The following is a 68,111-nucleotide window of genomic DNA, read 5'->3' on the forward strand; positions in this document are numbered from 1 at the left end:
GTGTCAATGGAAAAGATGAATTCTGGGGGGAGTCTAGGAGAGGGGTGGAGTGTGATATCCCGAATTCCGGTCCTCCTTGTGTGTCATCACTGAATGTTAGTCCCTCCTAAGAGACGGTCTTTGTATCAGATCACTTCGTTTTCCGTAAACTTTAGAGGTCTGCCTATGACCTTCAGGACTTTTGTTCTGTCTGTCCTTTATTTCATACATCTCTTTAAATCAATTCACTTGACTGTTTTAAGTTATTTTAGAGAGAGAGAGAATGAGCAGCATGAGTGGGGTTTTAAGTTATTTTAGAGAGAGAGAGAACGAGCAGCATGAGTGGGGGAGAGAAGCAGAGGGAGAGAGAGAGAGAGAGAGAGAGAGAGAGAGAGAATCTTAAGCAGGCTCCACCCTCAGCACAGAGCCTGATGCGGGACTTGATCTCACGAAACTGTGCGATCATGACCCGAACCAAAATCAAGAAAGAGTTGGATGCTTAAATTGACTGAGCTACCCGGGCACCCCGACTTGACTGATTATTTTTTAAACAGCCTCATCCTAAGCTTTTGTTAAAAAACAAACAAAAAACAAAAAAACAACCCAATCACCAGTTTGGCGTGTCGCTTTCCTTTTGTTCCGATCCATGCCGAATGAAACATCGGTATTAATGTAGAAGTTGCTCTCCAGCATGGCACTCGGGCGGCCCTTTGGGCAGCACAGGGTTACCGGAGTCCCTCATTATTGACACTGCTCTGCTCCTCGGGGCGAAGTCCTCAGGGGCCTTCCTACCAGCCCAGACCTGCCGGAGCCAGAGTCTGTCGTCAGAGGACAGGTGCGTCAGGGTGGGGTCCCTGCGTTGCGCAGGAGATCTGCTCGGAACTTCCCCCGTGGCTCCTGTGAAGTCCCCACGATTCTCTGCCTCATCCTCTGCCACGCTCCGTCCTTCCTCTCGGCTCCCGGGATCTTGCCAAATATGTTCCCACTTGGGGGGGCCTTCACACGCTGTGTTCCTGTGAGACTTTCCGGTCATCGGGACGCTTCCCCCGACCCCTGAGACCCTGAGGCTCACTTCCGTCCCAGGCTCTAAAAGCCCCCCTTGCACTTCCCTCGGGAGCAGGCGTCATCGGTGGCAGTCGGGCATCACGTGTGAGGTCATTTGTTCAACGTCCTTCTCTCTACCGGACCAAGAGGGCTCCGGGAGGAAGGGGCTCGGGCTAGGCCTGGGGTCGGTCCCCTCCCCACTGCTCACAGCCCCGCGACCACCCACAGCCCCTTCTTGCTCCTGCAAGTGGGCTCGCCATCCTAGCCGGAGGCGGCCTCATCACTTTCCCTCCGGACATGGTTTGGTTAGTCCCGCCTCTCAGCCTTGACTTTGGCCTCTGTGGTATCCTCTGCCTTCTTCAAAGAGGAGGGAGAACAGCCCCGGCCCAGGGCCCGCGGCCCAATTGCCGCTCTGTCCTCCCCGCTCCCTCAGCACCTTCCGTCCCGTGAGCCCCCGTTGCTTCAAGATGGCCGAGCGCACAGTGGCGGGAGCCCGGCTCTGGGCTCAGGTTGGGGCCGTGCAGTCACCAGCTGGGGGACCTCAAGGACGTGACTTAACCTTTGTGCCTCGGCTCCCCTAGGTTCCCGAACATCGACGCCTCAGAATCACCCGGAGGACTCGTCAAAACACAGACTGCCGCCCCCCCACCCCTGAGCTTTTAGTTCCTGCAGACTGACAAGGGGCCTTGAGAATGTGCCTTTCTGACAGGTTCCCAGGGGACGCTTATGCCGCTGGTACAGGGACCATTGTGAGAGCCACTGTCATACTTGTTAGGGAAGGTAAGTGGAGATTAATTAACCTCTTCACGTTCCCAACAGGGGTTATGGAAAACGAAGAACTGAGTCCAGGGCCTGGCCACTCCATTTCCTAGCCCTGGGACCCTGGGGAAATCACCTGGCTTCTCGGAGCCGCAGCGTTCTTACCTTCACAGGGTTGTCCTATCCCTTCCCACGATAGCCTGAGCTTCTTGACAGGGCTTGGTACACAGCTGGTGCCTAATTAATGTTTCTTGAACCAAATGAGTGAGGTGGGAGAGGCTGAAGCTACAGACTGTGGCACGAACGTGGGGGGAAGGCAGTCAAACCAACACAGGCTTACGAGACGGTAAGATCTGCGGTCACCCCGACCTGCGGTCACCCCGCCCAGCAGAGCGCAGGAGGGAATGGGAGCGAGCGAAGGGGCCAGACTCAGCTCACAGCTGCCAGCCCCGAGTGGGAGCGGCTTCAGGGCAGTTGGCCTGGGCTCAGGGCTAGAATTCCTGGGCCCACGTCGCCACACGGGGCCTTGCAGAGGGCGAGGAGGGCGACGCTGGCTCCCCTAGGATGGATCAGAAATCATCAGGATCGGGGCGCCCGGGTGGCTCAGTCGGTTAAGTGTCCAAATCTCGGTTTCTGTTCAGGGCACCATATCGCAGTTCTGTGAGTTCGAGCCCTGTGTGGGGCTCTATGCTGACAGTGCAGTGCCTGCTTGGGATTCTCTCTCTCCCCCCCCCTTTACCCCTCCCCCACTCACAATGTCTCTCTCTCTCAAAATAAATAAATAAAGTTTAAAAAGAAATTTTAAACAGAGTCATCAGTATCTAGATAGGTATTTGGATTCAGGGCATTTATTTCATGTCCCTCTGTACAGGCCCTGGGGCCGGGTGTGGGGGCAGGAGACCAGGCAGGGGGCAGCAATAAATAACACGGACAGACAGACGGAGCTCCCCTCTGGACAGATGAGGTTAAAGGAGGTTAGAGAGGAGCCACAGTGCGGGGTGGGTGCTGGCAGGGTGGGGGCAGCTGGGAAGGAGGGGAGGCCGGGCCCCCAGGACCTCACCGTCACCTGCCCCATCCCTCTCCTGCCCCAGCCCTCACCGCTCTGGGGAGCAAGGGAGCCCATAGCCAGTAGGGGCCGGTGAGGGTCCCGAGGGAGGGGTGGCCACGCGGGCTGCCCCCACCCCCTCACTTGACACGGATTTCAGCATACTCGGCCAGCTCCTCCGTCAGGGTGTAGCTGTCCTTGGTGGGCCGTTTTCCCAGGTCCAAGTGAGAATAGCTCAGGTCCAGCTCTGGGGGTTCCCCCCGAAGGCCCAGCAGCCTCCTCTCAGATCCCAGTCGCCTCTCGCTCTAGGAACAGAACCAGCCCGTTAGGAGGCCCTCGTTCCACCTTTTCCAGAGGCTGCGGTTACTTGTGCCTGCACGGCCCCAGAGTTGAGTCCCAAAGCCCCACGTGAACCTCCTTTCTCGTCCCACCCTGGGGCCTTTGCCCCCACGGGTGCCCCGACGCACAACCACCTCTTCCTTGCTGAGCCCGAAAGTCACCTACAGATTCAATGTCTCCGGGAAGCCCTCTTCAACATAGGGATTTGAGGGGCATGCAAGTCAACCCATAGCATCTTCCCAGATTAAAGCCACCTGCTCGGGATCCCACCTTTCCAAATATTTGCAAATGCCTGGCTCAGTGCGTCCTTCCCCTATGTTTGGGTCTGGTGAGGCTCCCCTCCGCAGTCTGCGAGATCCTGCAGGTGTGACTTCGGCTTCCCTGTCATGTGCCCCATCCCCGCCCCCACCCGTTGGACACAGACAAGGGGCAGCGGCCACAGACAGAAGGGAGCAGCAACAAGACAGAATAGACAAGGCCAGGAGTGCCGGGCAGGTCCGGACTTGACCAGGAGCCGTCCTGGATGCCTGACGAGAACGCACACACATGCACGCCAACCCCACGGCCCGACAAGGGCCCAGAGGCGGGCACACTGAGGCCCCCGGAACCTACCTCCTGGGGCGCTCATTCCAGGGTAGAGACCTCTCTGGACTATTGGAGAAGGAAATGCAGTCACAGACCCGGGTGGGGAGGATGGGGGCTGCCCTCGGCGGAGCCCCTCGGCCCCCTTCACGGCCTCAGCCCGAGCGCCCTGCCCAGCCCAGGTGCAGCCAGCCCTCCGCGCTTCCTCCCTGCCCCTTCTGAGGGGCCAGCCTCCCTGCTGCCCCTTGGCCCCCCAGGCTCTCCCAGACCCTCCGTGTCCCTGGCACCCAGGTACTCCAGCTAAGCTGGAGCCACAGGCCCTCACCTCATACTTCTCCGGTGCCCCAGAGATGCGGAAGTCGCTGCTGAACAGGACGGGGGGGTTGTCCCCCGCCGAGAAGCTGGGGCTCTCTGTCACGTTCTTTCTGCAGGGCAGGACATGTCAGCCCCAGGGGGAGTCCCAGGCCTCCCTCTCCCTTCCATTTCTGCACCCCATCCACCTTAGGAGTTTCACTCAAGGGACCCCAGAGTTGTTTCCAGCCTTCTCTCTAAGATGGGGCAGACGGCCTCTTCAGAATGACCAGCCTCTTCCTGTCCCCCACTGCCCATCCCTCCACCTGGTCCCTGCCACTTTTCAGGACCCCGGTCTGGCTTCTAGGGGTTCTTCCCTGGCCCCGTCACACCCTCTTGCTGCCAGGATGTGGTGCAGAAAGATTAGTCCGCTCTCAGGGGAGCTGATGTGCGTGTGCCACAAGGCAGAGAAACAGCACCGTTGTGGCAGGGGGCGTGGTTGGGGGCCGGGAGTGTTTTTGTTGCCAGAAATGAGGTGTGGGATCACCAGGGCCCTGGAACCACCTGGGGCCGACCCCATGGTTGCGAGCCAGCGGTAGCTGGCATTCCCCCATCACGCTGCGGCCTGCTCAGGAGGAGGGCTCCTAGAGGGCAGGAGGCCATAGCAGAGAACGCAGGGGACAGGGACGCATCAAGGGAAAGTGCCCTCCCAGGCACCGGCACGCCCCGAATGGCGGTGGCTCGTGTTGGCGGGAGCCTCTCTCCTTCGGAACATTCTCAGAGCAGAATTGCCCTCCCACACACAGACAGGGAGGCCTCCCTCGCCCCCCTGCCCCCCCGCAGCCTCTAACTGACCTCCCCGCCTCCCTAGCCCGGGAAGACTCCCCACACCCAGATGAGCCCCGGCAGGCCACTCACTTTCTCCGCGTCTGGGTGACGTAGCAGACGATGGCAATTAGGATGGCAAAGGCGACCACGGCTCCCACGGGGCCAATCTTGGCCCACATCAGGCGGTCTGAGGACAGAAGACCCAGGCCCCCTCAGGGTTGCTGGTGGTAGTGAGGACACCCGGGTTCTTAGGAGCCAGGCTGGGGCAGAGGTGACAGCAAAAACAGTTACACAGCTGGGGTGTCCTCGCCCTGACTGGCCTGGACGGCTTAGCTGCCGGAGGGCCCAGGAGCGGACCCAGGAGAGCACAGGCAGACTCAGGACAGCCCCTCTGTATCACGCGGGAAGGGCACCCTTACCACCTGATCAAGCCGCATGCTCGGTCGGCCTTGGGGAGGGCAGTGTGGATCCAAGAGGAGCCCCCTCCACCCCCGTGGCTCCCGGCCCCGGCCCGCACCACTCACGGGCTCCCTGGAAGGGCAGCTCCAGGCTCTTGGTGCCGTAGAGGTTGCGGGAGGTGCAGATGACCCGGGGCGGGGCCTGGGCCTGTCCCCGCAGCGTGAGGATGCTGGTGAGCAGGAGGCCGCTGCGCTCCGAGTACACGAACTCTCGCTCGGTCTCGTTCACGGTCACGTTGCGTGAGGGCAGCTCGAAGGCCACGGACGGCTCGGGGTTGGATTTCACCACGCACAGGCACTGCACTGTGTCCCGGGCCGCTGCACAGTGGGACTCCAGCAGGATCACAGGGGCGACTGCGGGGGCAAGAAAGACCAGGACTCAGGGGACCAGAGGCCCCCCAGAGGCTGAGGGCCAAGGATAGCGGCGGCCGCGTCAGAGATGAGCTGTACTTCCCCCTTTGCAGAATCTCTTGCACCCTCTCTTCGTTCACCTTGCAAAACACAAATGAGATCGTGATGACCCCCCCACCCCCACCCCATGTCACTTACGGTGACATCCGAATTCATTTCCGGGTCTTGCAAGGCCCCCGCAGGACCCAGCCGCACTAATCTTCTCTCGCCATGGCTCCTTCCCAGTCGCACCGGCCTCCTCGCTGTTTTTTAAAGTTCATGGAGCTTTTTCCCACCTCAGGGTCTTTGCGTTTCCCCCTCAGCCTGGAACACTTCCCTGACATCGGCTGAACTCAGTCCCCTGCTCTGCTCAGATGACGCCTCTCTCCTACCACTCACGGAAACCGCACCTCGCTTCCCTGACTATGCATTGCCGGCGAGTTTGGGTCTGCTCCCCGGCACTTACCCCTACCCATGTTAGATGATCAATTTGGCTGGTCTCTTACTTCCATCAGGACAGGCTCTCGCTCGGCCTCCACTCTGTCCCCACACTTAGACCACGCCTTTCACGCAGCCGAGCTCTGTGAACACTGGTAGGAACTATAGAAATCCCCACGCTCCCTTTTCTGGCCGTCCTGCAGGTGCCCCTGCTGATCGCTAGAACGCCCTTGCATCCTGACCGTCCCTCCCTTGGGGGCCCCCCACTGCCACTGGCACCGGCCCCCATCCTCCCCCCAAGATCATTGTGTTGAGCCTCCCTTTGCTGCCATTTGTATTACAAAAATGGGACTGGTCCAGTTTTTTTGTTGTTGTTTCTTTCATTTTCCAAGACATGATATTATAATAGGATCTCAAATGTTGCTTTTTAAAATTTAAATCCAAGTTAGTTAACTTGAGTGTTGCTTTTTACTTTATTTTTTTATGTTTATTTATTTTTGAGAGACAGAGAGAGAGAGAGAGAGGCTGGAGGAGGAGTAGAGAGAGGGAGACAGAGGATCTGAAGCAGGCTCTGCATTGACAGCCCAGAGCCCGACGCGGGGCTTGAACTCACAAACCACGAGACCATGACCTGAGCCGAAGTCGGATGCTTGACCGACCGAGCCGCCCAGGCACCCCCGAATGTTGCCAAGTTCTTTTTCCCTCCTGAAGAATCTAGCGCTAGAGTCTGCTCACTCTAGACTGAGCTCTGGTTCTCAGTCCCGAACAAAACCCACTTACACGTGGGCAAAAGACTCTCAGGCCGTCAATTCCCCCACTTATTTTCAATTTCCAGAAAAAAAAAAAAAAAAAAAAGCAAGTCACAGGGATGGACCAGGTGTCACGTGACCAGATTCAAACTAGAAATGATTCCAGCTGGAACCTCAATGCGTTCATGCATCTAAATCTAGTAAATTACACGTATTGCCCAAATTTTGCCCGGGCAGACAGGCACTGTGCTTGCCGTAGTGTTAACGAGTTAATACACCACAGGGTACACTAACAATGACAAACCTGAACTATTACATTTTTTTAAAATACTTTTCATGCGCGACTGCGCCGCTGTGCTCGGCGACAGCCTCCCGCCGCTCTGCCCGTACGTGCTCAGTGTCTCCGCAGCTTTGCGGGCAGCCCGGGACGCCTAGGAAACCCTGACTGACCTTACGCAGACCCCAAGTTCCACAAAGAGCGGGGAGTTCTGGAAGCCCAGCTGGAAGCCCAGCTCTGCCCCGATCAGGCCATTCAGCCTCCCTGGATCTCCAGGATGGAGTTTTCATCTGTGCAAACAGGAGTACTGGTCCTTACTCGAAAGGAGCTACGTGAACTCTGAAGGCGGGCTCACAAACGCAATGCTCCCGAGGATTTAGGATGAGATCAACAGAACCACCCCGGCAGAGGGAGCGTTCGAGCCAAACCTCGGTGGCAGGAAAGGCCGGGCGGGCATCCAGCCTGGAGTCCGAGGGAGAGATTAGATGGAAGCGATGCCTCGGCCTTCCGGAGCCCATAGGACATGTCAGGCGAGGCACTGTGGGGGGCTCACTAATCTCCACAGTCTTCACAACCTTCTCTGGGCTCAGCTACTACCCTCATACCCAGTTTTCAGCGGAGGGGCGCAGCAAAGGTGGAGTCCCTTGGCCGGGACCATGCAGCAAGGTGGGGACAGAGCTGGGATGCCGACCAGCTCACACTTCAGTCTCCTTCTGTTAAACCGGGGTGAGGAACAGTCCCTCACCATCACGTTGTTGTGACACCAAAATAGGTCAATGTGTGCCGACGGCTCAGACTGGTCCCCGCCCACAAACACTCAGGGGAGGCGAGCACCACCTGCGTGTCCCACGCCGAGCTGGCCCTGGGATCAGCAGGCCAGCGGGAAACCCCAGGAAACCCCGCACTAGGAGCACCCGCCGTTGTCAGTGAGCACGAAACCCCTGGTGCTACAGGACAAAGCCTTCGGGAACAGAAAGGGGCCTCGGGGAAGCCTAAAGGGCTCAGCAGGGGTGGTGGGGGCGGGGGGGGGGGCACAGCTCCTTCTCAACTCCAGCAGATTGAAGGCCTTCCACTCCCAATGGGTTCGTTATCAGAACGAGCCAGATTAAGCAAGTCCTTGGGTCCCAAGGGCTCTGGGGACACGAAGCCACCACGGGTGCAGAAGCAGACGAGAGTCCAGAAGGATCCTGGCTCTAAACAACCTTCCTAGCTGCATGGTCTTGGGGGATTCTGACCTTGGTTTTCTCCTCCCTCACATACGTGCTTCATCACAGGTGGCCACAAAGGCTCAGCAAAGTACCACCGCGGAAGTTAGAACCCTGCCCAGAGCAGACCGTTCATGACCGCTGGCCACTCTTACTGCACAGGGGTCTGGGACTACAAACGTATGTGAGATGGGGTGGTGTGCACATTCCGCGGCTTCCATCAGATTCTCAGGGGGCTCTCCGCCTCTAAAACCTAAGATCCGCTGGCTTGGGGTGTGACAGGGAAAGGGGGGGTAGCAGCAGGAGGAAGCCGGGCCCAGGAGGGCAAGCATGGAGAAAGCAGAGGACCCCACAACGCGCGATCACCTCGGACGCTGCGGGCAGAGAATGCGCAGAGGTGAAAGGCCAGCAGAGCCTGTGTGGCCACCCCTCTGCCCCAGAAGGTGGCCCTCCAGAAATAATCTGTATCTGCCACGTACTGATTATCGCCACATACACGGTATTGAGTATGGATTGTGCTCAGTGCCTTCCGGCAAACCTGTGTGGTGGGGACCACGGTAGGGGGAGTCACGGAGGCCAGGAGCGCAGGCCGGAGCTAAAAACGAAGCAGATGGAAATATGGAGATGACAGTCCAGAGGTAGTTGCGGCAGGAGAGGGAGCGGAAACGTTGACTTGGGAGCCGCGGCCCTGAGTGGCGGCCCCGTGCCAGGGTGGGGGTAGGGCTGTTGGCGGTGATGTCGGGAGAGGTGCTGCTTGCCAGTGGAATGAGGAGTTTCATTTCGAAGACAGTTAGCTTTCTATGTGCATCCACCCCACCTCTCTGGCTACACTGTATCTGATAATAAAGCTTGGTGCCCTCTTGGTCCCCTCCCCCACATCCCACAGAGCCACACTGCCCTCTGCACAGCACAACTGTCTGATCAATGTATTCTGATGTAATAACAGAGGATGAAGTCAACTACGGCAGTACGGAAAAGTGGAGTCAGTGTGCCTGGATTTGAACCGTTTTCTGGCTGTGTGACTTTGGGGAAGTGGCATAACCTCTCTGGGCTTCAGTTTGCTTCTCCGGAAACTGGAGACAGGACTAGAACCTCCCTCATGGGAATGTCATGTGGATGAAACGAGCGGATCCCTGTACAGAGCTTCCGGCAACGCCTGGTACCCAGCAATGCAACACAGGGGTCAGAGGTCGTGATTACTGTTGAACGCAAAAGGCCACACGATCCAGAAATCTCTTTGGTGACAAGCACGCCCCAGGATGTGAGAACACAGTACTCTCGGGGCGGACTTTTAATTTCTTGCTGTGGATTCGGCTTCCCTACCTTCCGCATTCTCACCTGCTGGTGCAAAGCTGACCCCGGGTTGGGATGCACGGATGCTTTCCGGTAATCCAGGTACCCCCACCGAACCATCCACCAAGGCAGGGAAGGTGAAGGAGATCGAGTCCAGCCGGAAGTCAAGATCAAGTCAGGAGGGGAAGGCGGGGGGGGGGGGGGGGCGGGTACTCACACTCCACGGATAGGTTGAAGGTGGTGGCCCTCTGGCCGTACTGGTTCTCAGCCACACACCAGTACTCTCCATCATCCTCAGGCGTGACGGCAGGTAGTTCCAGCTGCAGCTCGCTCTCGTAGATGACCGTGGCCAGAATCTGCTTCTCCTTGAAGATGGTGAGAATAGGATCCGGGTTGCTCTGTGTGGAGCACAAGATGGAGACCGTCTCCCCCTCCACGGCCACCATTGTCCCGTTCACCATCGGCTTCCGGGGTGCATCTGGGGGGCAGGACAGGGGGCCGATGGTCAGAAGCCAAGGGTGCCTCTTCTGCCAGCCAACGCCCAGCCCCAACGTGACCCCATCCACCCTGACCTGAGCGCACCAGCTCAGGGTGGCTCGGGTGACCCCTGTCCTGGTTTATCCTGTTTACATCAACACGGGCTCTGCAGCCAGAGTACTTGTGTTTGAACCCCAGCTCTGCCCCTTCCCAGCTGTGAGTGGACCCATCTCCTAACGTCTCCAAGCCTCTGGAAAAGGAGCTTAATCAGAGTCCCAACCTCACAGGAGCCACTGGGAACCCAAGTGGCAGGCACTCCTGTAACCTGAACAAGGGAAAATGAAGATTTCCAACCACGTGAGTAGACCCTATGTAAGTAAATAAACATATAGGAGGCAAGATGGGGATAACTGCTTTGGAGAAAAATTAATGTAATGGGAAATCAGGGAGTTACAGTTTTAACTGGGATGGTGAGGGAGGGCCTCCCTGGGTCTAGAAGAGGCGGGTCAGAGACAGCCGTGGGGATGCCTGGGGGCAGAGTATTTGTGTAAAGCACTCAGAGTAAATCTTGGCTGTAGCTGTCATTATTATTATCCACAGCCCTGGGCATTTTGCCTCAATAAATATTTGTGAATGAGTGAATGAATGAATGACCTCTCCTTGGTTCCTAACAAAGAACCTCATCTGACCAGCCCCTCCCCATGGACTCCATAATACACACGGTGTAGGCAAGGGGCTGGGTGAGGTCCGGGGTCCCCTCATCCCTCCCACTAGAACTGCAATGGGGCTCATCTTGAAATGCAGATTTCCAGGGCCAAGATCTACTCCCAGAGCAGCCAAGGCTGTGGGCAGGAAGCTGAGTTTAACAGGCTTCCCCCGGGGGGCGGGGCTCCATCTGTCCCCCACCTTGTCCCAGGGATGAGAGTGGTCACAGTAGGTGTTCGCCAGATACTTTGGGAAGCAGGCAGGAACGCCTCGACCTGACGCCCTCCTCTCCATCTCCACCTCCACCTTGTATATGGCCTGGAGGGGGCCGGGCCCGGCCTGACTCCAGCGGCCCTGCGTGAGGCCGGTTTCCCCTAACCTCTCTGCCCCGGGGCCGGTGCTGGCGCGTGCAGGAGACTCACACATGACGCTGAGCCCCACGGTGCGGTTCTCCTGGCCATAGGCGTTCTCTGCCAGGCAGGCGTAGACGCCGTCCTCCGCGGGGGTCACCTCTTCCAGATCCAGGAACAGGCTCTCGGCCACGGCCTCCCGGAGCACCGTGCCGTCCCGCATCCAGGTCAGCAGCGGCAGCGGGTTGCTGTCAGCCCCACAGAGCAGGCTGACATGCGAGCCCTCGATGGCCTCCACCGAGGCATTCATCTCCACGATCACCGGGGGGTCTGAGGCCGGGGACACAGTGTGGGGTCAGGGGGCTGGGGCCGCAGACCCCGCTCCCGGCCCTGACCACCGCGCACGCCCCCCCCCCCCCGCTCCGCCCCCAGGCTCACACTTGACGTCCAGGCTGGCGTAGCCCTCGAACTGCAGAGTGGTGTTGGGGAAGGAGGCCTGGCAGCCCAGCCGGTGGCCATTGGCCTCCCTAGTGGGCACGAAGTGTAGCAGCGACACCTGCACCCATGTGCCCTCGTCCTCGCGCAGCCGACCCAGCACGGTGGGCTCCCCCAGCCCTTCGTGGCCCAGCCAGCTCAGCTCCGGGCGCAGCTCTGGGCAGTTGTCAGGCACCATGCAGCTGACCTCGACTTCCGTGCCTGCCACCACCTCCGGGGGGACCACGATGTTGGGGGTGTCTAGATGAGACAGGGGTGGTGGGGGCCGGGGGAGGAGGGAGGGCTGAGGAAGCAGCATCGGGCCACGGGCCACCTCTACCTTGTCCTACTCCATTCTCGGTACCTGGTGGCCTCCCCATCCTTGCAGACAATTCCCTACGACCCTCTCTCCTCCCGGTTACCTGTCACCCAGAGGTCCTCCACAATGAACCACAGGTGTGCAATAATGAAAATAATGCCCTGAGTCCATGACACCAGCCTGACTTGCCAGTCCTCCCAGCCATGCTAGTTAAGTGGGTAATATTAGTTTGCTCATTTTTGAGATGAGGAATTCTACTGAGACCACAGCTAGTGTGGAGTAAAACTGAACGTCAAACCCTGTCACTCTGGCTTCATAATCTGTGCTCTGGCTATGACATTATATCCCCTGAGAAACTTCTCTCTGGGTGGCTCAGTCCGTTAAGCATCTGACTTCAGCTCAGGTCATGATCTCACAGTTCGTGGGTTCCAGCCCTGCGTCGGGCTCTGTGTTGACAGCTCAGAGCCTGGAGCCTGCTTGGGATTCTGTCTCCCTCTCTCTGACCCTCTCCCACTCACACTCGGTCTGTCTCTCAAAAATAAATAATAAACATAAAAAAACAAAACAAAAAAAACCCCTTCTCTCCTTTCCCGTGTTTTCTTTGGTTTATTTTCCGTGTGTGCGTCTGTGTGTGTTGTATGTCCTGCAGGTGTGTCCGTGTCTGGCTGTGCCAGTGGGGTCTCTTTCTGCATCACGGCTGTGATCTGGCTCATTTAGCTCCGTGCTGATGGGACATCCGAATCTAAGGGCTCCATGCTACAGGGCCTCTCAGACATTAGGCAGCGTGCCCTACTCTGATTGCCAAATCTGGCCCAGAACTGCATTTTATTTGGCCTAAATTTAGGATTAAAAAAAAAAAAAATCGGAATCAGCAGCCAATGTTTAGGAATTGGGAGATTACGTGGAAAAAACACAGTTCTGGTTTCTCTTAAAAATTCAGATCGTAGGGGCGCCTGGGTGGCGCAGTCGGTTAAGCGTCCGACTTCAGCCAGGTCACGATCTCGCGGTCCGTGAGTTCGAGCCCCGCGTCAGGCTCTGGGCTGATGGCTCGGAGCCTGGAGCCTGTTTCCGATTCTGTGTCTCCCTCTCTCTCTGCCCCTCCCCCGTTCATGCTCTGTCTCTCTCTGTCCCAAAAATAAATAAAAAACATTGAAAAAAAAATTAAAAAAAAAAAAAATTCAGATCGTCTGGGAGCGGTAGCTGTGCATTCTCCCGGATCACCAGCTACCCAGAGCAGGGTCCCCTGTGCCAGGCGCTGCTCTGAGCACTCGTAACTCTTCACTGGTTGAGCTCTAAGTGCTGTTCCCATCCCCGTCTTACAGAAGAGGAAAGCACAGCCCAGAGAAGTTAGGTAATTTGCCCCCAGTCACCCAGCTGACACAGGGATCCATCCAGAGGCCTCACCCCAAACCCCTGGGCCCCGCTGCTTTTCTCCGAGTTGTTTCTAGAAGAGGAAGAGCGCTCATATTCCTCTGAGGGCAATAAAACTATCCCGGGGCCTTAGTCTGCGCCGCCCGCCTGGTCCGTGTGGGCGTTGGGGTTTGCACCCCTCCCTCCAGCCAGACCGAGAAGTCCCTGGACCTGCCAGCCCAGACCTCCCTGGAGAGGTCCCGGGGAAGACTTTGTGCACCGCCCCAGCCCGCAACACCCGCGCACCCTCTGGGGACTCACTGATGATGTCCAGAACACTGTGCTCAGAGAAGGTGTACTGGTTGTAGCCCCCGAGGTCCCCGCGGAAATAGTACTTGCCGCCCAGCTCCGGGCTGAGGCTGCTGAGCAGCAGGGTGCAGTTGCGCATGCCCAGGTCCCCCAGGAGGCGGCTGCGGCCCTGGAAGCTCTCATGCACGACTTGGGTTCGAGACTTGAAGACCACGGGGGGGTAGTTTTTCGGGTAGGGGCTGTTGAAGTACCAGACGCCATGCACGACCGCCGGCCGCAGCTCGTCGGGGAAGTCGAAGCGGCAGGGGATGGAGACGCACGTGCCCTCGAAGGCGGAGATGGACGAGGGCATCCAGGCACCCCAGTGACCCCCTCGGGAGGCTGCAGGCAAGCGGGACCACTGAGGCGGAGGGACACGTCCTCCCTGACCCCCCGCCCCCGCCCCCACGCCCGTCGCCTTCCACCGCCCTGAGGGCTCCAGGGGCCCACAGAGACAACCCCAGCCTGCTCAGGGCCCCAGGACCCCCAGCACCCCTACCTCGTACCTGAGATCATAATCCAAAACAGAGGCAGTGTCGTGAGGAATATCATTTTGTACAGCAAGCGAGCAACAGCTGGAAAGGGGAGGTGGCGGTGAGGGTTGCGTCTATTAAGGCTTCAGGAAGGGGGCCTGTTCAGATGTTAGCTGCTGCTGGTATTATTATGATCTGTAGTTGCAAACATTTCTATGGCATGGACCGCGTACGAGGCTTCAGCGCTTTACTCCGTGATATTAATTCATGTGATCTCTTTGAGGTAGGTGCAATTATAACCCACACTTTATAGCTGAGGTCCAGAGAGGTTAAGTAACCTGCCCAAGGCCACACAGCCCGCAAGTGGCAGAGTTAGGATTCAAGCCCTGTCTGCCTAGCTCTGGGTCTGCAGACTTCACCACCGAACCGCCCTGATAATTAGCCTCCTTGTCCTCGTGCCCCTGGGCACCTGGAGAAAGTAAGGACAGAGCCAGGGCTGGGCCAGCAGCGGGAAGCGGGGGAAGCCAGCGGGGAAGAGAAGTTGGAACCCCGCCCCTCACCTCTGTCTCCCTGAGTTGGGAATGTCTTCGGGTCTCACTTGAAGCGGTCAGCCAGCCAACCTGGAACGAGAGTCAGACAGGTGCCCCCCTGCCGCCCTCTTTCGGGGTCCGCTCTGAGTGGCGACCCGCCGTAAGGCTGCCCGTGTGGGCTCTGCGGCCTGTGGATGCTTGGGACCCTCCCACACGGCCCGGCAGCTACTCTGTGGCCACGGCCCACCCCAAGCTGTGATGGCAAAGAACTCTGGGGAGGAAAGGGGAGCGGCAGAGCATTGGGGTGGGGGGGGAGGCAGGCAGGGTGGTGAGTAGGGTGAGGGAGCAGATGTCCCACGGCTGAGGCCTGGGGGTGGCAGGCAGGGACCTGGCCCATCAATGACTGGGTTTCACGGCATCAGCATTCCCGGCATGCCACGGGAATTCCTGCCGCCCTCTCCCACCCCACAGACGGCCCCTGGTGTCCCCCACCCTCAACAGAGGCCAGGACCGGTTACAAAAGAGCCCTGTTCGCTCAGGGTGAGGGTGCCTCATCCCGGGGGGCTTCTCGGGTAGGTGGGATGGGAGAAGAGTCCGGCACTCCTGGCTGGGCTCTGAGCGGGACCAGGCGGGACCAGGGGTTGGGAGTCAGTGAGTCCCTGGCACCCGGCGGCTCTGTGGGTTGCCTCAGGGTCGAAGCCAAGGTTTCCAAGTGGCTGCCTTTCCTGGCCTCCGCCGCCCTTCTTCCCACGGACACAGACGCATGCACAGTCAGACACATGCAAAGGCCGGTATGAAAAGTGACAGATCCAGACCCGACCAGAAGGAGCAGGCTCACACAGCAGGGACCCAGGCGCTCCCCGGTCAGGGCCCTGCACCTGCAGACAGGCACGGAGACCCCCGCGCCCGCAGAACGTGCCGGCACACATACAGTCACAGAAGCACGCTGCATTGCCCCGCCTCGTGCCCGCTGCACGTGTCCACCTGGGCTGGCGTAGGCACGGCATTCAGGCACGCGCGTGGACCCGCCTGCGGGCCAGGCTCACAAAGACCCGCAGACCTGCGCACATGATGAGGTGTGGCTGAGGACAGACCCGCCCAGACGCGCACTGAAGGCCACGTGGCTGATGCCACCGTTGCACTTGCGACAGGAAGGCACAGGAGATAGACACAGGTGAGGCCCAGCCCCAGGACCCGGGCCGACTTGTGAAACAAGCTTGTAGGCCACCTGTTTTTCACAGGGGGTAAAACTTGGTTCCTGGGGTGTGGGCCAGAAAAGTCTTAGAGGTTCCAATGCAGTGTGAGTCTCAAAAGGGCCGCGGTGCATAAACATATGCATACACCATGCATATGGTGTATCTGCTTGGTGGGAGTGGGATTAGGAAAACCAGGTCTACAATTTTTCCTTAGTGGGGTGTAATGAAAACAAGGCTGAGGAACGCTGATGCAGATCCAGGTGGACCCAGGGGCAGCGTGTGTGTGCGTGCACGTGCACACACACACACACACATGCACCTGTCAGGTGCCGGGTGCTAGAACTTGCTCGCTCACGGCCCACCGCCCTCACGCCCTCACAGACAGCGGGATGCAGGTGTCTGATCTCCTGCCCGTCCTTCTGTTCCTCATCCAGCCCCAGACACTCCCACCGCACCTCAGGAGCCCTCGGGCGGCCGTTCCTGCACAACTTCCACCGTGGGGATGCTGAGGGGGCCCTTTGTTCTTTCTCCCTGGTTTCTTCCCTGAGCCCGGTCACTGTCCCTGCTGCGGTCCTAGCCCCTCCCCAAAGCAGTTTTGACCTGCACCCTGCTCCAACCTATACTGGTGGCAGTTGCCCGTGACCATCCACGGCCCGGAGCACCTGGCCTTGGCGCGTGCTTCTGGGCGCCCCTCGCCGCCCCCTCAGTCCCGGTCCTCTGCCCTCCACCTCATCGCTGGCCCCTCTTGGCGGCGGTACTCACTTGGATGCTCTTGCTTCCGCGCCCTCTGCTCCACCGGCCCAGCTCACAGTCCCCTGGCCTCCCAGGGTCCGGGCCCCCACTTGCCAGCCGGTCCCCTCCCCCCGGGTGCCAGGGGCCGCCTGCCTCCAGGGCCCAGCTCCTCCCTGCCCCCGAGGGAGGGGGGCACAAAGGGGCCCTTGTCACCACCGCTGGAACTGGGCAGCCTGACGCCTGGGTTCTACCAGCTCCTTCCTGGAGGGGACGGGGCGGGGGGGGAAGCGGCCCCCCTTGTCCCCCCTCCTCCATCACTGAGCGCCCTGGTTCTGGGTCCCTGAGAGGGCCTTCCGATATCCCTGGAAGTCTCAGGCTAAGAAACAGGAGGCCTTGTCCTCAGTGTCTAGGGAACGTCAGTGGCAAGAACAGGTATAACCTCAGTCCCAAGAGGCCACAGAGGGTGTGAGCAGGAGCAGGCGGGACCTGCCCGCTCTTGGCTTCAGCGTCACCTCCACCCTCTCTTGAATCACTTCCCAGGGGCAGGTTGGGTGCCCACATCCTGGTCTACCTTCCAGGCTCTTCTTGCTATCACAAATGACCGTATGGTTTGACTGTCTCCTCTCATGAGAACTTGGCCTCCAGAACGACGAGGGCTTTGCCTGCTTATTCCGTCTGTCCTGTTTGTAGAATGGCTCCTGGCACAGAGTTAAGCTTCCTAACTACAGAGCAGGTGCACGAATGTGTTACTCAGATACCCAGCGGCACCTTCTGCCTGGAGACCTTTGCACTTACCTGTTCCTTCCTCCCAGACAGGTCTCCCTACCCCATCCCGCTCCCCACTCTGCCCCTGGCCGCAGCCTGTGCACTCTGTTGGCTCCCAGCTCGGACCCCACTTCCTCTGGAAGCCTGCCCTGCCCGTCTCACCCCCCGGGCCCCTCCGTTCAAACGCTGCCCTGTCCTTCCAGAGCCCTCCGCACACTTGCCCGCCGCGCTCTGGGTGCGCTCCTCCCGCGCCGGCACAGGAGCTCCCAGAGGGCAGGGTTTCTACCTGTCTGTCTAGTTCATCCTCTGTCCCATAGAACAGCGCCTGGTGCACAGAGGGGCTTATCGGGGGCTCTGTTTACTCTATGAGCTGGGTGAGGACCCTCTGTGTGCAGATTCCAGATTCCACAGCGATCCTCCTCTTTGGTCATGACCTCTGCAAGGTGCTTGTACGGGGAGGGACGGGCGGAGGGAGCTGGCGATGCCGCGATTAAGCGTAGTGATGGTTTGACCAGGAGCTGTTCAGTCACACTGGCGCATCCTCAGTCCTCATTCAGGCCAGAGCAGTTTGTGGGGAGAGGGGAGGTCCTTTCTCCCAAGGGAGAACTCGGCCAGGGTGGGGAGGGTGAGGGGCAGGGAAATCCCTCAGACCCAGGCGTGTGGAGTCAGAGAAAGCTGGATAGAGGGGGAGGGGGAGTCCCACCCCCACCTCAGGCTTCATGATGTCAGACTCTGCCCGTGCCTTTCCCAGACAGGGACAAAGGCCCATTGAGAGTGGGGTGGGGCTTGAACGCCTGGGTCCCGGAGAAGAGAGGGGCCTGGTGCCTGGGCTCCGGAGGAGGACACTGAGATCCTGGGCTACTCATATGGCACAGCCTTCAGCCTCAACACCAACCCCGTTGGGGTCGTGTGCCTGTGCCGTTTGGGGGTTCAGCTCCTCTTTAGGCGTGCACCGGAGGCTGTCTCGTGGGGCGGGTAGGATGTACAGGCAGGCGCATCCACAGACAGCCCTGGGTCCCCAGGCCACAGGAGGGTGGGGCGCTGGGGAGCCTGAGAGTGTCTAAAGGGGGAGCCGCCACTCTGATCCGGCCGAGCCTTCCAAACCAGGCAGGTGTGATAGGACTACTGTGACAGAGCACCACATGCTGGGTGGCTCAAAAAACAGAAATCGATTGTCTCCCGGGGCTGGAGGCTGCAGTCTGACGTCAAGATGTTGGCAGGCTCGATCCTGGGTGCTGGCGGGAAGGATCTGCTCGAGGCTTCTCTCCTTGGCTCATAGGTGACAGTCTTCATGTTCGCATGGCGTTCTTCCTGTATACGGGCCTCTGTGTCCAAATCCCTGCTTTTCATAAGGACACTAGCCCTATTGGATTAGGGTCCACCCTATTGACCTCATTTTAACTTGATTATGTCTATAAAGAGACCCTATTTCCAAATCGGGTCACAATCCTGGGACTTAGGACTTCAACATTTAAATGTGTGGGTGGGGGTGGGTGGTGCCTGGGTGGCTCAGTCGGTTGAGCGTCCGACTTCGGCTCAGGTCATCATCTCGTGATTCGTGAGTTGGAGCCCTGATTCGGGCTCTGTGCTGACAGCTCAGAACCTGGAGCCTGCTTCCCATTCTGTGTCTCCCTCTCTCTCTGCCCCTCCCATGCTTGGGCTCAGTTTCTCTCTCTCTCTCTCTCTCTCTCTCAAAAATAAATAAACATTAAAAAAAATTAAACGTGGCGGGGGGGGGACACAGTTCAACTCATAACTCGTGAGCAGCTAAATCACCCGATGAACCGAAGCCTAGAGACACTTCTTCTTTTTCAGATGAGGAGGCGGGGTTTCCGTGGAGAGAAGACGCCTGCGAGATCCTGCAGCTAATGGGAGACTAAGCTGTCTACCTCACCTTCCTCTTCCCACCCTTTGGTCTCCATTCAGGGAAATCACTCCCAGAGGGCGAGCCTCTCATGGCTTCCAAGGCAGAAGGTAGAGGGTGGCGATGTACAGGACCGATCTGGCTCCCTGGCTGGGTTTAGTTGGGCTCACAGAGTGTTGTTTACAAAAAATAAAATCCCTTTCATCAGCTGCCAATACTTAAAAAATCAGGAAATTTCACATAAAAATAAGCATGGCCACCTTCTCTCGAAAAGAAGATTTCACCATGTTTGGCCCATCTTTGGGCACAACAGCCATCTACCGGTCCCCCGTTGGATACCCGGGCCTCCCCATGGATACGAAACATTGGGCCCAAATGGCCAAGGCCCCTTATCACCATGCTAGCACTGATGTTTTCTTAGAGGCTGGGAAGATAGTGAAATGCATCTTCTCTGTTTCTATCAGTGGGGAAATGGGATAAAGCGAGGGGGATATGGTCCCAAGAACAACGGGAGGGAACTCAGCTCCTCATGGAGGTGGACGGCCTTCTCCCACGTGGGTCACATGCCGTGTGTCCTTACTGAGATCACAGAGCCTCCCACGTGCTCCTCTGAGACAAGTCCACCACCCCTCACTCGTTCGCCGTGCCTGTCCGGAAGGTCGTCGGTTTTTCTCAAACTCTTTGGTGTCAGAATCCCTTTCTACTCTGCAAAATCTTCGAGGACTCCAAAACAACTCTTGTTTACATGGATGGTATCTATGGCTGCTCAATGTATGAGAAATCGAGACTGGGACGCTTTTAAAGCACGGGGGCACACGAGCGCACAGCTCATTACCGTCAGAGCCATGGGGTCATCCCGTGTCACAGAGCTTGTACGCCCGGGACGCAAAGAAGGTGAAAGAAAAAAACAAGTGACGTTTTCGTAGTTTCCACCTTGTGGAGCCCTGCGAGGAGTCCCCAGACCTTGCTTTGAGAACCCTTGTGGGGAATCTAAAGTTGTAACCCCTGTTTCAAGAAGACTTCAAGGAGAAGAAACTTGGCTTAACTTCCAGCCCCGCTGTAGCAACGTAAATTCTAGGTCCTCTGAAGAGGGGAAGGGAGGGAAGAGCAGGGAAGAAACTTCCTTCACCAAGCCTCCTTGCCAAACCCAGCACGCACGAACCCCGTACGCCCCACGGAGTACCGGCCCTTGCAAGACAGGGGCCAGAACCAGCCTCTGGCATTGGCCTTGGGCAGGGAGAAAGGGCAACAGACACTCTGGGATGGAAAACAACAGACAGAACGAGCCATTTTATTCCAAGTCCATTCACTGAGAGTCAGGGGGCAGCAGGAATAAATACGGAGGGGAGGGAGGTCCGGGGGCAGGCTGGGGAGGCTCTACGTCTTGCAGCACATCCCACACTTTGCTTTTTTACAGCAGCCGCAGCAGAACATGCAGATGGGGAAGTGGGTGTCTCGCCTCCTTAGCCTCTGGAGCACGGGCTGCGGGGAGGAAGGGAGAGTGAGCGGAGCTTGGGCGCAGGGAAGGGACGGGGGTGCTCAGAAGGGACTCGCAGGTGCTCTCACCTTCAAGCCCGCCTCGGCTGCCGCTGTGTCCTGGGGTTGGAGGTCCGTGAGCTGTCCTGTCTGTGAGAGCAGAAGGGGTGGTGAGGGTGGTGGGGACGTGGAGCTCTCAGACTCGCCCCCAAAGACCAGCTTCTCCCCGCGTGGTCGGTGTCCTGGGGCTCAGCTGGCATCCCAGGAGTGGCCTTGCCGTCTGGCCTTTTCTCCCCCGCCCTCGGGCAGCTCTTCCTGCAGACGGATCCCGGATCCGTCTCCCTCTCTCTCTTCTTGGGGACATCACCCTCCCTGGCCTGGATGCCACCCCCGCCTGTAGCAAGTCTCCCTGCGTCTCGCCCCGTCCATCCCGTTCGTGCCTCACGCCTTATCGGTCGGATTAAAAGCGTGGCGCCCGCTCAAGAGTCTCTCCCTCCGCCCCTCTCCCCAGTGCCTGCGCGTGTGCTAAAAGAAACTAGCCTGCAGAGCTGCCCTCGCAGGTGGAGGAAAGTCAGTACTTGGAGTCCGCCCCTCAGTCTCCTCTCCAAGCCGCGTCCTCTCCACTCACTACAGCCTCCGATCCTCGGACACCCGTCTGCCCTCTGCCCCGGGGCTTCGCTTACCGCCCCCTTCTCTTATGGTCCAGGTCACCCAGTCCCAGGTCGAATTTCATTTCTCACAAACCATCCCGCTTGACTCCCAGCCCCTGGTCCGTCGCAAGTCCTCCCCTCACCCCTCGTGGCCACTCTGCTGCCATCACTATCTTCTGTTATCCAGGATCCCATTGACGAGACAGTTATCCTGGTTATGTTTTAATTGTTCACAGATGAATTCCCCGGCCGGGACGTCAGCTCCACGAGAGCAAAGCTCTTCTCTCCTCTACCTTGTTCGCTGTGTGATCCCCACTGACTAGAAAAGGACGTGTCACAGAGCAGGTGCTCTGTAACTGTGGAACTAGTTCGGGCCCCCAGTCCGATCCTCAGGCCACGATCTCTGTACTTCAGGCGGCCGTCCGTCCCCACCCCGGTCCCTGCCCCGAGCTCTACCGGGTGCTAAGAGGACCAGCTGCCCTCAGCAGTCCCCCCACCACCCAGGGCCTGGCTCTCCGGTCCCGGCCACCGTGCCGGGCCCGGGCCCCCTGGGCTCTCACCTCTTGCCGGAGAGCTGAGCCACTGGCCAGGCTGGCCAGGAGGAGGAGCAGGAGGCAGGCGGCCCCGACCTGTGTGCTCAGTGCCATCGTGTTGTCTGGCTGTGTCCCGCTGTCGGGTTTGGGACTTGCTGTGGTGTCTGGGGTCCCCGTTTCAGCTGCTTTTATGGGCCCTTCTGGGGGAGGCGGGGGTACTAAGCCCCCTCCCCTTTGTCCCAACTCATTTCCAAGAAGGTGGTGGCGCCGACAAGACGGGAGATAAGCGGGAACAGAGCGACAGGGAACAGTGTTATGTCACCCTGAGCCAGCGGAGGTGTGTCCAGGGGGTGGGGCAGACGGGGCCACAGACCCACGCCTCTAGCCAGCCACCTGGGAGACACTTTCCCTGACACAGCATCACCCTGTTGACTTCAGAAAAAAATTCCTTTTGCCCCCAAAGTTGAACAGTTCGATGAGTAGGAAGAAGGTGACCTCTTATTCTCCCCCCTTTCCCGATACCCTCATCCACAGGGAGGCCGGCTGTCACTATGGTCCCTCGGGTGTCCAGCAGAATTCCTATCGCTTCAGGCGGTCTTCACACGTGCACGGGTTCTGGCAGGGAACGCTGGGGTGGCCAGACGCAGGAATCTGTGTCGGCTCCAGCCCCCAGCAGGCATGTGGTTTTCTGAATCTTGGGAAATGTATCTGCAGAACGTCCCCGAGAATTTTGGGCCACGAGACAGCAGTGATAGTAACGGCTGCCATCAGACGCCTGCATCCTATGCGCCGGCAGATGTACTGACCCACTTTTGCATTCGGCCTCTGCCGCCCGCCCCCAGCAGCTCCGCCTGCCCCATGTCGGGCTCTGCTCTGTGCTTTGGGGCCCTCGTCGCCTTCTTAGCCACCGGTCCCGGCGGCCTAGCTTCCCGGGCCCTGCTCCCTCCTGGGAGCCCACGGCCACCCCAAGGCTGCTTTTCTTTATTCTGTAGGGGGAACCGAGGGCGGACTCGGGGCAGTGCCCAAGTGCACCTGGTCAGAAGAGCTAGGCCGGCCTGAGCGGCCGGACCCTGGGGCCTGTGCTCTCACCATTTGGCCTTCCTGCCTCCCCACGAGCACAGGCCACGGTGGGACGTGCTAGACCCGGCTCACACCGGCTCCACGGAGCGAAGGGTGCGCATCTCATTCCGGCTTTGCCGCGGGACATCCCCCTGGCACCTTGAAACCGGCCGCGGTGGGAGCAGCCAAACCACAGACGGTGGCCGACGCTGCACAGCTGGGCCTTTTTTGGGCGAGCTGGTCCTCCAGCATGTCACCGGATGGAGACGAGCCTGGGCTGCCTGCCTGGGGCCACCTCCCTCCTACTCACTTGGGCCGTCTTTGCGGGCACACGGCCCTGGGAACTACCAACCTTGACTCCACAGACAGGCCTTTAGCCATGCCGCCTCCCTGACTCACTCTAGGACCGTTCAGGGTCAACTCCGGCAGAAGAGCCTACAGATGACGCTGCCAAGGAACGGACACCCGTTCCGGGCCTGAGCTGCCGCTGAGGCCCACTCAAAACCACAAAAGCGGGGCGTGTGGGGGCCGGGAGGCAAAGGCTGCTCCCTGCCACCTGCCGCCCAATTTGGTCCACGTTAGGCTCTTCCTGCCCCACACACCTTCGCTCGGCGGAGGGGACGGGGCTGTCAGAGGGAACACCAGGTAGGAACATTCAGGATGGGACCGGGTGGAGAGCTCGGCGAGGTGACGAGGCTGGCAGGCCCGGCTCCCTGGAGCGGCGTGGGGGGTGGGGCCGAAGCAGAGTCAAGGGCTGTGCGGCCACCCACAGGGAGACATGGCCGCGTCCCCCGGCACCGCCAGGCATCACCGCGTCTCCGCTCGGGCCAGGTTTCGTCATCAGCCGGGGCAGGGGTCACAGTACAGGCGCCAGAGCCACAGTGTGAGGCGACAGGCTGACGGGCCAAGCCTGGCTTCCTGGCCATCTGCCCTTCCTGGGGGTGGGGGGCTCAAGGCCAGGCCCCACCATTGGCTGGTGCAGAGGGGAGGGCTTCAACCCCTAAGGGCAGGGTCAGGAGCCAGTCCTATTTTTAGAACGGATGACAGGAGAGACCCCAGCCTCTCCTCCAAAAACATGGGACGTGTCCTTGACCCTGGCACCTCCTGCCTTCACACCACATATGCACACCTGGGGCCTCAAAGAGGATATCCGTTCCTTAATTTCTCCACCATCCAGCCGACAGACTGGGTACCAGGGGGTACAGGATGGCAGGGACGGGCACACAGCCACGAACACAACATGGAGTTCTGCAGACCCCAGGCCCCCCTCCCCAAACCCGAGATGGACAGATACACAAACAGACAAGGCGGGGCCACACGGGGCCAGTTTATTGCAGTTAAATACCTCTCTCTCTCTCTCTCTCTATTTTTTTGTCCACTTTTCCATAAAGAAAATTAAAACACACACACACACTCAAAGGGGAGCAGGGATCCAGAAACAAGAGGTGGGGTGGGACATGGCCTCCCTGCTTAGGTCCAGGCCCCGGGGCTGGCCCCCGTAAAGTCTCCCCTCCTTCCCGAAAGCACCCTGTCTCAGTACCTCTAGAGACCAAGGAGGCAGCGGGATATGGCAGGGCTCCGTCCTCCTCCCTCTTGCCTCCAGGCGAGACCACTAGAAGTGCTGGGGCTCCGTGGGGGCCGGAGGAGGGAGACAGACAGGAGGGGGAGGGAGGAGATCATTTCCCAAGTTGAGGAGAGCGGTGGGCGCTTATCCACAGAAATGCATTGTTTCTCCCCGTTTTGTTAAAAATCTACTATAAAAAAACGCAGCTGGGGGAGGGGCGTCTGTCCCTCTCTGTGCTAAGGGCTGGGGAAGGGGCGGCGGGGCGGGTGTCACTGCCGCGTGCTCTCGCCCACCATCTCCAGGTTGTGCTGCTGCAGCTGGGCACGAAGCACGGCGTTCTCGTTCTTCAGCTCCTCGATCTGGCACACACGACAGGGCACGAGGAGCCAGGGGCTGGCTCCCCGCCCCTGCCCCGGCTCCCCCCCCAGCCCCGGCCCGGCCCGGCCCTCACCTGTTGCCTCAGGAGCTCATTGTCCATCTGCAGCCTCTCGGCCTCCTTGAAGGTCTCCTGCATGCGCTGGTTGGTCTGGCGCAGCTCCCGGATGTAGTCACAGGCCTTTGACAGGATCCCTCCTTTACTCTGGGGGGTGGGCGAGAGCGCCGGTGAGCGCTGCCCCCCCCCCCCCACCCGGGACAGGGCCTGTGCCCGGGGGGGGGGGGGGGGGGGGGGGGGGGGGCGGGGGCGGGGGGGCCAGGTCAGGCAGACTTCGTCGCAGGGGCTGGGGGCCTGGCCCACGGCAGCGCGGGGAGCTGGAGGGCCGGGGGGCACTCACCGCTCCCGTCTTGCTGTTGTCCGCATTACAATCTGGAATGATTTTTGAAAGCTGGACGATCCAGTTGTTGATCTTGTCCCTCCGCCTCCGCTCCACTGTAAGAGCAACAGCAGTGTCCACGGCCGTGCCAGCAGAGCTTCGGGCGGCTCGCTCCCTGATGCTGATGTTCCGAGACCCGAACGCGGGCACCCGTGCCCCGCTTCTCAAGAGGAACAGAGTCTCCCCTCTACCCACCCGCCCCCCGGCCCCCCTGCCCGGCAGATTCTAAAAATCTGAGCCAAAATTCAAATTAAGAAATTTCACGTAATAGTTGGCATCTTCTGAGAAATGGAGTTGTGGCTTGTGTGCCTGGGAGGCAAGAATGGGCCAGAGCTCCTTTACACGGGACCCAAGTACCCCTCGCGGGTCCCCCAGAGCAGGGGGTGTTTGATTTTTTCCATACCCCCTAGAGCTTTGGGCTCCGTAATTTTGTTTTCTCTTCATCTCTACAATCAGTCTGCCCATATCCCACCCCCGGCTAAAATCCTTCTCCAGAGCCCTGGCAGCGAGTCCCAAGCCCCCCCAGCTGGCATGAGCGGCTCGCAGGGGCCTGCAAAGGATGTGAACCCTACCTCGAAGGCCAGGGCTGGCAAACTAATGGAAGGTTTCACCTGAAAAACTCCAGATGCGTGATTTTTACTCTATAAAACTCGGCAACCTCACTCAAGCGGTCAGCTGACTTGAGTGGCAGCTACCCCATTCAGCTGGGGCCCGCGCCTTCTCTCCAGCTCCTCCCTCTGGCTCACTTCAGGGCCTTCTCACAGCTGCCTGGGGGCGGCCTGCGCTGAAGCCCGAGACCCCACTTCAGGGCCTCCCGAAGCAAAGCTGTGCCAGAATCTTCCTTACCTTCCAAGCACAATACTAGGCACTGGTGTGGACACACAAGAAAGCCTCCATCAACCCACAACTATCACACACCCTCATCCCTCCTGCCAGGACAGACCACAGACAAAAGCAGTCGGTGTTTGCTGAGGAGATGAAGCCTGGAGGAGGGGTTTGGAGAGGAAGGCAAAGGGTATGGTCTCCAGGCTGGGCGGTGCTGACAGGCGTTTACAGAGGGGGTCGGGGGTGGGGGGGAAGTGAGAAAGGAGGGGGGGCCGGAATCACGCCCCTTACTCCTCACAGCCTCTGAGGCCGGTTCCTCCCCTTGACCCTGCTGTTCTCTCAAAGAACACGCCCGGCCACGAACAGGCAAATCCCACCGCCGGCTCTTGGCTTTGTCTGCTCACTGCCAACCAGCCTTTCCCCACGTCCGAGTGCTCCCCACCCTAGCCTGGGTGAGGACGCCCTCCTACACGGACCCTCCGTCTTTCCACAAGAGTTCCCCAACGCCTTGCTGAGAACGTGCCCGGCACCGCACTTTGCCCCACCCTGGCTCTGGCGTGAGTGCACAATACCCGGGTCCCACGGAGAGACCTGCCCCTCCCCACGGAGGACGGCCGTGTCCTATGGTCTGGGAACTCCGCGGCCAAAGGACCACAGCGGGGCCCAGAGTCCAGCCCGGGCCTGGCGGCGCCGCCCCCCGGCCCCCCGCAGCGCGCTCCACTCCACAGCAGGTGGCTCCTCCGCTTCCTGGTCTCCCCGCGCGCAGCCTGGCGAGCTCGAGCCCGGGCACCCTCCGTGCCGCGGCGCTACCTCACGTGGACTCCTCCCTTCCAGCCACCAGGGGGCAGGGTTGGGGGGGCCGGGCACAGCTTTTCCAGTTTGCGTTTCCTTCTTTAAATCGTCCTGCTTGCCCTACCGTGTGCAGGGTGCCCTGCGAGGCCAGAGTCTACGGTGGACTCTGTCTCTGCCCTGCTGGTGCCCACAGCATCCCTGAGATGTGCAGCAACGGGGGGTACTGACACCGTGGATGTGCTGGCATCGAAGATCGTACCGAGGGCCCGGGGAATGCCAGTGTGAGGCAACGATCTCTGCATGGGGGTGGGGCGTGGTGGACCTTTACAGAAAAGACTCGGAGAGGGAACATTTGGGCTGGTTTCTGAGGACAGGGGCATTAGGCAGACAGGTGTGAAAAATTCAGAAATGGCGACACGGCAATTCTTGGGAGACACTTGGCAGATACGGTGGGGCAGGGTGTAGGAAAGGCCAGGTTGTAAGGCCTTGAATGCCCTGTTTATGGGCCCAGGCCCTTGAGTGTAGGCCCCTTCATCAAGCAGGTGGTGAGGTGGTCAGGCCTGTGGCTCAGGAAGACCATCTTGGCACATTTAAAATGGTGGAAGACCGTTAAGACCAAGGCCACGTCCGTTCTACGGAAGTTACGCCCATACAATGTTGAAAACAATTCAGGAGAAAAACCTGCCAGGACTGGGGGGAGAAATGGGCAAATTCACAGATACAATTAGAGACGCTAACACTCCTCTCTCAGTAACTGACAGGACAAGTAGACAAAAAAGTCAGCACAGAAAACCTGAGCAGTGTCAGCCAACTTGACCTCGCTGACCGAGGAAACACTCCACGCAACAGCGGCAGATACATTCTCTTCAAGCGCCCATGCAAACTTTCACAAGACAGACCACGTTTAGGACCATAAAGTAAGGCTCGACAAATTTCAGGGCACTGAAATTATATAATAAGGGTATGTTTCTAATGAGAACAGAACTAAACTAGAAACCAGAAACAAAAAAATTACCCAGAAAACCCACACGATTGGAAGTTAAGAAGAAATCGTAAGGAAAACTGGAAAATATTTTAAACTGAACGATAATGAAAACCAATGTATCCAAATGGGATGCAGCCGAAGCAGCAGTGGAGTGAAATTTGCAACCAGAAGGGCCTGTGCTAGGAAAAAAGCAAGGTTTAAATCATCTTAAAAGGCTAGGGGAAAACCCCCAACAAACTAAATCCAAAGTAAATAATGGAACGAATTAACAACATTAAGAGTAGCAACTAATGAAATAAAAAAAAGCAATCCCATCCGGCATTTAAAAACCAGATTTCAGGGGCGCCTGGGTGGCTCAGTCGGTTGAGCGGCCGACTTCGGCTCAGGTCATGATCTCGCGGTCCGTGAGTTCGAGCCCCGCATCGGGCTCTGTGCTGACAGCTCGGAGCCTGGAGCCTGTTTCAGATTCTGTGTCTCCCTCTCTCTCTGACCCTCCCCCGTTCATGCTTTGTCTCTCTCTGTCTCAAAAATAAATAAACGTAAAAAAAAAAAAAATTAAAAAAAAATAAAAAATAAAAAAAATAAATAAAAAAAAAATAAAAACCAGATTTCACACAGAGATCTGGATTTCTGGCTCCTCAGAGGATCCAGGTAACAGGGGACCCAAAGTCTGACATGGCTGCAGTGGGCTGGCGCTGCACGGGCCACCCTCAGGCAGGACCCGCAGGACCCAGTTTCCCGTGGGACCTGGAGACAGGCTCCTGTGGTTCCAAGAAACGGGGGAAAAGAGGGAAAAAGGAGAAAGAGAATCTGATTTGAAGTCCGCTTTGGCACAGGATCTCAGGGTTCCGAGACATGAGGGAAGGAGAAAGGGGCAGAGTGGACAGTGGCCCTGGCATTCGGTTCCAGCTTGGGTAATTAGCACAGGGGAGCCTTATGCCACTCTGGAAAGAAAAATGCTGCCTGGGAGCCTTTGGGGAGGGGAGACGGCAGGCTCTGTTTTGGGCAAGTTGAGTACGAAGGGGTCTCTAGGACATCCAGAAATGAAGATTTTTGAATGGGCAGCTCAAACTATGGGTCTGGAGATCAAGAGAGAAGAATGGAATAGACACAGCTTGGCACACAGCCAGGGCAGGGGCGTTGGCGGGGGGCGGGGGGGGGGCTGGGAGGACACTGAAGAGTGGTTCTCATCTTGTTCAAGTCACATACTCTTTTCTGGAGAAACGACAGATACCTACAATAAGGGATAAGGCTTTGGGGATATTGACCATCCCTGGGCCTAATGTTTCAACTCTCCCGAGGCCAACAGAAGAGGGGCGAGACCTCAAGGGAAACCATCAGTCAAAGCAGTTTCCCAACCCTGCCCAATGGGAAGAATCACCTGGGTAACTTGTTGAAATACAGACTCCTGGGCCTCCCTCTGACCCACTTGTTCAGAACCTTGAGAGGACAGCCCTGGAGATAGAGACCGTTAACATGCTTCCCGGAGCTACTGGGATGCTGTGCTCTGAAGAACAGGCTGGGAAGGAAAAGCAGAGAGTGCAGAAAAACCAGAGCGGGTAGAACAGAAGGGAACATTCCCGAAAGAAGGAGAACAGGCAGGGTCAGATGCTTGGAGCACAGACAGGAAAGGAAGCCAGTGGATTTGGCAATGAGGTCATCCTGAGTGACCTTAGATGGACGTCTTTTGGTAGAGAAATGAGCCAGACTGCCAAGGGTACAGGGAGGATGGGCAGAGGGTGGGTCAAATACTGTGCAGGTCAGGAGAGAACAGGATGCAGCTGGAGAAAGACAGGGTTATGAGAGAGACGGTTTTTCGTAGGACGAGAAAGATTCACGACTTTGCAGCTAGACCAACCTAGTGAGAGGCAGAGAGTGACGAGTGGGGTGGAGGGTGGCTGGATGGTATCCCCGAGTCACTGGTGCAGCCTTACCAGGCGGCACACCGCGCTGCTGGGGGGGGGCTCATGTGTCTGTACTGGCTGAAGTCACCATGAGTGTCCGGGGGAGCCGCGCGGGCACCATTCTACACAACACCGAACAGGCACAGACACTGAGAAGCAGCCTCGCGTCACGCAGCCAGTAAGTAGCAGGGCCACGACTGCCTGGGATCCTAGTGGAGGCCCCTCAGACACACCGCAGCCCAAACCAAGCTCAGACCTGCCCCTTCCCTACAAAGCGACCTGATGCCATCGTGAAGCCCTGGCTCTCCAGCCTTGGAATCATCTCCCCAACGCGCTCCCCTACCTCATGCCCTGTCCTATCCCGAGCCAACATCTGCAATTACCTACCTCCTATGCGCCCAGCCCCCGGTGTCCCATCACCCTTGCCATCCAGCGTCCATACACAAACCCTTCTGCTGGCTGGAATAAAAACCCGGGAGCAGGGATCTGGGAGGGCCTCTTACAAGGACCTGCGTGACCCCGGTCCCGGACAGCCCTCCTGAAACTCCAACTTCCTCTTTCCTTCTCGGACTCCTGCTCTTCTTCAAACACACCAAGTCTGTTCTGGCTTCGGCCTGGGCGTCTGCACTTAAGCGTCCTCAGGCACCTGGCCGGCCCATTCAGGCCTCTGCTCAAATGTCACCTCTCAGAGGGGCCTACGGAGCACGCTGTCTCCGTTACCCTCCAACCTCCCATGCAGCTTTATGTTCCTTGTCGTGATTTACACTACCTCACGGCACACCGCAGCTTTGGGTGACTTCTGTCTCTCCCACCAGAACGGACACCGGGAGAGCCAAGAGCTCATCTGTTCTATCATCCGCTGTACCCGAGGGCCTAAAACACAGGCATATACGTGGTACAGATATGCTCAACGCCAAGCTCAATGAGCTGCTCCGATCACAGGTACAAAGGCCCAAACCCAGCTGAACACTGTGGGGACTCTCAGGGCCTCGCCTGACATTCAAGGCCCTCCTTAGTCCTCCCCGGTCCCCCGTCCCCAAGCACTCTGCGTGGAACCTCTGCTATGACCACACCAGCACTCCCCGAAGCAGCCGCAGGCCACTCTGCCTGCCCTCCAGCCTGCGTTCCCCTCTGCCTGACACGCACTCCTAAAGGCCGTCTCTCCGGGGAAGAAACCAGCCCGAACTCCGTCCAGCCTCCTTGACACTACAGACTGGGCTCCAGACCTGGCACGGGGCAGGGGGGGCGTGCTTGCCACCCAGCCCAGAATCCACCTTCAGGAAACATTTGCTGAGAGACAAGCGTCAAGACATATGTTCCCCTGGACTTGCATGTGGCCACGTCCACGACAGTGGCTATGGACTGGGGGCAGGCAGGGCTCGGGGTGGGGAACTAGGGGACATCATGGAAGGCCAAAATGACCGTAGGGTTGGGCTTTGGTGTTCACAAAAGGCACGATGCCCCAGCCTTGGCCAGCCAGAGGCACAGCTTCTGGAAGTCAGGTAGGCAGGGGAATGAGGGACTTAAGGTCAATGACAGTCACCAATGGAAAGATAGTTCTAGGGGCATCAAATCAACTCGAGTTTTCAACAGGCAGGAAATCCGTATGTGAATGTGAAACACGCCATTTCAGATGCTGACCGTTAATTCGAGATCACTAACCAAGATGACAAAACACATTCCAATTCACACCTCCTGCCTGTCTGTTCCTGACTACGAACTTCCACCCGTTTCTACTCTTCCGGCATTCAACGAACACCTTTTGTGCACTTCTAGCACGTCGCTGATCTGGGACACCAAGCACCAGGCCTGGCCGTGCCCGTGAGACCCAGAAACTCCACCCCGGCCTTACCTTCGTTGTGCTGGGCCCTCCTTCTTTCATCCCGTGGTGTTCTGGTTCCGTCAATTTTCCTAGAAAAGGAAAAAGACGGGCACGTATTATCTCGGGTACCGTTTGCCTAAACATCTATGAAGAAGTCAGACTTGAGAATCGGCTGTGTAAAATAAACTCTTATGCAGAAATAGAAAAACGGTAACTCCCTTATACTCAAGAAGCAGAAACAGACCAAAAACACATACTGACTGCCTGCCGTGTGCTCAACTGCCTGGCTCCCATTCCAGAAAACCTTCCCTTCCTTTGGCCCTCTCACACCAGGCCCTCCCAGGGTCCCCTGCTCCTGGGAACAGGTCTCCTGCACGTACGGGGAGTAGGGGTGTGTCCGAGGTGCAATTGTCCTCTGTGTTCCTGTCTGAAGCACGTCCTGTGGCGTCATCATGACATAGAACTGGCCTGCAGCGAAAGCAGGGGTTAGTGCAAAAACTGGGGGGCAGTGAGAACTGGTGAGGGGGCTTCCCTCCCTGCTAGGCCTGCTGCCTCCCCTGCCTTCCGCCCTGGCCCCTTCCTCCCTTTACCTCCGGCCTGCAAGCTCTGGTCTGTGGTCTGTACGGATACAGCTGTGGTATCTCCCACACTGGATGCTGGGAAATAGGCAAAGCGTGCCTCCCCACTGACAGCCTCAGCTGCAGGGCTGCCGCCATTGCTGAAGGGATTTTGGATTACGGCCTGGGGAGTAGGAGGACACAGAGGCCACCCTTAGCCATCTTTGTTCCCCAACCCGCTCCCGTGTTGCTGTGTCGACATTCACTGCATTCTATGGCGAACGGAAAACCCCTGTGTGCCACTCCACTGTCTCCTGGCCCCGGAACTCAGCAGATACTCAGTGATCACCTGATGGGTTGATTCATTTTTACCTCTAAGAGTCTTTCCTGTTACTCTCATCCCCCTTTTACAGAAAACAACAACAACAAAAAAAAATGACATTTCAAAACTCCTGACCCAAATTTCACCTTGCAGAACGGGGATATGACCCACACAGAGCAATGGGTCTAAAGGCAGCATCTGTGTCCCACCTGCCCCACTCCCTGGGGATCCCCAAGAAGAGAGTTACTGTCCCCTCTCCATCCCCCCAGGGGTTGTGGGCACCTACCAGTGGGAAGGGTGCTGCGGGACCTGGGGGCACAGATGCAGCAGTGGGGCCAGGACGTTGGGCTGCCCCATCCACACCCACCTGGGTCACAGCCTGCTGACCCCCAGCGAAGGCAGCCGTAGACACAACGCTGACGGCGCCAGCCGTGTCGCCCTGGCCATCCAGCTGACCATCAGTCACCTGGACTACGCGGTACGTCACCTGCAGGGGGCAGCAAAGCGGCGAGATGGGTTCTAGGGTCCCGGCAGGGGCCAGGTCCGAGCCCCTCCCAGCTCGCCCTCTGGACCCTCAGCGCGACACTCCACTTGCCCGCGGGCTCCGGGCCCGGAGCCTCACCTGTCCTCCATTATTCTCTGTGCGGAACTGGTACTGGATGTTGTGGTCGCCAAACGCCGCCTGCTGGACGCTGGCGATGGCCACCGCCGTCTGCTCCTCCGCCCCAGGGCCGTCCCCGCCTGCGGTCGGGGGGGGAGGGGGGGGGGGGATGGTCAGTGGTCACGCGGCCTAGGCGCCCCCAGTCCCCTCCCCGGGCTCAGGCCGCAGACCCGGTGGGCCCCTCGAGTACTCACCTTCCTGCAGCTCGACGCCCTCCTCTGCCTCGGGTCCCTTGTCGTGACTGCGAGGAGGACGGGAAGGAGAGGGGGTCAGGGCCGCCCCCGCCCCTTTGCCCAGGTGCACGGCCCCCGTCCCGCCCAGCCCGGTCTGGAGCTGGGATACCGCTAGGACCCGGGACCCAGGGTATTAGCGCGGGGCCCCCCTCCCTCGCGGCCTCCATTTTGAGCTGGGCCCGGCGGCCGCTCGGGATCATGGCGGCCCGGTCGCCAGGCCGAAGGGCCGGGACCGGGGCGCGCGGGGGCACGGACCGGTCCGGCATTCTTACCTGGCGGCGGCAGCAGCGGTGGCCGAGGCAGCGGGATCCAGACCCGGGTCCAGCATGTCCATGGGGGGGGTGGGGGCGGGGGGGGCGCGGGGCCCGGGGGGGGGGGAGGGGAGGGGAGGGGAGGGAGGGGAGGGGGCGGGCGGCCGGGGGGGCCCCGAGCCCGGCGCTCACGCCGCGCGGCAGGAGGGGACGGAGGAGACACGGGAGCCGCTCGCGCTGATCACGGGGACAAACAGTGGGGTCATGTGAGGAGGAGATGCCGCCGCCGCCGCCGCCGCCGCTGCTCCTGCAGCCGCCGCCGCCGCCTCCGCCCGCCCGCCCTCCGGCTCCCGGCGGCTCCCGGCTCCGGGACGCAGCGCGGCCGCCCCCCGCCCGCTGCACGCGGCCCTCAGGCCTCCTTCCCTGAGCAGCCGCCGCCGCCGCCGCGACTTTTTTTTTAACCCGGCCCGCCCTGGATGGCTGCCGCCTCTCCCCTGGATCGCCGGCTCGCGCGTCCGCCGCCCGGCCTGGCCCAGTCCGGCGGCGGATCGCTGCTGCAGCCGCCGCTGCTTTCTATTTTTTCCCCCTTTTTTTCCTCCTTTACTTGAGCTGCGCGCGCGCGGCGGCGGCAGCGGCGGCGGCGGCGGCGGCGGCGCGAGCCCGGGGCCGACGCGCGCGGGGGGAGGGCAGCCCCCGGGGAGCGCGCGCGCTGTGTGTCTCGGATGGCGGGCGGGCGCGCGCGGGCCCGGGTCTCGGCGGGGCGCGAGGTCGCCGTCGCCGCCTCCGCCTGGCACCCGCCGACAGGCCGCCCGGTGGAACGCGGGCCCAGATGGAACGCCAGGGGACCCGGAGGAGGGGCTCTGGTCGCCCGGGACGAGGCAGGCTGCGGGGTTTGGAGAAGTAAAGTAGGTCGGGGGGGGGGAGGGCGGGGAGGTGAACGGGGTTGAAGGGGAGAGGAGCGCGCGCGCGCGCTCCCGGCGGCCGGGCGGAGGTGCGCGAAGGCGGAGGACTGGGGCGCATGCGCACGTCTGGGCGGGGCCGGGGCGCGCACGCAAGCCCAGGCGGAGCCTGCGTGGGGCACGTACTCCCGGCCTGGGGAGGAAGGCAGACCCGGTTCTTTCCTCCCGGCCCAGGAGGCAAGTCCTGAGAGAAAACTGGACATATGGCCTTTTGCCCACTCGCAGGCACGCACACACACAGACGCAGCAGCTTCCCGGCTACCCACTTCGTGCAGCAAAACAAACACATCCCTCTAGACACAGGCCTTGTAATGATAAGTTTTATTAGACTTAGCAGGGCAAGATAATCAATAGTCCCTCAAATTAAAAAACAAAAAACAAAACAAAACAAGAAAAACAGTACAAAAGGTACATACAAAACGTGAGATCAGACGACTAAACTTTCTCGACTCAGGGCCAAGTTCTGCAAGGGAGAAAAAAAGAGGGTGTGAGCTGGGGACTCTGGAGGAGAGTCCAGGAAGGGTCTTAAAGCCAGAGAGGGCTGTTCACTCACCTTCTTAAGCCTCCTCTCCCGTGAAGCCTGGGAGTCAGTCTCAGAATAAGGGGGAGGCGCTGGAGGGTAGTAGGCCTCCTCATCTTCCTCCCTGTAAGGTCTCCTCCTCTCAGCTGGCCCCTTTTTCCTCAAGGCCTCTTCTAATAAACGCCCATCATATTGGGGGTCCCCAGACCTGGAGCTATCTTCCCGAGGGTCCCGGGAGCGGTGGTAGCGGGACCTAGGGTCAGCATAAGGGCGGTCTCTAGACCTGAAGTCATAGTGGGGATCCCGGGAGTGTGGAAATTCCCTTGGGTCATCTTGGTCATAGAGATCATCCCGGCTTCGGCTTCTGGGAGGTCCATACGCTTGGCCTCTCCTCCCCCTACTTGGGGGAGACCTCCTCCCAGATTCAGCAGAGCTTGGCCGGGTAAGGTCATCCAGAGCATCCACAGATCGTGCACGGGGCCGCCCGGCCCCCCAGCCACTCCCTGGCCGCTCCATGGGGGCCTCTTGCTCCCACCGCCTGGGACTCTGAGGGGAGTGGTGACTCCATTCTTCATCTCGGATTGGGGTAAGGGCAGGACCCCGGGATGGCCGGGATCTCCAGTCGTCCTCATGAAGGGAGGTGACTTCACTCATGGCTGTAGGGGAGGGGAGGTGGTGGGGGTGTGTCACTGACTGCTGGGAGGTCAGGAACTCCAGGGCCCAGCAGTGTCACCCACTTGGCTCATACACTTTCTAGAAGACCCTAAACTTCTCATCTTTTTAAGTATTGACATGCAGGGTCCCGTACACTTCTCACTGTGGCTGTGGCTGTGGCTGTGGCAGGGAAGGAGGGACTGTGCCCAGGATTTGCCACAAGCATACACAGGGCAGGTGTCAGGGAGACTTGGTTCTCCCTCCCCACTCAGGAACCCCTCAAACCCCAAGGCTCCCACTCACCCCGCTCTACGCGGCCATTGGGGGCACCAGGTCGAGAAGGGTCAAAGTTGGCCAGCTCTTTTTCCATGTAGTACAGGACCCGCATGGAGTCGTCCTGCTGGCTGGCCTGAATTCTGTAGCCACTTCGGACTTCTAAGGACAGGAGATGGAGGTGATCAGTTTAGAAGAGCAGATGTAGACCCAGCTCCCTCCCCTAAAGGCATGTCCAATCTTTTAACAGTTGGTTCTTACCAGAGGTCACACTGCTGTCTGTGTCACGAAGCAGGGGTACCTGGGAGCTGTGGCCACCAACTGAGGGAGATGACTGTCAGTGGCTGTCTACCTGGAGCAACCCATATCCAGCCTCCTCTCCCCTGCCTCCAATCCCCTTTCTTCCAGCCCCAGACCCAGACCCCTTAGGACCCAAATGTCCAGCCTACCCCCTGCCCAGCTGCTCCTGGCTCCCCCAGGCCTCACCTGAGCTATTCCTGTCGAAGTCTCCAGGGTACCCATTGTAGATGGGGCCCATGGGAATCATGGCTGGTGGAGGCGGGGTCTTGGCAGGGGAGAGGTGAGCATAGGTGCTTGGGGCGTAGATGCTTGGGACTCCTGAGGTGGCGGCTTTGCCGGCAGCATACACTGGGAAGGACACACAATATGAGAAGGTGGCCAGGAGCCATGCCGCTTTTTGCTGTGTTAGAGGGTCTGGAGGAACATATGCCTGGACCTTCTTCCCGATCCCCCAGCCATGGGGCTTCCCTAGGCACTTGTGTGCACTGGTAGCACGTGCTACCAGATGGGGGGCCCCCATCTGGCCCCCGTCTGGCAAGCCAGCATGTTTGTATGATGGTTTGCCAACATTTGACAAGGTTTTACATAAAATCCCAGCTCTCTAACCACCTTATCAGGAGATGTGGCCACCCTGGGCCTGTGTCCTTACAGAGCAGTAGGGCGCAAAGGAGCCCCTGTAGGTGAAGCCCATGTGCTAGATTCTCTAGCTGGATTCAAGTATTCCCTTGACCATTCCAGAAAATGCATCATCTGGGGAGGAATCCCATGCCCACTCCCCTCGCATGGCTGCTGGGTCCTCCAGGCCCACATGCAATGGAAATCAGTCTGAGGCAATAGTGTGAGAGCCTCAGCGTTCACTTGCCTCAGCCAAGCAGCGAACCAAGTACCTCCAGTGGCGGAGGGCCACGGCCACTCCCACCCTACCCCCCGCCTGATTCTAGGCTGGACAGCTCAAGGGCACATCCTCTTTGCTGCCTTCCTCCCCAGGCAAGAGGCTGAGTTCTGGTGGCTGCTCTTGTGTCAGAGTCACTGGGCCCCAGGAGGCTGCTTCCTCCCTGGGATTGGGACAGGGAAATGGGAGGCCCAGAAAGCTCCTTCCTCTGATCCAGTTTGGAAACAGAAAGCTCAGCACTCAGCACCCCCAGGAGAAGCCCCTCGGTAGCTCAGGTGATCTGACAGTTCCCTAACTAACCGTGGGAACTGGACCAACTTCTTACTAGCTGGCAGTTGTGGACCAAAGGAACGGGGCCCCTGGCAGTGAGTTCATGGGTTCTCTGAGGTATCAGGGTCTCAGGATGGAAAGAACATGGCCTGGGGACAGGCATTTGCCATTGTGGCCCAGCCTTAGTGGGGTAATTGCAAACCTGGATGCAGCCCCGGCAGGGGGGTTTGGGGGCATCTCTCATCACCTGTGATGTGGGCTAACACCCCCTGCCTGAATACGAAGCTCTCAACTAAAAATGACAAGAGAAACAGGATGGCCAGCAGCCTCCAGAGAGCAGTGGATTTTCCTCAGGGCAGCAATACTTTGAGGAACTGGGTTGCTCACTGCCGAGTTCAATGTCATAAAATTAGCCAGTGTGGATTGAGCCACAGCCCTGTGCTGGGTGCTCACACGCACTCTTCCCTTCATGTTCAAACACCTTCTGTGGGGACCTGGCAAAGAAGGAAACCATCCGGGAGAGTGGGTGCTGCTTGTGTGAGGTCACACAGTTTCACTGCCAGGGCTCCGAGGTGCTTCCTGGCCCTTAGTCATTACCAGTGCTGACAGCAACATGTCCGACAGCTAGTGGGTGAGGAACATCTTCTGTAGGCTGAGCCCCGCGCTAGTACCGGACACACAAGGGGAGGTGGCTCATTAGGCTTCCAAGCAGGTGACCTGTCCAGCCAGGCCTTATATCTCCACCTGCCTAAGCCCACAACAGCCGCCTGCCACTTCACCATGAAGTGCGGAGGGGCACTGCCGTACCTGGACGCTCTAGAAGGAACTGGCAGCGCTCACGTCTCTGAGGAGAGGAGCTGGGCCAGTGGCAAGAGGGAGACTCCCTCTCTTTGCTTCCCCCTTCCTGTTTTGTTTGCTCTCTTTCCTTCCGTCCCCAGCCGTACCTACTCTGATGTGCTAGAGATGGCCTTAAACACGGCATCCGCGTCAATCCCAGAGTGCTTTTGTGGACGTGGGCTTTTAAAATTTTGTAAATTATACAGTGCTGTAAACCTTGTCTGGTGTCTTACTTTTTCATTGCGGATTTTGTTTTTCAAGGCAGCTTTTCTTCCCAGTGAATGGCATTTTGCACTATCTGAATCCTTTTTTTTTTTTTTTAACCATGTGCATAAATTATGCTTTCAAAACAAACAACTCCAAATAAGTGAAAATCTAAATGAGCATTGAAGACAGCAGATCCTCCTTGGCCCACTTTGTTCCAGATTGCTCAAACCCTCCAGAACAGTGACAGTTCCTGGGAAGCGGGCAGAGGGCTACCTCCTCCCCTGGAAGCCAGGAGAGAGGCCTGCAGGGGTGGGCGTGTGAGGCGCACTTACAGGCCTCCGGACAGCAGCACTTCTCCGGGCAGCAGGGACACCTGACATAACAGCAGCACGTGTGGGGGCAGCACTGACACCAGCAGATGCCCAGGAGGAGGAAGACGAGGAAGGCAGCCAAGCAGACCACGACCACAAATAGCCAGTCTGCGGAGGGAGGAGAAAAGGCCATGAGCGGGAGGCCTGGGAGGACACGGGGACACGCGGACACAGGCACAGCGGGGCAGTGCACAATCACGGGTGGGGCGAAGCTGTTTGTGAAACTTGCTGGGGACGTTGCGGCCCCCTGCTGGATTCTACGCGCCAGACGCCGGGGCGCAGCAGCAGAGGGATGCCGGCCCTCTACGACCCAGGCCAGTCCTGAATTTAGGGAGCTTGCACTGGGCTCATCAGGGAAGGCAGAGAATGAGGGGTGACCTGGCTGGAGCAAGAACAGGATGGAGCCTCAGAGAAGGGACAGAGAGCCAGCTGCCCAGATCCTTGTCTCTAGAAGAGTAAGGCAGGCACCAGTCAACAGGAGCCCCCTGCCTACACCCCAGGCCCCTGCTCAGCCAGCCCAGCCCACCCCAAATCCCAGGGCCAGGTCACCTGATGCCACGGAGTTGGAGTCAGGTGAGGTTAGTGGGGGTCCACAGAGAGCAGTGTTTAGGGTGGGGGAGAATACTTAGCAGCGGTAAGTGGTGTCGGGGGCGGGGGGGAGGGGGACGCCACCCCGTACCTTCCATGGGCCCCGCCTGAAAACCAGGTAAGAGCTCTGCCACCCCCGAGGTCCTGCCTGGAGGGACAAAAGAAAGACAGATTATGCTGGCAGGGGCCAGCCCAGCCTGCCCCTACCCTGAAGCCAAGCTCCAGGCTCATCAGGGTGAAGGTGTCCTGAAGCAGATGGGCTGGTAGCCCAGGAGGGTCCTGGCACACGGTTCCTGCCGCGCGCCCCCCACCAGTTGAGTGCTATTTTCCAGAAGGCTTCCACCACATAATTTACCCACTCTCTCATGCCATGGGGAATTCTCTTGCCCCAAAGGGTCCCGTGGTTCTGAAGGTTCAACCTCCGTGTGGGCACTCCATCTTTTCCACATACACGGGTCCTATCGCCCCAAAGGGCTCCATGTCATGTGACAGGGACAGTCCTGTTCCATCAGGCAGAGGAGGCACAGTGCCCGAGGGCCCGTGAAAATGTTTTAATTTTATTTTAAAATCTGAAGAAAAAAATATAGTAACACTGAATATATAATAATGAATTTACAGCAATGCAATCATAAAACACGTATTTTTAATACGAAGGAAGAGGCCCATGAAGGCAAAAGTGCCAACAGGCCATCAAAATTGTAGCGTGGCCTTGAGTTCCGTCTCATTTCACACTCTGTCCCATACGCACATTCCATGGCCCAGCTGGTGCCGCCGGTTGCTCTGTGTCCCACTAGCATCGTACCGCCGGGGCACCCACACACCAGCTGTGCGTCAACAAAGCTCTCCCCAACAGACCTCACATACTCCGTGCCACCTGCCCCGACGAGGAGGTTCTAGCATGCAAGCCAGCGGTTCCCAAAGTGTGGTCCTGTCCACGAGGCTACAACTCTCAGAATGACACCACGCCATCATTCGCCTTTTTCGCACCCCATCTCCCGCAGGTGCGCAGGGGTTTTCCAGAGGCTCCGTGCCGGGCGATGACCTCATCGCTCTGAGGATAATGGATCGGGTGCCCACGTGCCCCGTGCTTAAAAAAACCTCCTGCTTTCAATTTGTAATAATCCGCAAAACCGTCCACGAAAACTCTTCGCGAGCCTCGATAGTTGTTTAATGCGTTAAGCAGGTCCTAACACTACATTTTGGGAAATGCTGATGTAGAATGTGCATGTGACCAAAGGCCAGCGTTCTCTGGGTCACCCACATGTGAGCTCTGCTGTGATCTGAACACCCTGGAGCACGTCCCCCATCATGTGTGTGCTCATTCACACATGCGTTTCCTTGCATCACACGTGTGATGATGGCAACGCCCAGCCCAGCAGCGCCACGCATATAGCACACGCCTCACATATAGCACGCGCCACACATGACTATATGTGTTGGCCGGTAACAGAGCATCTGGCTAATGGCAGCGTCCCTTCCACGCATGGCAGCAGGATCCAGCCTTCCCTCCTCACTCCCTGCCAATTAACTCTGAGAATTTCGAGATTTTTAAAAACGGAGACCAGGAAGAGGTAGAATCCCCAGCGCTCTCCACTCTCAGTGTGGCTCTGGCTTATCTGAATTGTTGGGGGGAGGGGTCCCTGCCTGGGGTGCAGGGCAAAGAGAAGCCCCAGTGACTGGTGGTGCCATGAGGGGAGAGCGAAGCAGGCGACAGAGTCCAGAGAGCGAGCTGGAGGGCGGAGGGCAGACGGCAGACATACACAAGTGGCTGAAGAAGGGGCCCCGGTCCCGGTTCCCACCCCCTTCCCGGGCCCGCAGGGCCCAAGCCCACTCACCCAGAACGATGAGCTCTGCATAGGCCTCGTTGTTCCCCTGGAGGTCCTGCGCTGAGACCACGGAGCAGTAATATACACCGCTGTCCCCCCAACCCGTCTGGTCAAAGGTCAGGTCAGCATCTGCAACAGGAGACAGGTGAGGGAGCCTTGGGGGAGGGCATCGGGGCCTCCCCGAGAGCATGTCAGGGAAGAGGGTAAGAGAGCAGGCCTACACACGGACCACGGGAACAGTAAATGACTCGTACCAAGGGTGTGCTTTTTAGGCTCTGTTGTAACTACCTAACATGGGGTGTTTCAACTAGTCTGTGAGGTGGGTCCTGTTACCTTTCCTGTTCGGTAGATGAGAAAAGAGGTCTGGCGAGATCACCTAATCTGACCCAGGGCATAAGAGTCGTCAGCGGTGGAGCTGGATGGTCTGACTCCAGAGCCTGGGCTGCAGATTTATAGCCATTGTCTTACCACCTCTCACAGCAAAGGGGACTCCCCCGACAAGAACCACCATAGTGCCTGGGATAGACCCAGGGGCAGGGGGCTGGGGTGGCGAGGCAGAGAAATAGGCCAGATTCCAGGAATTGGGAGCCGCCCAGGCCTGGGAAAGAGTGGCTGTGAGAGACACTAGGGCCGCCCCCAGTTCCCGAGTCGCCAGCCCCACATTCCAGGTCAGGCCCAGGGCTTGGGACGCTCACACGGGCCAGGAGCCTGTCAATTACAGCGGTAATGAAAGTCTTTCAGCACATCCGGTTTCCTCCCTACTCCTCGGGCCCTAATTAGTTAAACCCCTTCGGCCATTCACCCACGTGGGATTGGGGTGGGACCCCGGGCGACTCCCCAGGAGGCCCTTGGAGGATGGAAGACAGGAACAGGCCAGAAATGAGCACCCCCCTCTCCCACCCCAGGAGTCCAGGCCGCTTTCTCCGCAGCTGCTCTGGCTCTCTGGCTCCTGCTGACCTGCCTACCTCCCTGACCCGCACACCCAATGCCCTTCCCCATGTGGGCCCCGAGGGCACGAAGTGTGTGCCCCAGTCTGCACCACCTGGGACCCAGCAGGGCATCAGTCCACTGATGAAGTAATGAAAGAGCTGATCCCTCTTCCTTTTTCAAAAGGCCTCGCGCCTATAGGAAACCCTCCTGCCGAGGTCCTCCTACGCCGCTCCAAGCACCTTACCCCAGCCCACAAGGCCCTTGGCAAGATCTGGCCACTGGTTACCACACCAGCCTCAAACCCACTGTTCTCCTTTGCTCACTAGACTCCAGACACACTGGCCTCCTCACCGTCCCCCAAGATGCTGGGCCCATACCTGCCTGGCACTGGGTTCCCAGACGCTCACAGGGCCGGGTCCATCCTGCAAGCGTAACCTCCACCTGACTGCTGAATTGTATCAGCCAGCTCGGGGGCTGACCCTCCGTGACCCCATGCCCAAGGGAATGTGGGCTCCATGCAGGCAGAACCCGGCCTGTCTCGGCCACTACTGAGTCCCCAGTGCTTGGCACGGGGCCTTGGCCAGGACCTGGAAATGAACCCCTTCCCTGTTCATGCCCACCTTCCTTAGCACCTGCTGTCTGTTCCAGCATTCTGGGCACATGGCTGTATTCAAATAGGCACGTGATACACTCGTTCAATATTCAACACATAATCACCAAATGCACCCTATGTTCCGGACATACCTGAGGCAACTGGCGTGCTAGAAAGGCAGTCCTCCAAGTGCGATCTACAGACCCCGGGGTTCCCCCAGATCTTTTCAGAGGTGTCCTTGAGGTCAAAGTTATCATCATAATAATACTAAGGTGTTATCTGCCTTTCTCACTCAATCTTCGTGTGTTGCCAGGAAGTTTTCCAGAGGCTATAAAGCCTGTGCTGTCACAGTATACTGAATGCAGCAGCGGCTCTGAGAAGCCAGCTTCTCCTGCTTGGGCAGACTTGCAGGAGATGTGCAAAAATACAAAACTAAAGCAATGCCATACGCTTCGTTAAAGGTTTTTGCTTGGGTTTGGAAAATATGGTTCTTTTTCCATAAGAAAGCATGTTATTTATATTAACCTATAACAAATTGGTTATTGTCATTTTAAATATTTTTTAAACTCCTCTGTTTGCTAGTCATAAAAGCAAAGTTCTCTGAAGTATTTAAGAGTGGAGAGGCCCTACAACCGACAAGTTTGAGAACCACTGCTACATACAGCAGATATAAATCCCCGCTCTGACGGAGCTCAGATCCTAACTGCGAAAGAAAGGCAAATAAATAAACTTAAATATACCACGTATCAGACGGTGATAAGGAGTATGGAGAAACCCGACCAGAGAAGGCAGACGGAAAGTGCCAGAGGTGGGAGTTGTGTAAATTTAAGGGGTGGCCAGGGAAGCCTTACACGTAAGGTGACCTTCCGAGCAGCTGTGAGGGAGTAGAGGACACAACTCCCCTCCACAATCACACATCTAGCCACTGATTATTGAGCTCTTCCTCTGTGCTGGGTCCCTTTCCATGTATTCTCACTGAATCCTCATAAAACGCTGAACTACGTCCTCCCAAATCTTCCTGATTCTCCGGAACACCCTCTCGGCCCATCATTTTTCCACCTGTGTCCTTAAATCAGACTCCAACCAAGTCTCCAAAACCAGAGCTGAGGGGCGGGTCCCTACCCTGTGCTGCAGAGGTGGATGGGAACCCCCGGCTACAGCAAAAGTTCACAGGCCAGGAGTTGAAATCCCCTGGCTCCTCTGGGCCGGATCCCAGGCTCAATGTTTTCTTTGAGGCTGTATAACGTTTTCAAAACCCACACAAAATATGGCTTTCCAGCTGCTTTTGATCAATTTTAAGGCCCGGGCCCACCTCCTTCCTGCAAGGCGCACCCTGTTCCCGGTCTATGTGTGGTCCTGACATCACTCGGGCTGGGCATTGCCCTCATTGTTTTAGGTGCCAGGAGGAGGTGCTGGGTCTCCAGTTGAGAACAGAGCAGGGCCTCCTCCACATCTCTGGGCCTCTGGTTCCTTATCTGCATCAGGCAGAAGCAGCCCTCACCCCAGGGGTCCCATGGGCTTTCTAGTGCTACTGGGGGGGGGGGGGGGGGGGGGGAGGGCACACGTGCCCAGGCAGCCTGGTGAGGTAGAAACAAGGCTCCCATCCCGGCGCTCCACGTCACCCAAAGCAAGGAGGAATGGAGGGGTAGCCAGAGGCACCCTGAGCTGAGGGACACACCATTATGGTTTGCCAAGGACAACTTCCAGTTAAAACCTGGACAGCTGGTGGCCCTAGGAACACCAAAAGGGGGTCCACTTTTCTCCATCCTCAAAGCTGAAATGGAGGAAGCTCCCGCGGCTCCCAGATTTCCTGAGAGGACATACACACAATGGATATTTACACATTACTGCCTGTATCAAACACGACACAGAGCGCGTCAAGGCAGCTTGAAACCCCCGCGTCAAGGCACCTTAGGCCTCTGGAACAAGAAGAGTCTACCCCAGGAGAGCCTGAGGGTCACTCTGGAGTTTTAGCCTCGGCAGAGGAGGCGTGATCCCAGCCAGCCTTCAAGGACACTCTCAGTTTGGCGGTATCCGGACAGGGCTGCTGGGTAGTCACGCCTGGTCCAGGCCAGAGACGGCTCTGGGTTATAGGGGAGGGGCCTGTACAGGTTGAACCCCCAAGAAGCTCTCTGACCTCAAGAACAGCAGGATGCTTTGGGCTGAGCTCCTCATGAAAAGTCAGGGCAAGCTGTTCGGGTCCCTCCCCCAAGCACGACTGACAGACTGGGTCTCTGGAACCCTGCCTTCTGTCCATGGTCTAGACAGAGCGAGGGAGTGTGCTCCACGACCTGCCTAGTCTCTCGGGGTCTGCAAAGGGACGCTCCCTTCCCTGCTCTGTCCCCATGCCCAAGATTAAAACTCTAATCCTTATTTAAGACAGTGAAAGGGTAAACCCATTACATGGGTTGAGCGTTCATCCCTCGCCCACTACAGCCCCATCACCTTCCCCAAGATTCTTTAGGGTCCGGTCCTTCTATCTCTTATTTTAATGTTTATTTATTTTTGAGAGAGAGAGACAGAGACAGAGTGCGAGCTGGGGAGGGGCAGAGAGAGAGGGAGACAGAATGCAAAGCAGGCCCCAGGCTCTAAGCTGTCAGCACAGAGCCCGACGCGGGGGGCTCCAACTCACAAATTGTGAGATCATGACCCGGCCAAGTCGGACGTTTAACCGACTGAGCCACCCGGGCACCCCTAGGGTCTGGTCCTTCGAAAATCACATTCACTAAACGTCTTAAGGGGTGCGCCCCTGACTCATTCCATATAGTAGGTGGCCCTAGCTGGCTTGCTCTGTAGCACTTAGTACTCCCTGAAATTCGCTTTCTCTGCTTGTTTACTGCCAGTCTCACCCCACTAGAATGTCACCTCCTTGAGCACAGAGACCTTGGCTGTCCTGATCGCCACTTACATCCACAGCACCTAACATTTAGCAGATGCTCGATAAATACCGGAAGAATGAATGGATGACTTCCTACCTGCTCCTTACTTAGTCCCAAAAGGCATTTCCTATTAGCTGGCAGCATTATGGTTAAAGACCAGGCTTCTGCAGTCTGCCTGGGTTCAAATCCCAGCTCCAGCTCCTTCTTAGCTGTGTGTCTAGACAGCCACTCTAACCTCTCTGAGCCCCAAAGCCAAGAGTGTAAAATGTGGTCACGAGGACTGCACAGGAGAAGGTATGTAAGGTGCCTGGCAAGTCATAGGCTTTACCCGTGAAAATCTCTCACCCCGTCAGCTTACTCATGTTACCACCTTGGTGAGCCCTTTGCTGACCACCCTGGGCAAGTAAAGGGATTACAAGCTCGGAGATGAGACCCAAAGTGGCCGCCTTAGAATCGCAGCTCTGTGACCCCGTGTAAGCTGCTTTACCTCTCTGGACCTCTATACAATGACAATAGAATCTCACACAATTACTGTGTGGTCTAAATGAGTTAATCCATACGAACCCGGATGAGGGCCTTGGCACATGATTATATACATTTTTACATATTGTTGCTGGTATTAGTATCATTCTAGAACCGCTGCTTCTCTTCATTACCCAATTTTATGTTCCAAGCACTTGACACTACATGTTATCTCATTGGTCTCCCTCACTGGAATGTGGTCTCCACAAGGGAAAGGATTTGATGAACTTCCAGCATCAAACGGCACCTGTATACGTTAGGTGCTCAATAAATCTTTGTTGTTAAGTAAAGCACAGACGGATGAATGGATGGATGGAAGGAAGGATCCCTCCCTTCATCAAGCCTTTTAGACACTGGTGCTCAAGAGCTTCCAGGGGGGGCGACGCGAGGTTGGGCACAAGGGAGCCAACACCGCCACCCAAGCAAGCCCCACCCCGTCCCCTGCCCTGCCCAGCCCAACATACTTCCTGTGATGGTGATCCTTCGGCCCTGGTAGTAGTCTCCCAGGGTCACGGCATTGCCCTGCTTGGTGGCTACAACCCTGACAGTGCGCATGCTGTCCTGGCACTCCACGTAGGGATTGTAGCCTGGGTTACCGGCCGCCAGTTGGGCATTGAGCTGGTTGTCCACACTGGCTGGGGAGAAGGCATCGGCGATGCGGTCCCGGCAGAAAGACTTGTACTTCCAGATCACAATGGGTGCCGTGGGAGTCGTGGTGGCTTGGTAGGTGCAGGGCAGGGTCACGGGCTGGAAGAGGATCACCACGTGGTAGGGGTCTGACACAGTCACCTGGATGGCGCTGGCAGGAGCTGAGGGCAAGGGGAGAGTCAGCAAGGGCTTCTGTGAGCTCAGGGAAGTGCCTCAGGAGTGAGCAACATCACTGGTCACCAGTGGGACACTTGCAAGCGTAATGGTTTTACAGAATGCCTAGCACACATTGTTCCTTAATCCCTGGGACCGGAGAGGCTGCTCAGATAATCATGCCCATTTCCTAGACCCGTGGGGCTAAAGTGGCAAGTGCAAGGTCACACAGCCAGATTTCTTGGCACGTCCTGTCCATCCCTCTTCCTAGAGTGTGGCCTTGGCTCCCTCTTCCCTTAGCCATTCTCTCATGAGAAGGACCTCTCTCTGTGGCCTAAGCAGGAAGGCACAAAGACCACCCCAAGGCCACTGCACTCAAGGCCCTACTGCAAAAACAACCACTAAAGGTTCCAAGTTCCATGGGGTCTTGTGACTGGGGGGTGAGGGAGGGGAGTGGAATTTTGGAGTTGTTTCACTGAACTCTTTTGCCATGGAGTAGCTAAAGCCCCCATAGTGTCTCCATCAGCCTCCCACCTCACCCGACCCTAATCCATCTCAAATGAACACACCAAAAGTGCTTGGGTAAAGATAAAGTCCCCTCCACATCCCACCCAAACATCTGATCCAGGTGAAAGCTTGCCAGCAGAAGATGGTTTCACACCAAGTCCCTAAGTCCATCCCACCAGACCCTTAAGCAGATACTTCGCAACATGGACGGGGCTGGGGCCTGGGGAGTCCCAATCCTACATCCACCCAAAGCCTGGGCTCTGTTTCTTGAACTCTTTCTCCAGGCGGCGTCTGATCCAGCCCTCGAGTGTCCGCTCTCCGTTACCCCAGATCTTAGAAATCTTGGGCTGCGCCCAAATCCCCATCCCGGCCTTTGCCAGTGATCGGGTGGTCCTTCACCCCGACATCACAAAAGGTCCCCTTCTCCTTGCCGCTCCAGGATTCGCGGTCCGGGGAGTTTCACTTCCTGCTATCTCTGAACTAGGGCGGGGGAGAGTTCCTTGGCTCGAATGGGGAATTCCCTTCACCCTGGCACCCAGATTTCCCGAGACCCTGGGGATCCAGAGATCCTAGTCTCGGCGCTCCCCCTCCCCCAGCTCTCCAGCCCGCTCGGCTGTGTAGAACTCCATCCATCCCCCTTCTACAGTGCCGTCCCGCCGCTCCGCCGACCAGAGGCCCCGCTCTCCATACCTGTGCACAAGGTGCTGAGAAAAAGCCACACGAAGACGACCGCGCCCCAGCCCCGAAAGGCTAGGTGAGGGCCCATCCCCCAGGAGACCCCGCGAGCCACTGGCGCCATCGCGGCCGTCTGGGCGCGTCTGGCCCGCGCGTCCCCTACTTGGTACCGAGAGGGTAGGGGGCGCGGCGCGCACCAAGCCTGGGAGGGGTGCTTGCTCCTCCCCTTCCCGCTTCCGTTCCTTGTCCCTATTCCAAGCCCACCCTGCCCTGTTCCAGGACTTTAATTAGCGGAAATAACGTGGATGAGGAGCACGCTTCAGCTTTCGGGGAGAAACTCGCCGGACCCACTGTGGCTCCCCGAGCCACTCCACCCCCTGCGCGCTCTGGGAAATGGATCAGCCCAGGTACACTGGGTGAGAGCAGAGGGCTGGGCCAGGGGGTGGGCGGTGGGGAGGGGCTCCTCCACCTCCCTCCCCGGAAGTGGGCTGACCCAGGTACGCTCCGGCCCCGAGGGTCGGAACCAAGTGACCAGCCCGCCGGGAGGGCGCCTGCGGACTGGGGGTCCTGTCCGGCCCTCTTCTGCCCTGGCGAAGCCGCGCAGAGTGTAACTCACGAGAACCGACGCTTAACTGGGGTGATTCACCTGTTGAGGGGGGCGGGGCGGGTCCCTCCCTGCACCTGTTCCCTCTCTGCCCACACCCCTCTGCCCGGCTGGCGATGGACCCGCCTAGGTACACCCTGCGGGGAGGGGCGAGTCTTAGCGAGCTTTGGGCTGGGGGAGGCTCCCGTCCAGGGAGAACGGAGGCGTTGCGGGCCTGTTGTGCCCTCCACTTAGATAATTGAAAGAACCGAGTGAAGTTTCCGGAAAGGAAGCTCTGCGCTCTTAGGGACGCCCGAGGGGAATCAGGCCCAGGAAAAGTTGGAATTCTTTTTGGGAAGTTTTCTCCGCCTCCCTTCCCAAGTCGCGGTTCAGTCCCCGGGCAGCCATCGCCCCAGGTTAGGCCTCCGGACACGCTCGCTCTTAAAGGGCCGAGCGGAAGCGCGCAACTACGGATAGGTTTCGGCGTAAGGATTCCCAGGGTCTGGGCCACCTGCGCCCGAGGGTGGGGTGTGTCGAGGCACCCGAACGCGAGGCGTTCAGCGCGGCTCTTCTGCCCCCCGAAGGCGGCTCGGGGAAGCGCCTCCTGGGGAGCACTAGGCGCTTACTCGACAGACTCCCTGGAGGTAGCGAACTGGCCACTGGCTGGCCGGTGGCCGGTGCAGTGGCCTCGGATGTTTTGTCCCACTGCATCCTGTTAAAATTCAAGTCGGATCACGTACAGCTGTTCAAAAACTTGCTGTGGCTCCCCTTGCCAGAAGAAACCAAAATACTTACCGCGGCCTGAGCTCTCTCTGGCTTCCCCTCCTTCCACTCTCCTCCAGGCTCACTCAACTCCAGCCACACGGGCTCCCGCCCGATACTGGAATGTGTCTCTCCCACTCCCACTCAGACCTGTTGTACTACTCCCTTTGGCCGAACCCCCTTCCTGCAGATGGCCACTTGACTTTCCGCCTCCTTTACGGCTCTACAGAAAGGTCATTTCTTATAAAATTTCAACCCTCCCTCGCCTCTTTGTTTTTTGTGTATCTGTGATAAAATATACATACCATTTTAGCCGTTTGCATTTATTTTTTAAAGTTTAGTTGTTTATTTTGAGAGAGAGAGAGAGGGAGAGAATCCCAAGCAGGCTCCTTTGCTGTCAGCAAGGAGCCTGATATAGGTCTTGATCCCACCAATGGAGAGACCATGACCTGAGCCAAAATCAAGAGCCACCGAGGTGCCCCAACCTATTTGTAAGTGTCCAGTTCAGTGGCATTAATTACATTCATAGCGTTACCTTCTCATCGCCACTATCTATACCCTTTTTTCATCATCCCCAATAAGCTCTATCAATTCAACCATAACTCCCCATTCCTACCTGCCCCCAAACCCTGGTAACCTTTTCTCTACTTTCTTTGTCAAACTCGCCAATTCTGAGTAACTCATATAAGTGGAATCATACAACATTTGTCCTTCAATGTCTGGCTTATTCACTAAGCATAATGTTTTCAAGGTCTGTCGATGTCGTAGGATATATCACACCGAAAATTTCCTTCCATTTTATGGCTTCCATTTAAAGTATTCAATGTATGCCACATTTTGTGTGTCCACTTGTCTATTGTTAGACCCTTGTGTTCTTTTCCACCTTTTGATTATTGTACCTAATGCTGCTGTGAACATTGGTGTATAGATACCTGCTTTCAGTTCACTAGGATATATATCCAGGAGTAGGATTGCTAGGTCATATGGTAGTTCCTAATCTTGAGTAACTGCCAAGATCACATCAGCTGCACCTTTTACATTCCCACCACTAACCCAGGATGATTCCAACCTCTCCACGGCCTCACTGACATTTATTATTTCCCATCTTCCCGATTATAGCCATACTAGTTGGCGCGAAGTAGCATCTCATCATAGTTTTGCTTTACATTTCCCTAATGGCTAAGGATGGTGAGCACCTTTTCATGTACTTACTGGCCATTTGTACATCTTCTTTGGAGAAATGTCTGTTCAAATATTTACCCATTTTTGAATTGGGTTGTGTTGTGGAGTTGAAATTCCTTCTACATTCTAAGTATCAATCCCTCGTCAGATATATAATCTGCAAGTATTTTCCCCATTCTGTAAGTTGTCTTTTCACTTTCTTAACAGTGGTCTTTGACACTATTAAGTTCTTAACAAAGGTTCTTAATTTGATGCAGTTCTGTTTATCTGGCTTTTTTTCTTTTGTTGCCTACGCTTTTGGTGTCATATCCATGAAATTGTTGCCAAATCCAAGGTCATGAATATTTTTCCCAATATTTTCTTCTAAGAGTTTTATAGAGATCTTAAGTTAGATCTTTGATATATTTTGAATTAATTTTTGTACATGGTACAAGAGTCCCAACTTCATTCTTCTGCATGTGGTCATCCAGTTTTCCCAGCACCATTTGTGGAAAAGACTGTCCTTTAACCGTTGAATGATTTGGGCACCTTTGTCAAAACTCAATTGACCACATATATGAGGGTTTATTTCTGGGTTCTCTGTTCTATTCCATTGGTCTCTATATCTGCCCTTATGACAGTACCATACTGTTTCAATTTCTGTAGCTTTGTAGTAAGATTTGAAGTGTGAGTCCTCTGACTTTGTTCTTTTTCTCCCCAAGGTTGTTTTGGCTATTCAGGTTCAGGGCAATTCCATATGAATTTGAAGATTTGCTTCTATTTCTTTGAAATAGGCTGTTGGAACTTCGATAGGCATTGCATTGAATCTGTAGATCACTCTGGGGAGTATTGACATGTTAAGTCTTCCCATCTATGAACACTGAATGTCTTTCCATTTCTTTAGATATTCTTTAACTTCTTTCAACAATCTTTTATAGTTTCAGCTTCCAAGTCTTTCACCTCCTTTTTCTTTTTTTTTTTTAATTTGATAGAGAGAGCAGGTGTGCCGCACACAAGTGGAGGAGAGGAGCAGAGAGAGAAGAGAGAGAGGATCTTAAGCAGGCTCCATGTCCGGTGCAGAGCCCAACATGGGGCTCGATCCCACGACCCTGGGGTCATGACCTGAACTGAAATCAAGAGTCAGACGCTCAACTAAGTAAGCCACCCAGGTACCTCTCACTTCCTTGATTAGATTTATCTTAAGTATTCAATTCTTTTAGATGCTACTGTAAATTAAATGGAATTGTTTTTTTAATTTCCTCTTTGGTTGTTTAATGCTGTTGTATTGAAACACAACTGACTTTTGTGTTAGTCTTATACCTTGAAAGTTTCTTGAATTCATTTATTTATTAACTCTGGTGGCTTTCTTGTGCATTCTCTTGGACTTTTTCTATACAGGATCATGTCATTTGTGACTAGGGGTAATTTTATCTCTCTCCAATTTGAATGCTTTTTACTTCTTTTTCTTGTCTGATTGCTATGTTAGGATTTCTAGGATTGAATAGAAGCAGTGAAAGTAGGCATGCTTGTCTTGTTCTTGACCTTAGAAGGAAAATATTCAATCTTTCACCATTGAGTATGATGTAGCTGTGGATTTCCATAATACTCTTTATCAGGTTGAGAATTTTCCCTCTATTCTTAGTTTTCAGAGGGTTTTTGTCAATAGAGTTTATTTGATTTTGTCAAATGCCTTTTCTCCATTGAGATAATCATGTGTTTCTTTTCCTTTCATTCTATTAATGTGATATATTACTTTGATTAGTTTTCTTATGTTGAACCACCCCCCTTACATTCTTGGATAAATTCTAGTTAGTATCTTTTAATATGCTGTTGGTTTTGCATTGCTAATATTTTCTTGTGATTTTTGCATCTATATTCATAAGGGACAATGAACTGTAATTTTCTTTTCTTGTCATGTCTTTGTCTGGCTTTGGTATCAGGGTAATGTTGGCTACATAGAATGAGTTATGAAGTGTTTCCCCCCACCCTTCAATTTTTTGGAAGAATTTGAGAAGGATTGATGTTAATTCTTCTTTAAATATTTTGTTAATCTGTGAAATCATCTGTCCCTGGCTTTTCTTTGCTGGGAGGTTTTAGATTACTGATTCAGTCTCTTTACTTATTATAGGTCTGTTGAGATTTTCTGTTTCTTTTTGGGTTAGTTTAGGTAGATGTATGTTTCAAGGAATTTGTCCATTTCTTCTAGGTTATCTAATTTCTTGGCAGATAGTTATTCCTAGTATTCTCTTGTAATTCTTTTTATTTCTGTAGGGCCAGTAGTAGTGTCCTCACTTTCATTTCTGATTTCAGTTATTTGTGTCTTCTATCTTTTGTTTTATCAGTCTAGCCAAAGCTTTGTCATTTTTGTTGATATTAAAAAAAAAAAAAAAACTTTTGGTTTCATTGTTTCTCTTCCCCCCACGTCTCTATTTTATTTCATTCTGGTCTACTTTTCATTATTTCCTTCCTTCTGCTAGTTTAAGTTTTGGTATATTGCATTTTAATTTATCTCTACGTATTTTCTAATTTCCCTTGTGATTTCTTTTGACTCACTATTTTAGAGTGTTTATTTTCCACAGTTGTAAATTTTCTGTTTTTCTTTCTGTTATTGATTTCTTACTTACTCTCACTGTGACCAGAGAAGATGGTTTGTATGATACCTATTTTTTTTTTTTTTTAATCTACTGAGATTTAGTTGGTGTCCTAACACATGGTATATCCTGGAAAATGACTCATGCATACTTGTATTTGTTGTTGGGTAGAGTGTTCTGTATGTGTCTGTCAGTGCTAGTTGTTTTATTGTGTTGTTCAAGTCTTTTATTCCTTACTTACTACTTGTTTGTTCTATCCATTATTGAAAGTGGAATATTGAAGCCTCCAACAATTATTGTAGAACTGTCTATTTCTCTGTGCAGTTCTGTTCACATTTGCTTCATATTTTAAGGTACATAAATGTATAGGTTATGGTTTCTTGCTGTGCTGAAACTGTTATTACTGTTATTATATACTGTTATTATATACTGTCTTTCTTTGTCTCTTGAAACCTATTTTCAATTTGTCTGATATTAACATAGCCATTCCGGCTCTCTTTTGGCTATGATTTGCATGGAATATTCTTTTCTATCCTTTCACTTTCATCCTGTTTGTGTCTTTGAGTCTAAAGTGAGTCTCTTGTAGACAGCCTATGGTTGGATCATGTTTTCTTTATCTATTCCACCAATCTCCATCTTTTGACTTAAAGTAATTACTGATGAGGAGGGACTTATTTTTGCCACTTTGCTATTTATTTTCTGTATGCCTCAAAGTCTTCTCTTTGTGCCTTTCATTTACTCCATTACTGCCTTATTCTGTGTTTAGTTCATGTTTTTACAGTAAAATGTTTTGACTCCCTTCTCATTTCCAATTATATATATATCCTATGGCAATTTTCTTTGTGGTAACCCTGGGGATTACATTACGTATAAAATCTCCTGAAGTTATAACACTTCAGTTTGAATTTATACCAGCTTAATTAACTTCAATATCATATAAAAACTGGGCTCCTGTACATCTCTATCACCTCCTTCCGTTATTGGTGTCTCAAATGACATCTTCATAAAGTGTTTTCCCAATAGCAAAGATTAATAATTATTTTTATGGATTTTCTTCTAAGTCATGTAGACAATTAAAAGTGGATTTTAATATAATAATATCAGCTTTAATAATTGCCCATGTATTTACCTCTGTTGCAGAGCTTTATTTCTTCCTATAGCTTCTGGTTACTGTCCAGCATCCTTTCATTTCGATTAGGAGGACTCCCTTTATCATTTCTTTCAGGGCAGATCTAATGGCAACAACATCTCTCAGCTTTTGCTTATCTGGGCATGCTTTAATTTTCCTCTCATTGTTGAAGGATGATTTTGCTACTTATAGAATTCCTGGTTGAAAAAAATTCTTTTCTCTCAGAACTTTGAATATTTCAACCAATTGCCTTCTGGCCTCCAGGGTTTCTGACAAGAAATTAGCTAAAACTCTTACTGGGAACCACTTTATGTAACAAGTTGCTTCTCTTTTGCTACTTTCAAGATTGTCCCTTTCTCTTTGGCTTTTACCAGTTTGGTTACAATGTGTCTTGGCATGCGTCTTTTGAGGTTAATGCTGTTGAAGTTTGGTGAGCTTCTTTGATTTATAGATTCATGTCTTTCTTAAAACTTGGGAGGTTTCTGGCCAATATTTCTTCAAATGTAGTTTTGTAGTAGCTTTCTCTCTGTCTTCTTCTGGGACTCCAACAATACGTATGTTGGTCTGCCTGATGGTGTTTCATAGGTCCCTGAGGTTCTGTTCACTCTTCTTCAATCTTCTTCCCTTCTATTCCTCAGACTCAGTACTGTCGGTTGTCCTATCTTCAAGTTCACTGATTTTGTCTTCTGCCTCCTCGCATCTGTTTTGAACTCCTCGAATGAATTTTTCATCTCAGTAATTGTATTATTCAGCTCCAGAATGTCTATTTTTAATATTTTCGATCTCCCTATTGATATTCTCATTTTGTTCATACATCATTGTCCTGTTTTTCACCATGTCTTCTTAAGCTCTTTTAACATTTTAAGACTATTGTTAAAGTCTTTGTCTAGTCGTCTGCCACCTGGGCTTCCTTGGGGATAATTTTTTCTTTGAATGGGCTATACTTTTCTGTTTCTTTAATGCCTTATGACTTTTTTTTTGTTTCAAATGGACATTTGAATCTTATAATGTGGTAACTCTGGATATCATATATCCCCCTCTCCCCAGGGCTTGCTGGTAGTTGTTGTTGTTTTAAGGTATCTCTGTGCTGGGGATCAGCCCAAAGTGTAAGTTTAGGGTCATCTCAGATCTTTTCTGAGTTTGCATTTTCCCCTGGACTTATGCAATGACTTTCTGAATTCCCCTACATTCTGTGTGTATGGTTGCTTGCAAATGTCCTAATCCATAAATGTCTGGCTTCCAAAAGGGGTAAAAGGGGAGAAAGCCCAGAGGCTGCCCTTTTAAATTTCCCGGAAGCTGCTTCAGCCAGCAGGGGTCGAAACAATGGTGGCCTGCCTCTGTGTCTGCACTTCTGTGATCAGAAGCAGTAATCTGCAGTCAGAACACAGAACCTTGATATTTAGAGGGCAAAGTCCTTGTTGCACATTCGCCAATAACAACAGTGGCTGAGCACTTTATTTACAACATCTCATCAAATCTTCATAAGTGCCCTTTATTGCCAGTACCATTAAAATCCCTGTTTGAAAATGAGGAAACAGGTTTACAAAGAGAAAGCCATTTGATCAGGCCTCCATTGCAGGAAGAGACTTCATTGCAGTTCCTTAAATTGTAAGAAAGAGAAAAAGCAGCCCCTGATAGCCTGGTAGCTGACCTGACACTAATCACAGTGTTGGTGTCACTAGGAGGTGGCCTGTAACTCACAGCTAAGTCATGGTATGCTATTGAACAGAAACAACCTAACAGAATACTAATATCACACAAAGCCTCTCTGTGACTGTGATGAACCAAGACAAAAACAAGATCACGCTATAATCATGTCTGAACAGACATGACAGGGACATTGTCCAAGCCACAAAATACCAAATGTCCTCCCCCTCTCCCAGGTCATATGAGTGACTGCCACTTTAGCTACACTGCATTCTTCTGATCTTCTAGATAGTATAGAATTACTCCCCCCAAATAAGCATTCTCTTCTACATCTCTTCTGTATACAACGCCCGGATTTTGTTTGTCTTCAATGACTTCTGTAGTCAGGGAGGGTTATACTTCCCCAGTCCTAGAAAACAAATTCTGATTGTCTTAAGCCAATCATGGGAATTCTCTTTTCTCTCAGGGATTGGTTTGGGTCTGCGCATGGGACCTAATCTTGGCTAATGGAACCTTAGGAGATCTGATGGGATGATTTTGCAAATGATTTTAACTTTCTGATGTAAAAGAACACTGCTTGTGGTAACTATCAACTGTGGTAATCTGACTTCCTTCTACTAAATGTTTTAACTGACTTCCTTCTACTAAACTGACTTCCTTCTACTAAATGTTTTCTGGGCATAGTAGAATTCCATTTCCTTTGTTGGATTGGTGAACTGGTGGTACCATGTAACCATTTCTGGCCAGTGGTTTGTGAGCAAGTGACAGGTGTCATTTCAGTCCAGAGCATTTAATTATGGATGTGAAATCCGACAGAGCTCTCTTTTTTCCTCCTCTGGTATGAAACTGGAAATGTTTGAGGTGGCTTTGCTCCATCATCCTGGGTCCCTGAGTGATTATAATACCAACCCACAATGGATGCGGAGCTTGAGTGAGAAATAAACCTTTGTTTTTGTAAGTCATTGAGATGTGTAAGCCTGAGGTATTGCTACATTTGCTGTACAAGCAAATAGCCTATCTTGAGTGATACAGAAATTAGTATCAGGAGTGAGGTGTTGCTGTAACCAAAAAAAAAAACACATGGCACTGGCTTCAAACACAACAAAAGGAACAAGAAATGTATTTGAAACCAGCAGGATGGAGACTGTTGGCTGAGCTACTTTTTTTTTTTTAGGTTTATTTATTTATTTTGAGAGAGAGAGAGAGAGAGAGAGAGAGAGCACATGGGAGGGGCAGAGAGAGGGAGAGAAAGAATCCCAAGAAGGCTCTGCACTGTCAGCGTAGAGCCCAAGGCAGGGATCAAACTCATGAACCTTGAGATCATGACCTGAGCCGAAACCAGAAGCCGGATGCTTAAGGGACTGAGCCACCCAGGCACCCCTGCCTGAGATACTTCTAAAGGCACATGATTTACGTCATGAACTTGCAGCTTTGGTGGAAGCAGCTGGAATACAGAAGAGCACGTGTGAAAGTTCACTAAAGTTGGCCAAAATTTGGGAAGGCCCTTGAGAGGCAAAATCCAATTAGCACTCAGATTTTGTGAAAGATAGAATCAAAGGCGCAGCACTAATTAAATCTTGATTACCCATTGTTAAAGACTCTGAATGAATTCAGATACTCCCAGAAAATCCTTAAGATACCCCCAGGTAGGCAAAAGTGCTCAGTGAAAGAGAAATGAAGAATATGGCTCCCGATGCGTGCCTGATGCGGTGCCTCTGCAGTGACAGACAGAGAGGGAGAGAGTGGGAAAGAGATGGGGCACACCTTGCACAGAACTGTGGGTGTGGGTTTTTTTTGCAAATGGAGTTGGCTGGAGCCTCTGAGAATCCTTAGGTCCCAAACTTTGGAAGGCAGGAAGCAGGCCAAGGAAACCGTTCATGTGGAAAGGAGGGCACCTCTTTCAATGGCACCTCAGATGTAACCAAGGATGATAATGGCAAAGAAGATAGTTGTCTGGAGAGTGGAGACAGGAGCCCAGGGAACAAAGATTTAGAAAGCACCCCGACCCCACCTCAATTAGCAGATCTGGTGCTAATTAAGCGGTCCTCCCCACTTGCAAGACAGGAGGCCCTTGCAGTGTTTCGTCAGTGGATTTTAGAAATGGTACAGACCAGTGATGTCTGTGTACTCCTAGAAGTGCAGCAGACCCAGTTTCATTCCACTGCCCAGGGCTGATGCCCGAGTTCTGTGGGTGATTTCACAATGCCCAGGATGGTTCCCAGCACCCTTTTGTAGTCTCAGGCTACCGTGTTGGCCACCCTGTGGCTGCTTAGCCTTTCTCTCCCCACTCTGTGGGCCCAGATATGAATCAGTTGTGCCTACAAGAGTCTCTGCCAGCAGGCCCTAGTCTCAGGCAATGATGTCGTCCTGCAGTGTGACTGTCCCAAAGCACTCTGGTGCTTCTCTTCCTTTCTAGGGGAAGATCCCTTCCTGCTCTCCTCAATGCCTCACATAAAGAAACTGCCTGGGGGCAGCCTTCAACTGACCAACCCTCAGCCCTCCCAGACAGGCCTCTATCACTGCCAGGACAATGACAACGCCCTCGTGGTAGAGTATGAGATTGATTTCCAAGATGCCACCCACCGCCTTGCATGTTACGCACAAAAGCCTGGGCCAAAAGCCCCTGCAAAATGAGACCCTGAGACTGGGTGGCCACGTACTCGTCTTCACCCACTGGGAGCCCCGGCAGGACGGTAACCGCTGTGGGGGGCCTGGTGAGCGGAAACGCCTGGGGTATTGCTACACTGGGGAGCCGCAGGAAAAACCCATGCCCTGTTGGCTCTATCTGAGAGCGGAGAAGGCACGACGCAGCCGTATGTGGCCCGAATTGCAGGTGGAAGCCTGTCTTGTACCCTGTGACCACGTTAAGGAAATCAACCAGCCATACTTCATCTTTGACATATATCAGTTGGGCAAGTTGACCAACAACATGTGGCTTACCTGCCCCATGGCCTCCATCTACAGGTGACCGGACCAGGGCATCAGCCCTGCATCTGACCCTCACCTAGGCTTTGTTTCCTAAGCCCACCTGGGCCAGGGGTTTGCCTTCCAGTGGAAAAGCAGGCTCTGTCTCCCACCCATAAGCCTTCATGGTCAGTCTGTCCAGGAAGGGGTCTCTTCACTGGCTTTTTCAGGTAGATGTTCATTCAGTAGGAACTACTTTTGCCCCTTCTGAGCCAGGCCCTGGGTAGGGTGCTACTGGGGACACAGGGGTGACCAAAAAAGTTTAGTCCCTGCCTTCATAGGCTCCTGATATTCAGGAGTGACCAAATGTAAAACCTAGAGACCAAGCACCTTGGCCCATATTCATGTCAACATCATCACTAGTGTTGTTTCTGTCTCCTCACTGAACTCTGATGAATACAATCTGTTTACGCATCCTTGCATCAACGCCGTGGCATTTTTATTACTATCCCTTTGTAATAAGTCATGATATCTGGTAGTATAGATTTTCCAACTTCGTCCTTCAAGACTGTCTTGATTAGTCTTAGCCGTTTGTATAAAAAGTTTGGAATCAGCTCGTAGTTTCCATCCCCGCCAAAACCCTATGTTTTAATAAATGGGGACTTCATTGAATTGAAAGATAAATTTGGGTAGAATCAGTATATTACAATATTTAGACTTCTGATCCATTAACATCATAAATATTTCTTTTATTTAGGGTTTGTTAAGTTTCACCCAGTAATGTACAGTTATTAATGTAGAGATTTTACATGTTTTATTATATTTATTTCTAAATACTTGATTTTCATGCAACTACAGATGTGTCTTTTTTATGGATTTATAAGGCATGATTTAATAAGTTGGTGCATTAAATAAAATAATCCAAGGTTGTAAACAGTGTTTTGACTATTGACAAAATTTTAATATACCTGATATTAAGATCTGATTCAAGTCACAGGATATATTATATATATACATACACATAACAAATATATTATACATATTATTATAATGTACAACATACATAAAATATATATGATATACAGTATTATATTATGTTGTACACCTGAAACTAATATAACCTTCTATTTTAATTATCCCTCTTCAAACCCCTCTTCAATTATCACCCCTCTATACAGAGACAGGTATAACTGAAATATAATGTTATATTAGTTTCAGGTGTACAACATAGTGATTCGATATTTGTATACACTGTGAAATAATCACCACGATAAATCTGATTACCATCCATCATCATACAAAATTACAAAAGTTTTTTCTTATAATAAGAATTTTTAAGATTTATTCTCTTAATAACTTTCAAATATGCAATAAAATATTATTGACCATTGTCACCATGTTGTACATTACATCTCCATGATTTATTTATTTTATAACTGGAACTTTGTGCTTCTTGACTCCCATCACTAATTCCACCCACTCCTCAACATTCCTCCCCTCTAAAACCAATCTGTTTTTTATTTCTATAAATTTTAGTTTGTTGAGTTTTTTAGATTCCACATACAAGTAAAATCATGGTATTTGTCTTTCTCTGTCTGACTTATTTCACCCAGTATAATGCCTTCAAGGTCCACCCATATTGTCGTAAATGTCAATATTCCATTCTTTTTTATGGCTGAGTAGTATTCCACCGTGAATTTACACTATATCTTCTTTAGCCATTCATCCACTGATGGACATTTAGATTGTTTCTGTATCTTGGTCATTGTAAATAATGCTTCAGTGAACATAAGGGTGTGTATATCATTTCAAATCAGCGTTTTCATTTTCTTGAGGCAAGTTCCCAGAAACGGACTTGCTGGATCAGGTAGTAGCTCTATGTTAAATTTTTGGAGGAACCTCCAAACCGTTTTCCATTGTGGCTGTACAAATTTACATTCCCACACCATCAGTACATGAGGGTTCATTTTTCTCCACATTCTCACCAACACTTGTTATTTCTTATCTTTTAAATAATAGCCGTTCTAACAGGTGTGATGTGATATCACATTGTGGTTTTGATTTAAATTTCCCTGACGATGAGTGATGTTGAGCCTGTGCCTGTTCATGTGCCTGTTAGCTATATGTCTTCTTTGGAAAAATATGTATTCAGATGCTCTGTCCATTTTTAAATTCGATTATTTGGGTTTTTGCTATTGAGTTGTGTAAGTTCTTCATGTATTTTGGATATTAACCCCTTCTTGGGAAAATAATTTTCAAATGTTTTCTCCCATTCAGTAGGTTTCCTTTTCATTTTGTTGATGATTTTCTTTGCTGTGTAGAATCTTCTTAGTTTAATGTAGTCCCATTTGTTTATTTTTACTTTTGTTGGCATTGCTTTTGGGGTCAAATCCAAAGATATGTTGCCAAGACCAATGTCAAAGAGCTAACTGCTTATGTTTTCTTCTAGGAGTTTTATGGTTTCAGGTCTTATATTTAAGCATTTAATCCATTTGAGTTAATTTTTGGGTATAATGTAACATGAAGGTCTAGTTTCATTCCTTTGCATGTAGCTGTCCAGTTTTTCCCAACACCATTTATTAAAGAGACTGTCCTTTCCTAATTATATATTCTTGGATACTTTGTCATAAATTGACCATATATGTGTGAATTTACTTCTGGGTTCTCTGTTCTGTTCTATTGATCTATGTGTCTATTTTTATGCTAATTCCACACTATTTTGATTATTATAGCTATGTAATATAGTTTGAAATCTTGGGGTGTGATGCCTCCAGCTTTGTTATTTCTCAAAATTGCTTTGGTTATTTGGAGTCTTTGGGGTTCCATACAAATTTTAGGATTATTTGTTCTATTTCTGTAAAGCATGCTATCAGAGTTTTGATAGGGATTGTCTTGAATCTATAGGTAATATGGGTAACATGGACACTTTAATAATATTAATTCTTCCAATTCATGAGCACAGAATATCTTTCTATTTGTTGGTGTCTCCTTCAATTTCTTTCATCATTGACTACAATTTTCAGTATATAAGTCTTTTACCTTGTGGGTTAAATTTATTCCTAGGTATTTTATTCTTTTTGATGTAACTGTAAATGAGATTATTATCTTAATTTCTCTTTCTAACTATAGTTGATGTATGGAAAGGCAACTTATTTTTGTACATTGATTTTGTACCCTACCACTTTATTGAATTTGTTTATTTAAACCATTTTTTGGTGAAGTCCCTAGGGTTTTCTACATATAAAACCATATTGTCCATAAATAGTGATCGTTTTACTACTTCCTTTCCAAGTTGGATATCTTATTTCTTTGTCTTGTCTAATTGCTATGTCTAGGATTTCCAGTACTATGTTGAATAAAAGTGGTGAGAGTGGGCATCTTTGTCTTGTTCCTGACATTAGATGAAAAGCTTCCAGGTTTTCACCATTAAGTATAACGTTAACTGTGGGCTTGTCATATATGGTCTTTGTTATGTTGAGGTACATTCCCTCTATAACTACTTTTGAGAATTTTTATTATAAATGGATGTTGAATTTTGTCAAATGCTTTTTCTGTATCTACTGAGATAATCATATGACTTTTATCCTTCATTTTGTTGACATGGTGTATCACATTCATTGGTTGATTTGTGGATGTTGAATCATTCTTGCATTCTTGGAATAAATCTCACTTGGTCATGGCTTATGAGCCTTTTAATGTATTGTTGAATTTGGTTTGCTAATATTTTCTTGAGGATTTCTGCATCTGTGTTCATTGGGGATGTTGGCCTGTAATTATTTTCCTTCCTTTCCTTTCCTTTCCTTTCCTTTCCTTTCCTTTCCTTTCCTTTCCTTTCCTTTCCTCCTTTCTCTCCCTCCCTTCCTTCCTCTTTTCATCCCTCCCTCCCTCTCCACCTTCCTTCCTTCTTTCCTTTCCTTTTTCCTTCTCTCTCCTCCCTCCTTCCTTCCTTCTTTCTTCCTCCCTCCCTTCCTTCCTTCTTCCCTTCCCTCTGCCCCCTATTTCTCCTTCTTCTTCTTCTACCCCCCCTTCCTTCCCTCTTCCCCCTCCTCCTCCTCTTCCCCCTTCTCTTCCTTCTCTTCCTCCTTCCTCTTCCTCTTCCTCTTCCCCTTCTTCTTCTTCTGCATCCTTGTCTAGTTTTGGCATCAGGGTAATGCTGGTCTAAAAAGATGACTTTGCCTCCTCTTGAATTTTTTTGGAAGAGTTTGAGAAGGATAAGTATTAAATCTTCTTTGACTGTTTGGTGGAATTCACCAGTGAAACTGTCTGGTCCTGGACTTTTGTTTGTTGGGAGGTTTTAGATTACTGATTCAGTCTCTATACTAGTAATGTCTTTTGGGGTTTTCTGTTTCTTTATGATTCAGTCTTGGAAGATTTTATATTTCTAGAAATTTATCTATTTCTTTTTGGTTGTCCAATTTGTTGATGTATAATTATTCACAGTAGTCTCTTATGATCCTTTATATTTTTGTGATATCGATTGTAACTTCTCCTCATTCATGTCTGATTTTATTTATTTGGGCCCTTTCTCCCCACCTCTCTCTCTTTCTCCTTTAGTGAGTCTAGCTAAAGGTTTGCCAACTTTGTTTATCTTTTCAAGGAACCAACTCTTAGTTATGTTGATCTTTTCCATTGTCATTTTAGTTTCCATTTCATTTATTTCCACTCTGACCTTTATTATTTCTTTCCTTCTACTAACTTTGGGTTTCATTTGTTCTTCTTTTTTTAGTTTCTTTGGGTGTAAAGTTAGATTGCTTATTTGAGATTTTCTGGTTTCTTGAGGTCTGTATCACTATGGACTTCCCTCTTAGAACTACTTTTTCTATATCATAGAATATGGTATGTTGTATTTCCATTTTCATTTGTCTCAGGTATCCTTTGATTTCTCCTTTCATTTCTTTACTGACACATCGGCTGTTCAGGACCATGTTGTTTAATCTCCACATATTTGTGATTTTTCCAGTTTTCTTCTTGTAATTGATTTCTAGTTTCATACTATTGGGGTTGGAAAAGATGCCCGATATGATTTCAATCTTCTTTAATTTATTGAGACTTGTTTGTGGCCTAACATATGATCTATCTTAGAGAATGTTCCATGTGCACTTGAGAATAATGTGCATCTACTGCTTTGGATAGGATGTTCTGTGTATACCTATTAAGTCCATCTTACCTAATGTGTCGTTTAATGCTGTTATTTCCTTATTGATTTTCTGTCTGGATGATCTATCCATTGATGTAAGTAGTGTACTAAAGTCCCCTACTATTGTTTTGCTATCAGTTTTTCCCTGTTGATATTTCCTTTACATATTTAGGTGCTTCTGTGTTGGGTGCATTAATGTTTACAGATGTTATAGCTTGTTGGGTTGAATTCTTTATGTAATGCCCATCTTTGCCTTTAATTACAGAATTTATTTTAAAGTCTATTTTACCTGATATAAGTAAGGTTTCAGCCTTTTGTTTGTTTGTTGTCATTTGCATGAAACATCTTTTTCTAGCACTTTCAGTTTCTGTGTAATTTTACATCTGAAGTGACTCTCTTTTAGGCAGCATATTAATGGACCTGGGTTTTGTTTTTTGTTTTTTGTTTTTAAATCCATGCAGCCACTCTATGTCTTTTGATTGGAGAATTTAGTTCATTTACATTTAAAGTAATTATTAATAAGTATATACTTATTCCCATTTTATTAATTGGTTTCTGGCTGTTTTGTAGTTTCTCTTTGTTCCTTTATTCTTCTCTTGCTCTCTTCCCTTGTTGTTTGGTGACTTTCTTTAGCTTTATGATTAGATTCCTTTCTCATCTTTTGTGTATCTGCTATAGGTTTTTGTTTTGTGGTTACCATGAGTCTCACATATAATGGCCTTATATATAATAGTCTATTTTAAATTGATAGCCAGGGGCGCCTGGGTGGCGCAGTTGGTTAAGCGTCCGACTTCAGCCAGGTCACGATCTCGCGGTCCGTGAGTTCGAGCCCCGCGTCAGGCTCTGGGCTGATGGCTCGGAGCCTGGGGCCTGTTTCCGATTCTGTGTCTCCCTCTCTCTCTGCCCCTCCCCCGTTCATGCTCTGTCTCTCTCTGTCCCAAAAATAAAAATAAAAAACGTTGAAAAAAAAAATTAAAAAAAAAAAAATAAATAAATAAATAAATAAATAAATTGATAGCCAGCTGAGTTTGAGCACATTCTAAAACTCTACATTTTTACTTCCACCCTTCTGTTTTATGTTTTTGATGTCACATTTTACATCTTTTTATTTTTGTGTATCCCTTAACTAATTATTGTGGGTATAGTTTTTATTGATTGATTGATTGATTGATTGCAAGCATGTGCATGAGCAGCAGCACCAGGAGTGGAGGGAGAGGGAGGGAGAGAATTCCAAGCAGGCTCCACAGCCAGTGCAGAGCCCAACACAGGGCTGATCTCATGACTGTGAGATCATGACCTGGGCCAAAATCCAGAATCAGACGCTTAACAGACTGAGCACCCAGGTGCCCCTAATTTTGTCTTTTAACCTTCACACTAGCTTTGTGATTAATCCATTATCTTTACTGTATATTTATCTTTACCAGTGATATTTTTACTTTCATACACTTCTTGTTACTAATTAGTGTCCTTTCTTTTTGGCATATGTAAGTTCCTTTAACATTTCTCATGAGGCTGGTTTAGTGATGATGAACTTCTTTAGCTTCTGTTTGTCTGGAAAATTCTTTTTCTCTTTCAATTCTAAATGATAACCTTTCCAGGTAGAGTATTTTGGTTGGAAGTTTTTCATTTCAGCATTTTGAATATATTATGCCAACTTCCTTCTTCCTGCAACATGTCTGCTGAAAACTCTCCTGATAGTCTTATGGGGGTTCCCTTGTATGTAATAAGTTGCTTTTCTCTCACTGCTTTTAAGATTCTCTCATTATCTTTATCTCTATCTCTTGACATTTTAGTTATATATGTGTCTTGGTGTACGGATCTCTTTGAGTTCATCTTTTTTGGAACCCTCTGGGATTCCTGGATCTGGATGTATGTTTCCTTCTTCAGTTTAGGGAATTTTTCATCCATTATTTATTCAAATAAGTTTTCTTCTCCCTTCTCTCTCTCTCTTCTCCTTCTGAGTCTCCTATAATGTGAATGTTATCCTGCTTGATGTTGTATTCTAGGTCCCTTAAGCTATCTTTACTTTTTAAAATTCTTTTTTCCTCTTTTTGCTGCTCTGTTTGTGTGAGTTCCACTGCCCTGTCTTCCAGATCAGTGATCCTTTATTCTGTTTCATCTAGTCTGCTGTTGAACTCCTGTTGTGCATTTTCAGCTCAATTATTGTTTACAGTTCTGTGGCTTCTGTTTGGTACTTTCTTAGATTTTATTTATTTGTTTTTGTTGAAGTTCTCACTGTGTTCATTCATTTTTCTCCTGAGTATCGTTTTGTGACCATTACTTTGAACTTACTCTCATGGGTAAGTTACTTATCTCCATTTTATTAATTTTTTTTCTAAATTTTATCTTGTTCCTTCATTTGGAAAAAAACTCCTCTGTTTCCTCAACTTGCTCAACTTTATGTGTTTGTTTCTAGATCTTAGGTGAAATAGCTACCTCTCCCAGTCTTTTTTTTTTTTTTTTTTTTAATTTTTTTTTTTTTTCAACATTTTTTTAATTTTATTTTTGGGACAGAGAGAGACAGAGCATGAACGGGGGAGGGGCAGAGAGAGAGGGAGACACAGAATCGGAAACAGGCTCCAGGCTCCGAGCCATCAGCCCAGAGCCTGACGCGGGGCTCGAACTCACGGACCGCGAGATCGTGACCTGGCTGAAGTCGGACGCTTAACCGACTGCGCCACCCAGGCGCCCCTACCTCTCCCAGTCTTGAAGGAATGACTTTGTGACTTTGTGTAGGAGATGAACCTTTATCATTCAACTGTGCCCTAGTTCTTGATTTCTCTCATACCTTTTTGATTGTCCAAGCAGCCTGACTTATTCTTGCTTGGTCCCATTTGGTGAGGGTGTGCCAAGAATTTTCAGTGTTTCAAAGGGAGGAATCTCAGTCAACACCTAGTTTCAGGCTGATTGGCAGCAGCTTTTAAATTATGCCAATTTATACAGTCCTATGAGACAACAGTTATAAACCCTGCTGGCTTCTAAACTAGTTGATCTGTAGGTGTCCCTTGTGTGACAGATGTGAAAATTAGGGCTCCAGATGAGTTTATAAGCTCCATTCTGGAAGGTAACAGTGAACTGTAGTAAGGCCAAGGGAGAACACAAAGGTGGTGCCCCGTGGCCTACATTCTCTGAGAGCTCCTTCATAGCCTCTAGATGTGTGGCAAAACTCTAGGATGGGTAGATAGGTCTTTTTCACAGGAAGACTGGGATGTGTTTCAGTCTTCTGTAGAGTGCCCTAGGGATAGTAGCCTACCCACACCGTCTCTCTAATTGTTTCAGTCCCACTGGGGCCTAGAAACACAAGCCCTCCACCCCCTCCTCACAACCAACTACCAGAACCAGGCAATTAAGGGGAATCCCCTGTGTCAACTGGTTTGTTGGCATACCGGCCAGCTTTCATGAGACAGAAGGAGAGCACAGGGCCTGGGTGCATCCATTAGCTTTGGCAGGGGTGCAGGTGAGTGGAGGGCTGAAACACATGCCTGTCAACTTTGGAGGGGCAGCTAAAGAGACAAATTATATCTTCTAAGTTTCATCTTCTAATTGTTTGTTGTTGGTATATAAAAATATACTTGGTATTTGTATATGACTTTGTATCAAATTGTTTTGCTAAATTCACTGACCTCTAGTAAAATGCTGAGTGGAGAGGTTGATGGCAGACATGCTTATCGCTATTAAATATAATACTGCTCTAGGTTTTTAGTAGAAATACTATCAAATTAATAAAATTCCCTTTTATTCCTAGTTTTCCAAGAGTTTTGAGCCATGAATGAGTGTTGAATTTTATCAATTGCTTTTTCTGCATCTAATAAGGGGATAATATGGTTTTCTCCTTTGTTGTGTTATTATGGTGAATTACATTGATTGATGTTCATATGTAAACCCAAG

General features: G+C 52.9%; 5 protein-coding genes across 9 annotated transcripts; 1 reads left to right on the forward strand and 4 right to left on the reverse strand.

Annotated features, from left to right (window-relative positions):
- Positions 1-2,614: 2,614 nt before the first annotated feature.
- Positions 2,615-16,770, reverse strand: MAG (myelin associated glycoprotein). 3 transcript variants are annotated; one of them, XM_058707220.1, is made up of 12 exons: positions 16,662-16,770; positions 14,734-14,793; positions 14,207-14,275; positions 13,674-14,042; positions 11,648-11,944; positions 11,282-11,539; positions 9,895-10,155; positions 5,392-5,679; positions 4,958-5,054; positions 4,074-4,173; positions 3,779-3,817; positions 3,012-3,132 (listed from the first exon to the last, which is right to left on the reverse strand). In XM_058707220.1, the coding sequence occupies exons 3-11, from the start codon at positions 14,250-14,252 to the stop codon at positions 3,791-3,793; spliced, it is 1,743 nt and encodes a 580-aa protein (XP_058563203.1). In that variant the 5' UTR covers positions 14,253-14,275; positions 14,734-14,793; positions 16,662-16,770; the 3' UTR covers positions 3,012-3,132; positions 3,779-3,790. The 3 variants fall into 3 exon arrangements, with proteins under 3 accessions (XP_058563201.1, XP_058563202.1, XP_058563203.1); XM_058707218.1 differs by lacking the exon at positions 3,779-3,817 and having other exon boundaries at positions 2,615-3,132; positions 16,662-16,769; XM_058707219.1 differs by lacking the exons at positions 3,779-3,817; positions 16,662-16,770 and adding an exon at positions 16,517-16,645 and having other exon boundaries at positions 2,615-3,132.
- A 3,753-nt stretch (positions 16,771-20,523) lies between these two features.
- HAMP (hepcidin antimicrobial peptide) lies at positions 20,524-22,196 on the reverse strand. The gene is made up of 3 exons (XM_058709546.1): positions 21,947-22,196; positions 20,827-20,886; positions 20,524-20,742 (listed from the first exon to the last, which is right to left on the reverse strand). Exons 1-3 carry the CDS (start codon positions 22,031-22,033, stop codon positions 20,638-20,640), a joined length of 252 nt encoding a protein of 83 aa, XP_058565529.1. The 5' UTR covers positions 22,034-22,196; the 3' UTR covers positions 20,524-20,637.
- Positions 22,197-24,279: 2,083 nt separating this feature from the next.
- USF2 (upstream transcription factor 2, c-fos interacting) lies at positions 24,280-33,892 on the reverse strand. Of its 2 annotated transcripts, none has more exons than XM_058709545.1 (10): positions 33,728-33,892; positions 33,417-33,463; positions 33,184-33,302; positions 32,929-33,048; positions 32,273-32,423; positions 32,063-32,150; positions 31,713-31,771; positions 25,316-25,410; positions 24,994-25,122; positions 24,280-24,901 (listed from the first exon to the last, which is right to left on the reverse strand). In XM_058709545.1, exons 1-10 carry the CDS (start codon positions 33,787-33,789, stop codon positions 24,812-24,814), a joined length of 960 nt encoding a protein of 319 aa, XP_058565528.1. In that variant the 5' UTR covers positions 33,790-33,892; the 3' UTR covers positions 24,280-24,811. The 2 variants fall into 2 exon arrangements, with proteins under 2 accessions (XP_058565528.1, XP_058565527.1); XM_058709544.1 differs by having other exon boundaries at positions 32,848-33,048.
- A 1,077-nt stretch (positions 33,893-34,969) lies between these two features.
- Positions 34,970-48,592, reverse strand: LSR (lipolysis stimulated lipoprotein receptor). 2 transcript variants are annotated; one of them, XM_058709541.1, is made up of 10 exons: positions 48,325-48,592; positions 46,791-47,135; positions 41,413-41,532; positions 39,669-39,725; positions 38,951-39,097; positions 36,599-36,760; positions 36,374-36,433; positions 36,143-36,274; positions 35,219-35,841; positions 34,970-35,128 (listed from the first exon to the last, which is right to left on the reverse strand). In XM_058709541.1, exons 1-10 carry the CDS (start codon positions 48,431-48,433, stop codon positions 35,093-35,095), a joined length of 1,791 nt encoding a protein of 596 aa, XP_058565524.1. In that variant the 5' UTR covers positions 48,434-48,592; the 3' UTR covers positions 34,970-35,092. The 2 variants fall into 2 exon arrangements, with proteins under 2 accessions (XP_058565524.1, XP_058565525.1); XM_058709542.1 differs by lacking the exon at positions 39,669-39,725.
- Positions 48,593-58,282: 9,690 nt separating this feature from the next.
- On the forward strand, positions 58,283-59,150 carry LOC131500205 (protein FAM187B-like). The gene is given in 3 exon segments (XM_058709025.1): positions 58,283-58,306; positions 58,418-58,759; positions 58,761-59,150. Coding segments are annotated over 3 exon segments (756 nt in total).
- The last annotated feature ends 8,961 nt before the right edge of the window (positions 59,151-68,111 follow it).

This window comes from Neofelis nebulosa, chromosome 17 (genome assembly GCF_028018385.1).
Source record: "Neofelis nebulosa isolate mNeoNeb1 chromosome 17, mNeoNeb1.pri, whole genome shotgun sequence".
NCBI lineage: Eukaryota > Metazoa > Chordata > Mammalia > Carnivora > Felidae > Neofelis > Neofelis nebulosa.

Bases quoted from the DNA above. Each gene is read 5' to 3' on its own strand.
- LSR (XM_058709541.1), bottom strand. From the start codon at position 48,433: ATGGCGCCAGTGGCTCGCGGGGTCTCCTGGGGGATGGGCCCTCACCTA. The intron at 36,761-38,950 runs GTAAGTGCGCCT...TGTCCTTCCCAG, and splicing joins GTGCTGCTGTCCGGAGGCCT to TGTATGCTGCCGGCAAAGCC. The intron at 36,434-36,598 runs GTGAGGCCTGGG...CATCTCCCTCAG, and splicing joins CTTCGACAGGAATAGCTCAG to TTGGTGGCCACAGCTCCCAG.
- HAMP (XM_058709546.1), bottom strand. From the start codon at position 22,033: ATGGCACTGAGCACACAGGTCGGGGCCGCCTGCCTCCTGCTCCTCCTC. The intron at 20,887-21,946 runs GTGAGAGCCCAG...CTGCTCTCACAG, and splicing joins GCTCAGCTCTCCGGCAAGAG to ACAGGACAGCTCACGGACCT. The intron at 20,743-20,826 runs GTGAGAGCACCT...TCCTCCCCGCAG, and splicing joins CAGCCGAGGCGGGCTTGAAG to CCCGTGCTCCAGAGGCTAAG.
- USF2 (XM_058709544.1), bottom strand. From the start codon at position 33,789: ATGGACATGCTGGACCCGGGTCTGGATCCCGCTGCCTCGGCCACCGCT. The intron at 32,424-32,847 runs GTAGGTGCCCAC...CCTACTCCCCAG, and splicing joins CCGCAGCACCCTTCCCACTG to GCCGTAATCCAAAATCCCTT. The intron at 31,772-32,062 runs GTACGTGCAGGA...TTCCTTTTCTAG, and splicing joins CGGACACACCCCTACTCCCC to GAAAATTGACGGAACCAGAA.
- MAG (XM_058707218.1), bottom strand. From the start codon at position 14,252: ATGATATTCCTCACGACACTGCCTCTGTTTTGGATTATGATCTCAG. The intron at 11,945-13,673 runs GTGAGTCCCCAG...TGTCTCATCTAG, and splicing joins CAGTGTTCTGGACATCATCA to ACACCCCCAACATCGTGGTC. The intron at 10,156-11,281 runs GTGAGTCTCCTG...CCTGCCCCCCAG, and splicing joins CGTGGGGCTCAGCGTCATGT to ATGCACCCCGGAAGCCGATG.